Source organism: Peromyscus eremicus, chromosome 8a, assembly GCF_949786415.1.
Source record: "Peromyscus eremicus chromosome 8a, PerEre_H2_v1, whole genome shotgun sequence".
Taxonomy (NCBI): Eukaryota; Metazoa; Chordata; class Mammalia; order Rodentia; family Cricetidae; genus Peromyscus; species Peromyscus eremicus.
The window spans coordinates 52003951-52074663 of NC_081423.1; the positions used below are offsets into that span (position 1 = coordinate 52003951).

General features: G+C 46.4%; 3 protein-coding genes, 1 long non-coding RNA gene, 1 other non-coding gene and 1 pseudogene across 7 annotated transcripts in view; 3 read left to right on the top strand and 3 right to left on the bottom strand.

Moving 5' to 3' along the window:
* Window positions 1-32983: 32983 nt before the first annotated feature.
* On the bottom strand, window positions 32984-42835 carry LOC131917241 (uncharacterized). The gene is made up of 2 exons (XR_009380641.1): window positions 42482-42835; window positions 32984-33222 (listed from the first exon to the last, which is right to left on the bottom strand). It is a non-coding gene; the product is annotated as an uncharacterized LOC131917241 (long non-coding RNA).
* Window positions 35154-35789, top strand: Rnf222 (ring finger protein 222). Its single transcript, XM_059270940.1, has one exon. The coding sequence runs from the start codon at window positions 35154-35156 to the stop codon at window positions 35787-35789; it is 636 nt and encodes a 211-aa protein (XP_059126923.1).
* On the top strand, window positions 42572-45756 carry Rpl26 (ribosomal protein L26). Of its 2 annotated transcripts, none has more exons than XM_059270941.1 (4): window positions 42572-42684; window positions 43388-43560; window positions 44493-44633; window positions 45584-45756. In XM_059270941.1, exons 2-4 carry the CDS (start codon window positions 43393-43395, stop codon window positions 45710-45712), a joined length of 438 nt encoding a protein of 145 aa, XP_059126924.1. In that variant the 5' UTR covers window positions 42572-42684; window positions 43388-43392; the 3' UTR covers window positions 45713-45756. The 2 variants fall into 2 exon arrangements, with proteins under 2 accessions (XP_059126924.1, XP_059126925.1); XM_059270942.1 differs by lacking the exon at window positions 42572-42684 and adding an exon at window positions 42923-43052.
* Window positions 45757-49834: 4078 nt separating this feature from the next.
* LOC131918103 (U6 spliceosomal RNA) lies at window positions 49835-49937 on the top strand. The gene has a single exon (XR_009380850.1). It is a non-coding gene; the product is annotated as a U6 spliceosomal RNA (small nuclear RNA).
* A 12347-nt stretch (window positions 49938-62284) lies between these two features.
* On the bottom strand, window positions 62285-62928 carry LOC131916996 (large ribosomal subunit protein uL6-like; annotated as a pseudogene).
* A 5848-nt stretch (window positions 62929-68776) lies between these two features.
* Window positions 68777-70713, bottom strand: part of Odf4 (outer dense fiber of sperm tails 4) — a 4950-nt gene continuing 3013 nt past the window's right edge. For both annotated transcript variants that reach the window (XM_059270944.1, XM_059270943.1), the window contains exons 3-5: window positions 69747-69920; window positions 69325-69459; window positions 68777-69130 (exon numbers count right to left, since the gene is read on the bottom strand). In XM_059270944.1, the coding sequence (XP_059126927.1) occupies window positions 68961-69130; window positions 69325-69459; window positions 69747-69920 (479 nt within the window). In that variant the 3' untranslated portion in view covers window positions 68777-68960. The remainder of the gene's footprint in view (window positions 69131-69324; window positions 69460-69746; window positions 69921-70713) is intronic.

Consider the following 70713-nt stretch of genomic DNA (forward strand, 5'->3'; position numbering starts at 1 on the left):
ACACACACACACAACATACATACGCACACACATATAAAAGTTATTTTAAATATTGCCAGGCCTGGTGTTGCAATCCCAACGTTTAGGAGGTAGAAACCAGCCTGGTCTATATAGTGAGTTCCAGGCCAGTCAAGGCTACCTAGTGAGACCCTATCTCAAAAATAAATAAAAATAATAAAAATAAATACTAAACAATTTTTAAATACTGCTTTTTAGTCATAGAGATATCCACCCCCTGCCACCACCACCCAAAAAATACCCCCTAAGTTCTAGCAAGGTAAGGGCATGTTAGTTATTGTAATATCCCCATAGCACCAGGCACTTGGCAAACACTCATTTAACATACTTAGGGAAAAATAAAAGAATGAATTGATGATTAGGTAGTTATAACTCTAATGCAAGACTAACAGAACTTTCTGGAAAATGTTCCAAATCCTGAAAACTAACACAGAGATTTTCAACTGTATAAAAGGCTTCATGAGCTGATGCCAGGTTGTAGAGGAACTAGGATTCAGGTCATAACTTAGGTCTTTTCCTTCATTCACATTGTAAACCTAATCTTTAGCATCTGTACTCTTGCCATTTAAGACAACAGTAGTATAGGACTGAAGTACCTCATGGCTTCAATCCCAGCACTTGGGGCAAAGGCAGGTAGGTCTCTGTCATTTCAAAGCCAGCCTGGTCTACATAGCAAGTTCCAGGACAGTCAGGATTACATAGTGACCCTGTCTCAAAAAGAAGAAGAAGAAGAAGAAGAAGAAGAAGAAGAAGAAGAAGAAGAAGAAGAAGAAGAAGAAGAAGAAGAAAAGAAGAAGACGACAAAGTAATATTAGTTTTTTACTGTTAAAAAATAAATTGTTGGAGTTGCATGTGTATCTCAGTTGGTTGGGTGCTTGCCTGGCATGCTTGAAGTCTGGACTCTTGTCACCAGCACTGCACAAACAAGGTATGGTGGTGTATGCCTGTAATCCCAGCACTCAAGAAGTAGAAACAGGGCTGGAGAGATGGCTTAGAGGTTAAGAGCACTGACTGCTCTTCCAGAGGACCCAGGTTCAATCCCCCGCACCCACATGGCAGCTCACAACTGTCTGTAACTCCAGTTCCAGGAGACCTTCACACAGACATACACACAGGCAAAACACCAATGCACATAAAATAAAAATAATTACTTTTAAAAAAAAGAAGTAAAAACAGGAAGATTAGAAGTACAAGGCCATTTCAGCTACACAGCTACTTAGTGAGATCAAAGACAGCCTAGACTACATGAGACTGTCTCAGGAAAAAGAGAATCCAACAAACATAGGCTCTCGGACAAGAAATGGTTTTATATAGAGAAGAAAACCTGACAACCATATACCATGAGTTTAGTGATTGCTGGTCCAAGACACTCTTCTAGGCCTTGGAGATCCTACCTCAACTTGAAAATATACCCCTCCTCCTACCCCTCCCATAGAGTTTATATTCTAACAGAGAAGACAGTCATTAAGCCAGTGGACAGAGAGGTTCAGAAAGCTCCCTAGCCAAGCATGGTGATTATGCCTGCATACCTAAGAGACTACAGCAAGAAGATTGCTGTGAGTTCAAGGCCAGCCTGGGATACACAATAAAACACTGGCTCAGAAAAACCTGCTTTCTGAGTGAAAACAGGACATAATACCCATGGGATTTTTTTTACTTCCATTAAGTTGTCAAAACCTTTTCAGCAAAAGGATACAGAAGATACGTAAAACTAAATAAGTTAAAAATATATTCAGATGTCTTAGCTAAAGAAATATATCATGGGGTTGGGGATTTAGCTCAGTGGTAGAGCGCTTGCCTAGCAAGTGCAAAGCCCTGGGTTCGGTCCTCAGCTCTGGGAGTGGGGAAAAGAAAAAGAAAAAAAGAAATATACTTTTTCATCATATTTCCTGGCATGGATTAGACAATAAACATGGCAGGATGAGTGACTACCTACAGAATACCAGAGCCTTTGACCAGACAATGTATTTCCTCTTCCAAGATTGTGAATGACGGTTGAATTTAATACCAATATGCCCACTTCTAGGCCTGGTATGGTGGCACATGCCTGGTCTCAGCTACTTGGGAAGCTGAGGTAACAGGACTGTTGGAGGATAGCTTGGACAACATAGTGAGGCACCCCCCCAAAAGTAAAAAGAGAGAGAAGGAAGAAGAGAAGGAAAGCCACAGACAGTGTGCATGGGGTATTTCCTGGAGGAAAGTCCCATTACTTGTCTTTATTGCAGCCTCAGTACCTTCTCGAACTGACAATATCTACACACTACTCAAAGAAGCTCACACCCTCCAACCTCAGCTCTTCCATCAGAACTTCTGCCTGCAAACTCCAGCTGTCCATAAGCCAGCAGGAAGGCAGCAGCTGGAGGTGATGAATTTACTATGTGGTGTGTTTGTTCGATTTTGTTGTTGTTTTTAAGAGACAGAGTCTTACTGGGATGCCCAAGGTGGCCTCAAACTCCTGAGTGCCAGAGTGGAGAGTTGGCTCCATGTTTAAGAACCAACACTTGTTGCTCTTGCAGAGGACCTGGGTTCCGTCCTCAGCACCCATATCATAGTTCACAATCATCCGCAGCTCCAGTTACAGAAGGTCCGATGCCCTCTTCTGACTTCTGAGGACACCAGACACACACGGTACACAAATATACATGCAGGGCAAAACACCAGTATATACAAAATCAAGTGAATAAATCTAAAGAGAAAAAAATGTTTAAAAAACCTGAGCTCAGCTGCGTGGCTGTGGTGCACGCCTTTAATCCCAGCACTCGGGAAGCAGAGCCAGGCAAATCTCTGTGAGTTCGAGGCCAGACTGGTCTACAAAGTGAGATCCAGGACAGGTACCAAAACTACACAAAGAAACCCTGTCTCAAAAAACCAAAAAACAAACAAAAAAAAAAACCTTAAGCTCAAGTGATCCTCCTGCCTCAGCTTCCCAAGTGGCTGAGGCTACAGGCATATGTCACTGCACTCAGTATATGTTGTTCTAGGTTCCAAGGCTCCTTCCTGTTTCCCTTTCCACTGTGTCTGACGGAGAATGCCCTCTGCAAGTCTGCAAGTGTCCCTTGCTGAAAGGGGGCTCTTGAAGGCTAGAATATGGAGGAACATTGAGGTTGGGGCTACAACAGACCTTCCTCTCACAGACCAGCCCTGATGGCTGGTCCCTGGGAGGGAAGAGCCAGCCCTCTTTCTTTTTTTTTTTTTTTTTTTTTTGGTTTTTCGAGACAGGGTTTCTCTGTGTAGCTTTGCGCCTTTCCTGGGACTCACTTGGTAGCCCAGGCTGGCCTTGAACTCACAGAGATCCGCCTGGCTCTGCCTTCCGAGTGCTGGGATTAAAGGCGTGCGCCACCACCGCCCGGCTTCAGCCCTCTTTCTTATCGGAGAAGATAAACCAGGTCCTCAGAAGAATCTCTGCCCAGACATTTATCTTCTCCTAGTGGAACCCGATGTACTACCATCCACCCATCACTCCTGGAGTCTGTCCTGATTTCTTCCCCAGGCGCCTACCTGGCTTTGAACTTCTTCCCAACCTGGGACTGTGTGGCTTTCCCGGCTGCAGAGCCTCCAGACTCCCAAGCTTCAGTCTTCAGCCCTGGTTCCAACCACAGCCTAGACCCTGGAGTGGCAACTGCCTGCCCAAGAAAGAATCGCCAACACTGTTCATGGCTAATTTGGTTAACACCTGGCAACGCCAAGAGTTGTTGACATCACATTTACATAAACACTGTGACTGTCCCTGGAGGAAAAAAAAAAGGTGCCTGTTCACATACCTTACACAGACAAGCCGGGCACCTGCTTTGCCTGCTCTCAACCCAGACTGTGCAATGACAGGGAAGAAAAGAAATGGAATGTTTCTAACCAGCCTGCGCTGATTGTATCACACAGTCTCAGCCTAATTCCCACTACTGGGTAAGCCGGTGAGTCAGTTACTGGCACCCAGAGATTACATATTCAGCCATTCAACAAATATTTATTGAGTGCCTAGCACTGTTCTTAGCCCCAGGGGAAGCAACTAACAAAAGAAGCAAGTCCCTTTCCTCCTGGAGGTTTTCTGGGGTTTATTTTTATTGGTTTGGATTTTTTGAAACAAATCATCACTAGTAATCCAGGCTGACCTTGCACTTTCAACCCTCCTGCCTCAGTTTTCTAGGTGCTGGGATTCCAAGTATGCATTATGCCCAGCTTCCTCTGTGTGTGTGAGTGTGAGTGTGAGTGTGAGTGTGTGTGTGTGTGTGTTATGTGCATTGTTGGTTGGTCTCTGGGAGGCTGCTGGATCCCCTGGAACTAGGGTTACAGACAGTTGTAAGCTGCCATGTGAGTGCTGGGAATTGAACCCAGGTCCTCTGGAAGAGCAGCCAGTGCTCTTAACCTCTGAGCCATCTCTCCAGCCAAGCCCCTGCAGGTTTTCTAACAATGAAAGGTAAGAAGGGAACTAGAAAGTGCCGCAGTCACATTCGGATGTCAGGCAGTGATATTTACTTTGGAGAACAATTAGCTTTTTGATATTTTGCATTTAAGAAAAGCAGCATTTAGGGCAACAGCCATGAGTTTCTCCTCTAGGCCCAGTGCCTGGCATCGGGAGGCACTGAGTGTTTGTGGAAGGAAGGGAAGGTCTTCAGATATTTTCAAGACTCGACTAGGTTTCTAGGACTTCTCTTCTCCTACTCTAGCCTTTTCTTTTTTCTTTCTTTTACAAAATGATTCTTATAATTTAATAAAACAGTAAAAAGGGAGAACAAGGACCAGTTGACAGGGGCTGAAGAAATGGCCCAGCAGTTAGGAGCCCTAGCCGCTCTTGTAAGAGGGACCCAGGTTCAGTTCCCTCACACCCACATGCTGGCTCACAAACATCTGTAACTCCAGTGCCGGGGGGCCCAACACCCCCTTCTGAGCTCCATGAGTACTGCATGTATGTGGTACATGGAAAACACTCATACACACAACATATTTAGTGAAAGGAAAGAAACAAGCTAGATTGCAAGGTTGGTGACGTAGAATCCTGTGAGAGGCAAGCTGAATAATGTTAATAAGACAGTATTGTTACAGAAGAATATTAACAATGAAAATGTCCCCCATGTTTAGCTAAATGAATAAAGCAGTATAGGATTCCATTTTAACATAGAAAAACGTACATTGTACATTAGAAAAAATGGTCTAGAAATGTAGACATCAAAGGATGTCAATCAAACATCAAGAGTGGTTATCGGGGCTGGAGAGATGGCTCAGAGGTTAAGAGCACTGACTGCTCTTCCAGAGGTCCTGAGTTCAATTCCCAGCAACCACATGGTGGCTCACAACCATCCGTAATGAGATCTGCTGCCCTCTTCTGGCCTACAGACATAACACTGTATACATAATAAATAAATAAATCTTTTTTTTTTTTTTTTTTTTTTTTTTTTTTTTTTGAGACAGGGTTTCTCTGTGTAGCTTTGCGCCTTTCCTGGAACTCACTTGGTAGACCAGGCTGGCCTCGAACTCACAGAGATCCGCCTGGCTCTGCCTCCCGAGTGCTGGGATTAAAGGCGTGCGCCACCACCGCCCGGCTTAAATAAATAAATCTTTAAAAAAAAAAAAAAAAAAAAAGAGTGGTTATCTTCAGAACATGAGTACAGCTCCCTCCCTCTCCCTCTCCCTCTCCCTCTCCCTCTCTCTCTCTCTCTCTCTCTCTCTCTCTCTCTCTATCTATCTATTTATCTATCTATCTATCTACCTCTGTCTCTTTCCCTCTCCTTTCTTTCTGCATTTTGATCAAAAATATACGAAGTGGGTCATTTTTTCATTCTCATGCAGCAATACTGCATCTAAACTTAAAGCATGCTCATTTCCTCTACATTCTTTGCAGTTCTCAAATGGTGGGCTTAGACCTTGATTTTAACAACAGCCTTTTGAGCCAGGTATGCTGGCTCACACTTGTAACCGAAGCAGCCATGGGTTAAGGCCTGAAGACTGAGGCCAGCCTGGGCCGCAAGACAAGTCCCTATCTCAAAAATAAAGCAAAACAAGCAAACCAAACTGCAGCCTTTGAGCCGGTGACTGCAGGGGCGTGTGTGTGTGTGAGAGAGAGTGGCCTGGGCCTTCATGGTCCTGAAGTTTCCTTGGGAAGTTTCCCAGTTCTATTGCTTGACTCATAAGAATTCACCCCCTTCTGCCATGGCTCCCTAATTTAGTCCAACCTGATGCATGTGCAGCTCATTACCTTATATGTATGTAATTACATGTGCTTGGTCTAAAGACATAAAATTTCCACCCTGCAATCTTTCAGTTCTTTTTTTTTTTTTTTTTTTTTTTTATAAGGACTCACTATGTAGACCAGGCTCACCTGGAACTCAAAGATATTTGCTTGCCTCTACCTCCTAAGTACTGGGATTAAAAGCATTATATGGAGAATATTTTCTGCTCAAAACTAGGAATCTGGTTTATTAAGGAGTGTTCATACCACAGAAGCCAATTTCGATTCCCTGTGCTTAGCTACAGAAATGAAACATCCCAGGTTTCATGTTCACTGCAGAAGAATGTCCCTTCTATAAAAGGGAAATGAGCGTCCCTGCAGAGGGGACAGGCCAAGCACAGGGAAACTCCTGAAAGCACTTCAGACTCGGGGCGGGATGAGCAGAGGAGCCCTTGTCCCCAGCATGTCACTGTCTCAACCATCTTCTAAAGGTCACGTGTTAACAGAATGGCTATTGAAACCCTGATTAAAAGATCGAAGAGGGAGGGACATGAGCCTCCAAGGCCCACACAGAGATGACCAAAGAGTGGAATGACCCACCCTCAGCCAGATGTGCAGGCCCCACCCTCAGCCAGATGTGCAGGCCCCACCCCTCACCAGCTCCACACCCTAGTTTGGGAACCCAGGCATTGTCTCTGCAAGGTGCCACTCCTCACCCCTGCCTTAGGAACTGAGCCATTTTTTTTTCATCCAGGCCTAACCAGCTCCATTGCTAGTGACTTTGCTCGGGTTACCTCCCATTCCTAGGCCTCAGTTTCTCCATCTATGAATTGAGCAGGTTGAGCTAAATGGCAGTTGTTGACAGTGTCCATGAGTCAGGGCCCATTATGTCACCGACCCAAGCATTCTCCTTGTAGGAATGAGGGCTCTCCCTACATTTGTCCAGACTGCCAGACATGATGACTGGGCCAGTCTCCTCATAGATGGATGGATTAGGTGACCAATGTCCCTTCCTCTGCCCTAGGGAAACGCTGAACTTGCAGAATGTATCACTTTAAGTTCCTCTAATACCCAGTATATTCATTTCCTGTGACTGTGGTAACAGATGACCTCAAACTGGGTGGCTTCAAACAACACATACTGATTCTCTTGTACTTCTGGAAGTCACAGATTCCAAATGAGGCACACAGAGCTATAAAATCAAGGTATTGGCTCCTTCTGAGGTTACAGGGGGACAATCAGTTCCTTGGCTCTCCTGGCTTCTAGAAGACACAGGATAGGCTTAGGGCACGTCACCCCATGTGCTGCATCCATCATTGCCCGTTTGGACCCCCTACATCCCTCTTCTAAGGACCTTTAGACTACACTGGGTCCACACATCTCATCTACTACAATCTTCCCATCTCAAGATCCTTCATAATATATGCTGTCTCTTTTGATGTACACAATAACATACAGGTCTGGGGAGTAGGGCGTTGACATCTTTAAGGAGTTATTATTCTGCCTCCCACATTGGACATTCCCATTTTACCACCTGTACAGTCTTTGCCATTTCTATACTATCTTTAAATTGACTCAACTGTCTAAAAAATGAACTTAAACCCACCCTTGCCTCATCCTAAACCACCACATCAACGAAGCCAAGGAACTGACAGCAATCAGAGCCCTTTGATTGGAGAAAAGAAACACGTAACTATCAAGATTTCAAATGTTCATCTCTATACCATATAAATCCCTTCACATGCCACCGGTAGTGCAGAGACTGTCCTTCAGGGAATGTAAAAAGAATCCGGCTTCCTGGTTTTGCAGAAAAAAATTAGCGTGTCCGAGAATGCACACCAGCAAATCCTCAGCCGTTCCCACAGCTTCTGCCTCGTGTCTCTGTACTTACTAATCACAACTTGAAGGTACATCAGCTTTTCTGATGAGCATCCCAGGCACCCTCTTCAGATAAGCCCTGGCTTACTTCCCTTTTGTTACGCTCCCAGGTACCCAGAGCTTTGTTCTCTATTCCAGGAGTGGGTTTCCTTACGTTCCCCCCCAACCCCCCGCCACCGACCTACATCTGGGGATCTGACTTATCTGTGTTCAACAGTAGCCTGTTTACTTGACCCACATCTGGACGGCAGCCAGATCCTAGGGAGGACTAAGCAAAAAGGGGAGTCAGTGGCCAGCGGTGACTTTGTACTACGGCCCTTGGCATCTTTCCCAGCTGCAGATTGAACTCTGAAACTACTGTTGAGAAGACAGAGTTCTTTCTATAAACAGTGTGGGATGACATAATTATCCTCATCTTACATAACACTCAGCATGTAATAAAAATAGCTATCGCATATTGGATACTTACTATGGATCGGACCCTGTGGTAGGCGCTTCGCAGACATCAGTTCCCACCAGCCCTGTGAAGTACCAATGAGTGTTCCACTTTGACAGATGAGGAAACTCAGTGTCAGGGAGGTTAAGGCACCTTCTCCAGGATTACAGTTACTATGACAAAGCTGATTTTCAAAGAACTTCAGAAATCCAAGAGGACAAGTGACAACACTATGACATTGAGCAACCTGCCCAAGGACATAAAGTTAGCAGACTCGGACAGAGTCAGCCCATCAACCTCAGACCAAACTCAACCCAGTCCCTTCCTTCAGACTGCCTCTCTTTGAAGCCATGGAAACTTTCATTTTCTTTTTGTTGGTTGGTTGGTTGGCTAAGGGAAGCTGTGGAGGTAGCAAAGGGGTTCCCAGACTGGCCCTTCTCTGGGCTTCCCTCTGGCACAGGAAAGAACATGGAAAGGGCTAGAAAATCTCCACACATCTACATTCATTAGTTTGGAATACATAATAATTGTTTTAAAATATCTTTTTGGATTTATTCACTTTATTTTATGTGTGAGGATTTTGCCTGCATTGTAAGTTCATGCACCGCATATGTGCTTGCTGCCCGAGGAGGTCAGAAAATGGCATCAGATCCCCTGAAACTGGAATTACCGGTGTTTGTGAACCACCATGTAGGTGCTGGGAATCAAACCCAGGTCCTCTGCCAGAGCAACAAGTGCTCTTAACAGCTGAGCCATCTTTCCAGCTCCTGGAATTAGTAGTAATTTAACCAAAAAAAAAAAAAAAAAAAAAAAGGATTGAACTTTACCTCCAAAAAACAGATTAAGCAGCTACTTCACGGAAACATGATTAGGTGAGGTCATGAGAAAAGACGCCTGTTAATGAAAATCTGAGCCTAGACTGCAGTTCGGGGGCACGAAAAGACAGCTCAGCAGTTAGGAGATCACACCGCTCTTGCAGAGGACCCGAACTCGGCTCTCAGCACCCAAGTCAAGCAGCTCACAACTGCCTGTAACTCTAGCTCCGGGTGACCTGACGCCCTCTTCTGGACTCCAAGGGCACCTGCACTCAGACTTGCACAAATCCACATACAGACACATACACATATAAAAATTAAAAAAAAAGAGTTGAAGAGGGGGCTCAGCGGTTATGAGCACATACTGCCCTTGCAGAGGACCCTCCCAGCACCCACGCTAGGTGCCTCACAACTGCCTGTAACTCCAGCTCCAGGGAATCCAGCACCTTCTTCTGGCCTCTGGGGACACTGGCACACTCATGCTCAGACCCACACATATACATATTTAATAAGAAAATAAACTTCAAGCTGGTCATGGTGGCAAGTGTGTCTTTAATCCCAGCACTCAGGAGGCAGAGGCAGGTAGATCTCTGTAAATTCAAGGCCAGCCTGACCTACAAAGCGAGTTCTAGGACAACCAGGACTGTTATATAGAGAAACCCTATCTCAAAAAATAAAAATAAATAAATAAATGAAAATAAACCTTAAAAATAAATATTTTAAAAAAGAAGGTGAGTATCAGCTGGGTGGTGGTGGCACATGCCTTTAATTCCAGCACTCAGGAGGCAGAGGCAGGCAGATCTCTGTGAGTTCAAGGCCAGCCTAGTCTACAGAGTGAGTTCCAGGACAGCCAGGGCTACACATGGAGAAACCCTGTCTTGAAAAACAAAAACAAACAAACAAACGAAGGTGAATATCACCAATATGGAATCAGCTAGAGTAACCATATTTACATAAATAGGATACTGTACAATCACTGGAAATGATGTCTCAGACTGTGGATGATAATGTTATTTAGCAAGTGAATGGCTCCACCTCTATTTTTATAAATACAGACCTACACAGAGAAAAGACTAGAAGGATACACACACGTGGTGAGAAGCTCTGGGTCAACTATACTTTCTAGTTTGTGTTTCTATTTTCTGTTTTTGGCAATGAACCCATATTACTTTCACAATCTAAGGGATGAAAAATCATCAAAGACTTCAGACATGTCACTAGGAGCTGATTTTTTTTGAAGCCTGGTCCCTGAGTCTGAACATACAAAAAAAGGAATCTAGCAGAGTGCTGGAGACCTTGCCTAGCATCTGGAAGGTTCTAGGTGCAATCCCAAGGGGAGAAGGAGGAGGAGGAAGGGAAGGCAAGTAAGAGACAAGAAATCAGGAAGGAAAGAAAGAAAAGGCTGACAGAAAATAGATCAACCGTAGTCTCTTTACAGAGCTGGCTATGCAATTTAACAATTACCCTAACTTAGTGGGTATAAGTAGGTGATCGTAAAGGAAATATAAATGGTCAATAATCACCTAACAAGGCCCTTCACTACACTCTACTTGTAGTAATGAGTATAACGGCTGTTTACATCATTACGTTTATGGCTTAAATTACAAAAAGTGAATAAATAGAGGCTAGGACTCCGGCTCAGGGGTAGAATGTATGCACACATGAAACCCTAAACTCAGTCCTTAGCAACAAAATAAACACTGCCTGGCTCAGAACTCGTGTCCACAATCTCAGCACTCGAGAGGCTGAGGCAAGAGGACTGCTGTAAACTCACGTCAGCCTGCACGACAGAGCAAGCCTTAAGACATACATATATCTATCTCATAAACAGATAAGTAAATACGTCTGGCTCGAGCTTATTGGTATACTGATTGCCTAGCATGAGCAAGACTCTGGGTTTTGCTGGACCTGGTAGCGAACGACTTTAACCCCCGCACTCAAGAGACAGAAGAAGAACCTCTATGAGTTCAAGGCCAGCCTGGTCTACATCGGGAGTTCCAGGACAGCCAGGGCTACATAGAAAGCCTGTCTCAAAAACAAAACAAAACACCCCCCAAAACCAAAGAGATGTCCACACATGATCTTGCAAGCCTACAAGTATGTGAAGGAGTGGAAGCCAGCAACAGTCAGAGCTGAAAGCCAGATGGAGCAATGCCTCTGGACTCCAGGAAGGCTCCTGAGGCAGGGCTTCTAGCTGCTTCAGAAAGCGTGTGGAATGGGAAAATTAGGAAGCTGTATTGGAGGTAGTGTGTTTACAGAGCATTTAGACCAGTGGTTCTCAACCTTCCTAATTCCTGAACCCTTTAGTACAGATCCTCCTGTTACAGTGACCCCCAACTATAAAATTATTTTCATTACTACTTCATGACTGTAATTTTGGTACTGTGATGAATCATAATGTAATTTATCTGTGTTTTCTGATGGCCTTAGGTGACCCCTGCGAAAGGGTCGTTTGACCCTCAAGTGGGTTGTGACCCACAGGATGAGAACCACGGATGTAGACAGTCCAGGTAACAGGCAAACCAAAGTCTTTGCCTCATTCCCACCCAACAGGAGAAGGTGAGAAGACCCAGCAGGAGAGTCAAATCCCTTCACCACAAAGAGAAAGGGGGGTGTGGGGAGAAAAGACTCCTCCAAGTCTATGTTGCCTCTGCCCCTGCCCTGGGTAACCCCTCAAAACGCTGGTAGAAGGATTTACTTGGGTCACAGTTTGAGGAGACAGTCCATGCTGGCAGGGAAGGGATTGCAGCAGGGGCGTGAGGCGGCTGGTCCATGCTCAGGAAGCTGTGTCCACAGTCAGGAAGCTGTGTCCACAGTCAGGAAGCTGTGTCCACAGTCAGGAAGCTGTGTCCACAGTCAGGAAGCTGTGTCCACAGTCAGGAAGCAGAGAAAGATGAAGGCTGGCACTCAGCCTGCTTTTTATTTGCTTCCTTTATTCAGTCTGGAATCTCAGCCTATGGGATGGTGCTACCCACATTCAAAGTGGGTTTCCCTCTTCGGCTAAACCTCAGGGAATTCTTCAACGAGTCTCCCAGCCACACAGCCTCATCCAGATTGGAGCACCCTACACACAGGCCTAATAGCCAGAAAGCCCCCCCACACACACACACAAAATAAAATAATTACTAAAACTAAATAAAAGGAAAGAAACCTGAGGCAACTATCAATTCCAGGAGCAAAATATAAAACAAAGAAAAGGAACATTATCACCATTATCATCATTATCACCATCCGCATAGTTCAGAAAACAGAAACGACAGTCATAGCATGATGTATACAGCATCAACCTAAACATTAACTAAATCATCGTATTGGGAGGATGGGAACAATAATACGGGTAGCTGATAGATGAGTACTGTATCTTTGCCTTTTATTAACAACAAAACAAAACAAACAAACAAAAATAGCCACATAGGCCAGATGTGGTGACACATGCCTTTAATCCCAGCACAGAGACAGGGGGATCTCTGTGAGTTTGAGGCCAGCCTGGTCTACATAGCAAGTTCCAGACCAGCCAGGACTACACAGTGAAGCTATGTCTAAGAAAGAACAGAAGGAAGGAAGGAAGAAGAGGGGAGGAAGGGAGGGAGGGACGGAGGGAGGGAGGGAAGGAGGAAGGACAGAAAGAGCAATCGAACCATACAGGTCACATAGGCACTTTATTTGGAAATACAAGGAAAACAATTCCAACTATTTGTCTCTGGTAAAGAAAAGTTGGGAATGGAGAGGGAGAACAGGGAGGTCTTATCTCTCATTGTAAGATTTGCGCTGCTTTAATAAAGACAGGGGTCAAATTTAAATTCAATAGTATGAGCCGGGCGGTGGTGGCGCACGCCTTTAATCCCAGCATTCGGGAGGCAGAGCCAGGCCGATCTCTGTGAGTTCGAGGCCAGCCTGGGCTACCAAGTGAGTTCCAGGAAAGGCGCAAAGCTACACAGAGAAAACCTGTCTCGAAATACCAAAAAAAAAAAAAAAAAAATTCAATAGTATGACTTTTTATTTTTTTAAGCTTTAATTTTTTTTTTGTTGTTTTTTTTTGAGACAGGGTTTCTCTGTGTAGCTTTGGAGCCTGTCCTAGAACTCACTCTATAGACCAGGCTGGCCTTGAACTCACAGAGATCCGCCTGCCCCTGCCTCCCAAATGCTGGGATTAAAAGCATGCACCCTCACTCCCAACAAGTCTAGTTTTTTTATGTGTATGGATGTTTTACCCTGTATGTGTGTTCACTACCTGTATGCATGGTGCCCACAGAAGCCATAAAAGGACATCATATTCCCTAGAAACAGAGCTACAGATAGATGGTTGTGAACCTCCATATGGGTGCTGGGAACCAAAGCCAGTCCTCTGCAAGAGCAGCAAGTGCTCTTAACCATTGAGCATCTCTCCAGCTCCAACATGACCTTTCTTAATGAAATCTGAACAAATCAATAAAACTATAAATATATATGTTATATAAAAATATATACATATGCAGATGTATATACATATATATATATATATATATATATATATATATATATATATATGTGTGTTTCTTTTACCCAAAAATCTGTCTCCTAAGAACTCATTCTAAGGAAATACTGGAACTGGTATTGGGAGATTGTGTGCTTACAGGTGTTTTCTGTAGTACTATTCACTATCATAGACACAAACTGAAAGCCTATCATACCCACTGATAGGAATCTACTTTAACAAACCATGGTACATCCACATAAGGGATACTACGCAGCTCTTCGGAAGGACAGCATAGGTATTTGTGAATCAACATAAGATGACTCAGAAGCCATTAAATGCCGAGAAGTTCCAGGACAGTAAATAGAATTCGAACATTAAAAGTTTTACTGAAAGCCTGTATGTCAATTGGGTGTGATGGCTCATGCCTGTAATCCCAGTTCTGGGTGGGTGTAGACAGGAAGAGCAGGAGTTCAAGGTCATTCTCAGCTACATAGTGGGGTCTGGTTGGCCTGAGCGCTACATAACAATCTGTCTGGGAAACAAAATGTTGAAGCGAGGTGCGGTTGTTGAAAGTGGGTGAGGTGGTGCACACCTTGGGTCCTAGCACTCAGACGGCAGGGGTAGGAAAATCGAGACAGGTTCGAGGCCAACCTGGTCTGCATAGCGAATGCTAGACCAGCCAAGACTTTATAGACCTGAGACTGTGTATCAAAGGTGGGGGAGGCGGATGGAGATATGGCCGAATGCTTAAAAGCACTTGCTGCTAGACTGGGTTTGGTTCCCAGCATGCACATGGAGGCCTACAACCACCTTTTAACTCCAGTTCCAGGGGATCCAAGTGTCTGGCCTCTAAGGACACCCACAGTTGTGTTCATGTACACATAAACATAGATAAATGTTTAAGTTTATATGTCAAAGCATTCATATTTAGGGACACATTTATACAAAGATTTGTAGAGTCTGTACTGTACTGTTTAGATTTTTATCAAATACGATATTATCATAAAAAAGTATGTCTAGTTCCATTTAGAAAATAAAATAGCTGGTCAGTGGTGGCGCATGCCTTTAATCTCAGCACTCGGGAGGCAGAGGAGCCAGGTGGATCTCTGTGAGTTCGAGGCCAGCCTGGTCTACAGAGCAAAATCCAGGATGGGCACCAAAATTACACTGAGAAGCCCTGTCTCGAAAAGCCAAAAAAAAAAAAAAAAAAAAAAAGAAAAGAAAAGAAAAGAAAAGAAAGAAAGAATAAAGAAAAGAAAAGAAAGATAGCCCTAAGCATTAAAAAATACAACCTTACAGTCTAGGAAACATTTTCACAACCATTTTCCTACAAGCTCTACCCAAGTTCAAATAAAGTAAAGATCCTTTGCCATCTGTGGACAAGAAAACATATTGAAGGAAGCAGGTGGCCCACAAGCAGTTAAGCAAGTTAGAAGTAGGCGAGATCGCAACACAAGCCCCTCACTTGTCCAGTCCAGCGTGACACCAGTGCCTCGTCCTGATTGTGTCTTGTCAGCTCCAGGTAAACTGGTCTGAACCCAAAGAGCTCCCCAGCCCCTGAAGAAATACTAGCAGGCAACCCAGGAAATAAAAAGGTGATCAGAATCCAAATGAGGGAAAATACTGTGGTTTCAGAAAAATTCACCCGAGCAAACTCCTCGCATCCCCTGCCACTAGGGACACAGTGACCTTTACAGACTAACTTCAGCCTTTGACCACATATGGGCAGAAAGGGTCCTCAGGCACCAGAAGCCTCCACTGCGTTTTCTCTCGGGCTAGGCCCAGGCTACCACCCATTCCGTTTCTGTCACCCCACCTCCCCGAAGTCACAAGGCACCTGGTCCCAGGTCCTCAGCTGATCGGGTTCACAGCAGCACGTGGGGGCCACCCGGGGCCAGCTGGAACAAAGCAGAAGTCAACAGGAAGACTGAGAATCAATCATGTCTGACGAGAGACTCTGGGACAGGAAGTGGGTTTGAGCCAGGAAGGCTGGGGCCTGCTGTCAAGAAGTGAGGTAACCTTGCCAGCCTTGTTACTCAGCTGGAGTTGAGCAAGACCTCAGAGCTTGGGAAAGGGAGTAAGAAGTGCCCGTCATAGTTCGCAGCCGAGCCTCGAGGCTCCCCACCTCTACGGCATGCGCCTGAGCTGCTGGGTGCCGGCCCTCTCACCCACCTTCTTGCCTCTGCCCCTGAATTTGGGAGGGTAGAGTCAAGTGGAAGAGCCGTCTAGCTAAATTAGTGGAGGAGATGAAGGACTGCGGATGCTTTTATCTCTATGCCAGGGAACCCGGCGCTGCACGTAGCATAACTTGTGAGAGCTCCAATTAGGGCTGGGTGTGGCTCAGTGGCAGCCTACTTGCCTAGTCTGTGTAAGGTCCTGGGTTCTGTGCCCAGGACTGGAAATCAAAGCAAACCACAGAGAGAAGGAGAGGGCAGTCTTTAAAGTCAGCCAGCTGAGACCGAGCATTGCTCAGCCTCAAGTTCCCGCTTACAAATCGGAGATAACACCAGTACTGACTCCTGGCGTTGTCTGTGGCTCAAATGGGATAATGTGTATGACTGGCTCCACATAAGTCCCCAGATCCATTGAGTCCCTTGAGCTGTCCCCATTGTCCCCTTCCTGCCTTTCCAAGGCTGGATCATTCCCTAAGTCTTTATCAGATCACATGAGCCATCCACATCTCTTGCCTCCACAGTGACTGCATTCTCCCATGCCCATTAGTCTTACCAACTAGAACAGGAACCACTGATAAGAGTGGGCACTGATAACATGTTAAAGTTACTGGCTGGTTATGTTTAGCCTGCCAATGTCCGTCTAATGAAAAACAAACAATGCCCTATCTGCAGTTAACGACACCACACAGGGTGCGTCACTGAAAATTCCTTCCCTGCCTGGGCGTCTTTCTTCCCAAGGTTACCCAGAGGAAGCAGGAGCTGTGCATATTTGCCTCTCTATGCCTAGGAGGAGCCAGCAAATACTGGAAGTTAGTCTATACATATCCATGGATCCTGTCGATCTGATAGAAACATGGCCCCCATTTAAAGCTGTTCTTGGTCAACCCAGTCCTACTGTATGAGAACTGACCCCAAGGCGACATGATACCACAGACAGGTAGACAGACATCTTGGTAACACAGAGAGCAATTTATTGTAGGACTTGCTAAGGGAAGTATAATCTTGAGTGTCAGTAAAACAAATGATAGCCCACAACCTGGGTCAGAAAGAGGAGTGTACTTATGGGTTGGGACAAAAGTGACTTCATCCTGGCTGGAATGTACCCCGTTTATCTTAATATCAAAGAGTCGGATGCATTCCTGGGGCCAGGGTCTGGCTGTGTCAAGCCCCATACTTGACTCTAGTGGTTTTATCTATTTGTGGTTTGTTGGGAGACTATACAGGAAAAACCAGCTGGGGTTACTCAGGGGCAATCACGGTGGCTATGACTCAAGATGGCTGTGGTCACGTCAAACTGAATCCACACAAAAGTACACAGACGAGCTTTGGTACCTGAGCCGAGAAGTCCATAGCAGTAGGGCCAGGGTTTTGTAGGTTAGGGCAAAGCTGTGCATGAAGGCAAGGCCAAGGCCACTCTGGTATGCCTTGAAAGTCATTCTCACGGTCCTCCAAAGCTCTGAGAGATGTGAAAAAGGTGTGTGCTAGCCAGGTGGTGGAGGTGGCACACACCTTTCATTACAGAACTTGGGAGGTTAGAGGCAGGTGGATCTGATTTTGAGGCTAGCCTGGTCTACAAAGCAAGTTCCAAGACATCCAGGGCTATACAGAGAAACTATATCTAAAAAAAAAGACCAAGAAGGAAGAGGAGAAGGAGGAGGAGGAGGAGGAGAGAAAAGGGTGTATACCAAAAGCTGCCCAGCTGCCTGAAGGCCTCCTGCCGCTCACCCCATCCACCTCCAGATGAACCCTGCTTAGCCTGCTAAACCCAACTCCCCCTCAAACCAGGCGGGCTACCTGCTGACCAAGAGACCTGGGCCCTGGCTCTCTGCCCTCATCTCCCTGACCCCCTTCTTCTCAGAGGATAGCCGTCCTGACAGCTGAGATGGGCTCTGCTTGGTGATGTCCCACCCTTTGCTTTCTGCAATGGACCTCGCCACCAGAATTGCTCACCTGGATCCAATTCTCCAAGCTTTGTTGAAGTTTACTATGTGCTAGGCATTGCACTAAGGGCTTTTTATTGCTTTTGTTTGTTTGTTTGTTTTTAACCATCCTGATTTAACGTCAAGGAGCTCTGTAACGCAGAGGCTGTTCCTATTTACAGACCTAGAAACTGAGAGCCACCGTGTTCACAAAAGTTGCCCAAGCTCACACAGTGAGTGGATCCAAAGTAATCATTTGCATGCATCTGTGAAACTGTGTGGGGGCTGGAGAGATGGCTCAGCAGTTAAGAGCACTTGCTGTTCTTCCAGAGGACTGAGGTTCAGTTTCCAGCACCCAAATTGATATTGTACCTGTATCTTCTCAACCCCCTGTATCTTCAGTTCAACCCTCTGTGCCTCTGAAGGTGAGCACACACACAATAAATAAATAAATAAATAAATAAATAAATAAATAAATATAACAATAAAAGGAATTTAGATTTGCTCTGAGATGCTGTGACGTCTTCAAGGGAAGAGCCCGGGTGTGCTTCCCTCTCGATTCTGTTTCTCAGAGACAGGACATTGCACGGTAAGCCCACACTAAACTCAGAACTTCTGAGCATGAGTCATCACCAAAAAGGGAATTTGTTAGAAAAGCAGAATCAGGCCGGGTGGTGGTGGCTCACGCCTTTAGTCCCAGCACTCGAGAGGCAGAGCCAGGTGGATCTCTGTGAGTTTGAGGCCAGCCTGGTCTACAGAGCAAGATCCAGGACAGGCACCAAAACTACACGGAGAAACCCTGTCTCGAAAAAAAAAAAAGAAAGAAAGAAAGAAAGAAAGAAAGAAAGAAAGAAAGAAAGAAAGAAAGAAAGAAAGAAAAAAGCAGAATCAGGCCCCACCCGACAGCTACAGTATCAGAATTTACATCGTCACAGGGAAAACCAGGTACTCAGCGTGTTCTTCAAAAAGAGGCCACATAGGCTACACTGAATTGATGGGTGGTACTATACAGGTATCCAAAAGCAAAGCAAACATAAGAAAACAAAACCCTAAACCTCACAGGGCTCTGGATTTTGAGAATTTCACCCCTGGATGAAGCACAGAGTCAAAAGCTAGAACTTGGAAGCTCTCCACGCCAGGTTCAATTTCAACATTCTGAATATGCCAGGGAGGCCTTGGACAAGGGTGGAAATCTGGACAGCGATAGGATGTCTTTAGAGCGCCACCTGCTGGTTCTAGTCACTCATTCCGGCTGGGGTGTCGCCTCCCAGCAGCTCTGCCTGAGCCTTCTGTATATTTCTCGCCGGGTTTATTTACGCTCCTTCAACATTCACCATTCCTTTATCAGGAATTGACTGGTTCAGACAATCCCTTACTCTCTAAATAACAAGAGTGCATCACTCCACGTTTGCTTCCTCGGCCTCCTCAATTCAGTCCAGTTCATCAGGCCTTTGTACTAGCATGGAAAACATTAAGACTTCCCGGGGACACCCTTCCGACTAGGGTCATCACCCTACGTGTTCCATCTAAGATTAAAAGCATAAAGATTTGATTGGTCCAGCAATGAAACATCTTTAGCATTCACATGGACATGTCCCTAGTTACCTACATTTACAGCCATCTAAGAGACTGGCAAGGCAGCACACACCTTTAATCCCAGCACTTGGGAGGCAGAGGCAGGAGGATATCAGGGAGTTCCAGGCCAGCCTGGTCTACATGGAGGGTTTCAAGCCAGCCAGGGTTACATAGTGAGAACCTACCTCAAAAAAAAAAAAAGTTAAAATCAGTAAGAAAGGCATCCCAAAAGAAAATTGGATGAAAGACACAGACTCATAGCAGAAAGAACGTAAAAGGAAAAGACACTTAATTTTTTTTATTTAGTTTTGGGTTTAGAGGACGTGTTTCTCTTGCAAAGGAGCCGGGCTTGATTCTCAGCACCCATCATGTAGCTCACAGCCATTATGACTCCCATTCTGGCAGATCCAACACCATCTTGTGACTTCCCAGGGCACCAGGCATTCAAGGCAGAACATTCAGACAAATAAGATAAAATAAGTCTTTCTAAATAATTTTAAGCCAGGCGTGGTGGTACACTCCTTTAATCCCAGCATTCAGGCAAACAGAGATAGGCAGATCTCCATGAAGTCAGCCTGGTCTGCATATCGTGTTCCAGGACCACCAGAGCTACATAGAGATATTGACCCTGTCTCAAAGAATGTTTGTAATTTTTATTTAGTTTACACCGGTCTTTGATAATAATTAGAACTTTAAATATTTTTTCATTTCTCCATCAACTTAGTTGCACATTCTTCTGTTAGTCTTTTTTAATAGTTGCCTTGGAAATTACATTTATCCTTAAATTATCAGTCTATTATAACTAGTATTTTACCATTCCTCAGACAATACAAAGCTTTGTCATTTAAATCAAATTGTCTACCTCTGCCTGTTAGCTGTTGTCAATTCTTCATACAGAAATAGATATTTGAGACAGGATCTCACTAGTATACCCTAGCTGGCCTCGAACTCACAGAGATCCATCTGCCTCTGCCTCCCGAGTGCTGGGATTAAAGGCGAGCACCACCGCTGCCCAACTTGAATAAAACATTTTAAAAATCCAAATATATATGAAGAATTAGGGCCAATAGTGATGGTATGTGCCTTTAATTCCAGCACTGGGGAGGCAGAGGCAGGTGGATCTCTGTGAGTTTGAGGCTAGCCTGGTCTACAGAGTTCCAGGATAGCCACGGCTACACAGAGAAACTCTGTATCACAAAACAAACAAACAGGGCTGGAGAGATGGTTCAGAGGTTAAGAGCAGTGGCTGCTCTTCCAGAGGTCCCGAGTTCAATTCCCAGCAACCACATGGTGGCTCCCAATCATCTGTACTTAGATCTGGTGTAGTTAGACCTGGTGCCCTCTTCTGGCCTGCCTGCATACATGCAGGTAGAGAGTACTTGTATACATAATAAATAAATCTTTATAAAACAAAAACAAAAAGAAGAAAAGAAAGAAAAGAGGGACATATATATACATAATATTAAATCTTCTGCTTGCTTAAGAAGAAAAGGATAAGGAAAATTATCCTAATTTCAGGTAGATTCTCGAAGAAAATAAAATACATGGTAATGAATAATATCTCCAATAATGGCTATTATTATTCATCTGATGCTACTTTTAGAGAGCCCAAAAATATTGGAAGCACTAAACTGTAAACTTTCCTCAGCCTAGGGAAATATATGATGTAGAAAGCAAGAAGAAAGAAACCATCTTGATGGATGAGTAAGACGGAACTCTTCATATGTTTTTAGACTGAAGACATTGTTTTAAGTTGGAGACAGCAGTATTACCAGTATTACAGTATTACAGCAGTATTACAGCAGTAACAGTCCAGTATTACCTCTGTAGTTACTCCTTTGGAGTGATTTGCTCCTGTATTTCTGTGCTTTCCTGGGAGTCATTTTTCTGCCTGAAGATCTTCCTTTAGGGCTGAGAAGTGGCAGGTTAAGAGTGCTTTCCCTGAGTTGGATCCTGGTGACACAGACCTGTCATCCCAGCACTTGGGAGGTGGAGGCAGGAGGACCAAGAGTTCAAGGTTATCCTTGACTAAACAGCAAGTCTGAGGCCAGCCTGGGATACTCAAAAGGGGAAAAAAATCTAAATGGACACCTACTTTCTTTCAGCCTTTTGAAGATGACCGTGTGTGTCCTTAACATCCATTGTAAAATCTGCCTTGAGTTGTCAGCGTTCTTACTGTATCTACTTCTATATCTTTTTAATTTTTTATTTTTATTTTATGTGCACTGATATTTTGCCTGGAAGTATGTTTGTGTGAAGGAATCAGATCTTGGAGTTCAGACAGTTGTGAGCTGTCATGTGGGTGCTGGGAATTGAAGTCAGGACCTCTAGGAAGAGCAGCCACTGCTCTTAATCACTGAGCCATCTCTCCAGCCCTTCTTAAGAGATTCTAATTACTGTATTTAAACCTTACACTATGCTCCAGAGGCAGCTATGTGCTTGTCTGTATTTTTCACTCTGTGCTTTACACTGAGTTTTTCCTACTGACATGTCTTCACCTTTACTAATCCTTTCTTCTACCCCATCTACTACTTTTACTTATATATATATATATATATATATATATATATATATATATATATATGTTTCTCGTTATCTTCCTTTTTAATGCATCAGCACCTGTGTGATAACGTGAATCCTGTCCTCACGGAACAGCCTCGCCCACTCCTGCTACGAGCATTCCTCCGGGCTTTCCATAGGCAGCGCAGGCTGGCACCTCAACTCGGGTCCTCCTGTCTGTAGATCCTGAGTGCTGGCATTACAGGGGCATGCCACCATGTCAGCTTCCAGACCCTGCCTTCTCATGAGGTGCTGGACTCCAGGGTTGAGCCTGCCGCTCTCTGAGGCCGAAAGCTACACTTCACTCTACAGTAGCCCTCTGCTTTGTTTCTTACCGTCCCCACTCCCCAACACGGATCGAGTGTGATTTAGCAAATTATCTGAATGAAAGGGCTCCTTGGGATGTGGGGCTCATTTCTCTTGTGCCCTTTACCTAATCTTTGTTCCTCAAATTCTTGTTGCTTTGGATTCCATTGTTTCTGTTTGTTGGTTGGTTGGTTGTTTTGGTTGGTTTTTGTTTGTTTTGAAACAGGGTCTTCCTATGTAGCTCTGGCTGTCCTGGAACTCACTGTGTAGTATGTGCACCAATACGGCCAGCTTAGATTCCAATTTTTTTTATGATTTTATTTATTTGTTTGTTTGTTTATTATGTATACAGTGTTCTCCCTGAATGTATGCCTGCATGCCAGAAGAGGGCATCATTATAGATGTTTGTGAGCCAACACGCGGTTGCTGGGAGTTAAACCCAGGTCCTCTGGAAGAGCAGCCAGTGCTCTTAACCTCTGAGCCATCTCTCCAGCCCCAGATTCCAATTTTTAAATTACATTTTAAAAAAGTATTTGGATGGCCTGCATGTGGCGGTCAGAGGATAACTTGCAGGGGTCAGCTGTCTGCTCCGGGCTTGGAACTCAGGATAGGAAAGGCGGCAAACACCCTCACTCACAGGCCACTTCGCCAGCCAGTGGACTGCAGTTTTCCAGCCCTGCAGCATTGCCAAATAGTCTTTTCAAGTTGGTGAATTAATGTGGCTCTTAACTTTGTTCAGCAACTTGACACAAATGCCTAATACCGAGAGTTGTTTAGTAAGACCACACAAGAAAAGACGGCTTGATGCTTTAGAGGCCTTCTTGAAAATCAGAACAGGAGCCTTTGACTGTCCCTTCACATTTTACAAGCAAAGCATTCTTAAGCAATGCCATCATGTACGATCTACAATCATAAACAAGATTTCACAAGCATTTTCTGCATGCCTCATATAAATACATATCACCATAAGACCAAGATTTTTTTATTTTTTTTATTTTTATTTCATGTGCATTGGTGTTTTGCCTACATGTATGTCTGTGTCAGGGTGCCGGGTCCCCTGGAACTGGATTTATAGACAGTTGTGAGCTGCCATGTGGATGCTGGGGTTTGAACCCAGGTCCTCTAGAAGAGCAGCCGGTGCTCTTAACCTCTGAGCCATCTCTCCAGCCCCAAGACCAAGATTTTTAATAGAAACATTTATTGCAGAGAAATTTTAAATAGGGACTAATCAGAAACAACCTGACCATCAGTCAACCTCAGATTAACTAATTACTGCAGTCTATTAAAAACCATGGCTGGGGGGCCAGAGAGATGGCTCAGCAGCACCAAAGAATCCAATCCCCTCTTCTGGCCTCAGTGGGTGCACACACACACACACACACACACACACACACACACACACACCAAGTCACACAGAAATAGGTACACTTAAATAAGAAAGTCAAATCATAAAACAATAAATAAAATAAACAGAAATAGGTACACTTAAATAACAAAATCAAATCATAAAACAATAAATAAAATAAAAATCATGGTTGAGGGTGTAGCCCAGAAACAGAGCCCTTGTGTGAATTTCAGCAGATTCCAAAGTCTATCCCCAGCTCTATGTTTTAAAAAAATTATTATTATATTATTATTATTATTATTATTATTATTATTATTTATTACATGTTCTCATATAGAACAGACTGGCCTTGAACTCACAGAGATCCCCCTGCCTCTACCTCCAGAGTGCTTGGGATTAAAAGTGTGCACCACCACTCCTGGCTACCATAAAACTTTTTAAATACAAAAGAAGGTCCAGGGAGACGGCCCAGCAGGCAAAGGCACTTGCTGACAAGCCTGAGGACCTGAGTTTGATCCCTAGGGTCCAACGTCAGATTCTCCACTTGCGCACTGTGGCATGTGCATCACACACACACACACACACACACACACACACACACACACACACACACAGAATGGGGCTAGAGAGATGGCTCAGTGGTTAGGAGGACTGGCTGCTCTTTCGGAGGAACCAGATGTGAACAGCAGTGCCCACAGCCATCTGCTACTCCAGTCCTGGGGATCAGATGCCCTCTTCTGGTCTCCATGGGCACTGCACACACACGGTGTACAGACATACTTGGGACACATAATTTTTTTTTATTTAGAAAAGAAAATTGGAGAAAGGGCTTGGCTTGCACAATGGCAGAGCTCTTGCAAAACACCCAAAAGGCTCTCAGCTCCCCGGTACCATAAAAATAAATAAACAATAAAACCTAAAATGAGGGTACAAAGGAATGTTTATTGGGATCACGTGACAACTGTTGAAAAAAAATGAGGTCTTAAAAGGATGTATACAATATGACCCCACTTCTCTTAAAAATAATTACATATTATCTGTGAGCATGTAATAGATAGTTATTTTAGCATAACAATATGTTATGTGCGGTTGTATTTTATCTTGGAAGAATAAACACCAAAATAGTAAGACCGGTTATCTGCAGAAGTGGCGTGCATCCTGTGTTTTTATTTTGTGTCTGTGTTTTTATGAATTTCCCACATTCATTTTCAATGTTGTACTATTTTTATCATTTTTTTTTTTTCGGTTTTTTGAGACAGGGTTTCTCTGTGTAGCTTTGCGCCTTTCCTGATATTTTTATCATTTTAAAAAAAGTTTTTTTTTAAAATACTGATCCTGTCCTTGACTCGGCCTGACCGGCTTCAGAAGCTGAGGCCTCTCAGCTGTCAAAGAACACTTAGGTTCTGGGGTGAGGAGTGATGACTATCTAAATCCTGCCCCAAAGGCAGCTTACCTCCCACTCTGTTTCCACTGCTCTGCTGCCACTCCAGCGTTCCTGAGGACAAACCTCACTGCGCTTGCTCCTACATCTGTCACTCACCCATCCCTGCACCTGCACTTGGGCATTTTGCTGGCAAGTGAGAGGCAGTCGGAGGGCAGAAAGCACAGGTAGCCCAGTTGAGCATCAGGAAGGCGGAAGGCGGCCCCACGCAGGTTAGCCATTAGCCTGCTCCCCCGTGCCCCACCCCTTGGGTCAGCCTCCTTCCCGGACACAGGCCTTCCTTGAGTTTCTCCTGGCATCCAAGCTGTTTTTGTCTTCTAGAGCTTCCCCGTCCCAAGGGTTCTCAGGTCAAGTATGTAAACCTGACCTTGGGCTCAGCCACGAGGAGTCCGGAAGTCGTCTTTGTTTGTGTTTGCTGTTCAAGACAGGGTCTCACCTTGTAGCCCAGACTGACCTTGAACTCCTGGTCCTTCCTGTGTCTGTCTCCCAAATGCTGGGGTTACAGACATGACTCGCCATGACCAAACTGAGTCTTACGCTCAGGGCTCTCAAGTAGTCCACATTCAGTCACGTGTCCAAGGCAGAGCATGCCAAGGTTTGTAGACCACGATTTTAGGTGGTAGCCACATGAACTTGTTTTTAACCTAAAAGTATGTGTTAATTTTACCATTTATTGAAAACAGAATTAGAATTGCAAACCTGAACTCCCAGGCTTGGTTGTAATGGCACTGATAGTTGGACTCCTCCAATGGAAGGCATTTCTAAGGCGCAGCTGCTTGTGTTGGGGATATTGAAAAGTATGTGTATTCTTAAGGTATGGATGCTAAGGATGAGGCATTGAAGTATAAAACAGAGCTCAACTTTTCTTTCTTTTCTTTTCTTTTCTTTTTTCTTTTTTTTTTTTTTTTTCAAGACAGGGTTTCTCTGTGTAGCCCTGGCTGTTCTGGAACTTGCTCTGTAGCCCAGGCTGGCCTTGAACTCACAGAACTCAGCTTGCCTCTGCCTCCCAAGCGCTGGGACTAAAGGTGTGCACCTCTAAAGCCAGTGAGGCTCGGTTTTGTGATTCGAAGATGGTGGTGGCAGTGGCCCGCTGGAGGCCTGGAAGTCAGGGAGAAAAGCAGCCGGAAGGGGGGCCCACGACAAAAGAGTGAGCTTCAGCTGCCGTAACTCAGGGTTAGGTGGCAGGCTCAACTCTTAAAAACTCAAGAACTGTGAAACTTCAGACACATGAGCTTTGCTCCCTGGTTACTGCATTTTGTTGTCAGGCCAGGCTGAGTGGGCTCAGGACGCAGCAGCTCCCTGGTTACTGCATTTTGTTGTCAGGCCAGGCTGAGTGGGCTCAGGACGCAGCAGCTCCCTGGTTACTGCACTTTGTTGTCAGGCCAGGCTGAGGAGTGGGCTCAGGACGCAGCAGAGGAGAGTCAGGGAGGAAAGCCTGTTCTGCCAGCTGTGCCGTTGTGCCTGGAGGAGCTGAGGCTGACCTCGAACCTTCGGCTTCCACCACGGAGTGCTGGGGTTGCAGATGTGTGCCAAGGTGTCTGGTTTTGTGCCCTGTTGAGGACTGAACCCAGGGCCTCTTGCACAGTAAGCAAGCACTCCTAACCAGCTACTCTACATCTCCGGCACCGTAAGACTTTTGATTATATTCCCGGGACTGAAATTGCTAGGTCATATGGTAATTCTACGTTTAAGCTTTGAGGAATCGCCACAGTGCCTTCCTTTTTTTTTTTTTTTTTTTTTTTTTTTTGGAGCTGAGGATCGAACCCAGGGCCTTGCGCTTGCTAGCTAAATCCCCAACTCTGTCACCACAGTGCTTTCCAGACACCATGCCATTTTACACTCCCTCCAGGAGGGCACAAGGGCCTCCAACTCCTAACACTTATTTTCTGAGGTTTATATCCGAACCTATAATGTGTGGTATGGCAATAGCCACGTTGGAGGACTGGGAAGGAACCCTAGCTGAATCCTCTGAATGTATTCTTTTGTCAACACTTATTTTGAAAAGCTTGGGATAGCAAAGTTGAAAGGTTCAGACAACGAGAATCCAGGTAGCCAAGGCCTGGACTCAACCATTAGTACACACTATTTTGCATGATCACAAATCTGCCCATCAATCCTTCTAATATTTAAAAACAAATGGCGCCGGGCGGTGGTGGTGCACGCCTTTAATCCCAGCACTCGGGAGGCAGAGCCAGGCGGATCTCTGTGAGTTCGAGGCCAGCCTGGGCTACCAAGTAAGTTCCAGGAAAAGGCGCAAAGCTACACAGAGAAACCCTGTCTCGAAAAACAAAAAAAATAAAATAAAATAAAATAATAAAAAATAAAAACAAATGAAGACTATAGCTTCCTGGGCCTCTCCTAACTTCTGCTGAGTCTTTCACAAGGGCCTGAAGCATTGTATTCTTAATCAGTTTTCCAGGGGATTTTGGCACTGGGGAACATCTGTCCAGATGTTCACCCCATGCAGACATTGTACCTGTAGTTAGCCAGTGGCCAGCCTGCTTATCTGGGATTCTTCCTCAGCCTGGAAGCCTGCTACCTTTACAAAAGTGTCTCTCCAAGAAGGGTGATTGTTGTTTGGGTCGGGTTCTCATGTAGCCCAGGCTGCCCCCAAACCTGTGATCCTCCTGCAGCCTCCTGAGCTCTAAGACTACAGGCACCACCACACCCTGCTTCTGAGGAAGGCCTTATCTCCTAGGAGCCAATAAAGTCTCCAGACTCCCCCACTCACGTCAGCACCTCAGAAACCCTGGAACAGGACATCCAATGCCGCTCCAGAATAGAATACAACTTTCCAGTGTGGCCGGTCCAGAGAAGAAATGCCTGCTTCCATCCCTCCAGAGCTGGAAATTCTGCTCCCACAGTTCAGGGTGCAGAGAAAACCAGGATATCTCAATACAGTGTTAGTTTGAACGGGCATTTTATCTACTACTCCAAGACCAGAGCATCCAGGCCACTGGAATCTGGAGATAGCCATGCCCCTTCGATTCCCTTCTTGCTATGTGATGATGATGGTGATGATGATGATGATGATGATGATGCTGTCAGCACTGACAGGACCCTACCACAGACCCATGTTGTTCCAGACACATGTGCATCATTCATTTTATTGCCCCAGTTCTATTAGAGTAGATGCCATTATCCCCATTTTTTATGAATGAAGCCACCAAGGTACAGACAGATCATGTTTCCCGGAGGAACATGGCATTTTCTCTTTAGTCACTACTAGGTATGGACACATGTAGTGCACCATGATAGAGTATGATAATAAGTATTTATCTATTAAGGGTCATCTTCAAAGTCAAGCTTCATAGCAGGCCAGGGGGAAATAGACTTAGGAGCTTCCTATCACTCTAAAAATCAGATAAGTAAGTTCAAGTCCAAGTCAGATCACACGGTCTGACTCAGTCCCCCCACCCCCACCCTGGAGCTGAGGACTGAACCCAGGGCCTTGTGCTTGCTAGGCAAGTGCTCTACCACTGAGCTAAATCCCCAACCCCGGGACTGGTACTTCTTAGGAACCCCCAGAAATCCCTAGACAGAGTTATAAGCCATACTGCTGAAGGATCTGAAAACTCTGCAGTTTTATCTGATGATTTTTTGGTGGTAGCACAAGGCTTTGAACCGAGGACCTCGGGAATGCTAAATAAACCCTCTACTGCTGAGCTCTATCCCCGGATGTTTTGATCTTTTTACTTGAAACAAGTTCTCACTAGATTGCCCAGGTTGGCCTGGAACTTACGATCTGTCTGTTTTAGAGTCTCAAGAATGCTGTACCACCAGACCCAACTAAATTCGGGTTCCAGATACTTATTTAGTTTCTAGTATAGGTGTGACTCTGGCAGACAGATAGATGACAAAAAGCATTTGGTGTCTATCTGAAAGCCAGATTTATCTAGGCATATTGTGATTTTATTTTCTAAATCTGGGACTCCCCGGGGCTCCCGGAAAAAGAGCATGAGAGACTACCACCACAGCTCTCCTGCCCAGATGTGTGTCCCTGGTGAAGTGACTAGATGCTCTGGAATGTCCTCGTCTGGGAGCAAGATGCCCCTGGAGACAGGACTGTGGCTGATGGGCAGAATGGTCACCCCATGAGCCACACATGCCTGGCTATGCTTTCTATCTAGTAACCTTTTTTTTTCCCCCCTTTCAGGAAGAAAAATAAATGGCTTTGGGAGACCTCCCGAGGGAACTGAGAGGGAATGTCCCCAAAATATTTTCCAGTTCCCTCACCCTTGATGTTTCTTTATTCTTGATTGTTTATGATCACAAAAGAAACGCACATTACTGGCTGGCAGGATGGGTTGGGAGTAAAGATGTTTGCCACACAAGCCCACACCTGCGTTCCATCCCCATGCCTGGGTAAAGATGAAAGGAACTCTATAAAGTCCCCTGAATGCCATATGCAAGTCATGGCACATGTGCCCTAACTCCCCCCTGAACCCCCCACCCCCACCCCGTCCAACACAACACACACATACACACAATAGTGCTAATGATTTTTAAAAGAGAGAGAGAGAGAACCAGTGAGATACTCAGCAGATAAGAGCACTCACCACCCACCAAGCTTGATGACCTCAGTGTGTCCTCTGGTCCCACACGGTGGAAGGAGAGAAGCCACGTCGTCCTGTCCTCTGTCCTCCACAAGTGCTCAGTGGCACCTACACCTCCCCCTCCAAAATTAAAAAGAAAGAAACAAAGACATATTCAGGGTAAAAAAAAAAAATCCCTTGAAAGATAACTCCTATTAGTAGTTTGATATGTCTCCTTTCAGATTTCTCCTTATAAACTTTGTCACGTATTAATCATTCCTACAGACAGTTCTGACACTTGAATCTTTGTCCCACAGTCTATGACTTCTGTGTATGTGCACATCACTGCTTTTTTTTTTTTTTTTTCCTGCCTCAATTTTTTTTTGGTTTTTCAAAACAGATGATCCTCCTGCCTCTGCCTCTCAAGTGCTGGGATTAAAGGTGAGCATCACCACGCCCAGCTTAACTTTTTTTTTTAGATTTATTCATTTTATTTTACATATGTGTGTTTTGCCTACACATACATATGTGCACTATGTGTGTGCTTAATGTCAACTGAGGTCAGAACAGGGCATCAAATGTCCTGGAACTGGAATTATAGATAGTTGAGAAACACCATGTGGGTCTGAGAACCAAAACTGGGTCCTCTTCGAGAGCAAGCTCTTAACCACGAGTCCCTACCTCAACTTTTAAAAAAGTGATGGGGGACAGAGTCTCATGTATCCCAGGCTGGATGACCTTGAACATGTGATCCTTCTGTCTCTACCCTCTGAGTGCTGGGATTACATGCAGGTTTATCCAGAGCTGGGAATCAAACCCAGGGCTTTGTGCACACTGAGCAAGCACTTTACCTACTGATCTTCATCCCCAGGCCCCTCGATACATTTTAATAACTTTTAATCTTCAATTGATATGTAAGTGTACACATGTAGGGGGTAGAGTGTGGGGCGTGGCATTTCAATCTTTAATGATTAGATCAGCGTGACTGGCATATCCATAAATTCAGATATAAATGATAAACCATTTCTCTGTGTTGAGAACATTCAAAACCCTCGACTAGTTATTATGAAATACATAATGTCATCAATGATAGTCATCCAAATTTACTTTTGAACATTCACAGTCATTCCCTCAAACCAGCTTGTGCCTGTTTATGATGGTAGTGGTTGATCTATCGGCACTCCAAGCCCCTCTGTTTAACGAATAACAGTCACACGTGGGCATACCAAACTTCGTGTAGGACTTTGGGTGTCACAGCCTACATAGGCTCTGACCTGTTGGCCCCTTTACTCTGTATAGGGTTAGAGATGGGGATCCCTATGTGTGATTTTCCCACCCTTAGATGGGGAGACCCCTGACCAGGGAAGCCCCGGTCAAAGGGACCCTGAGTAACTGCTTCCATGATGAGACCCTCTGACTCAGTCCAGGGCTCCTCAGCATCCTCGTTGGAATCACCTGACACCAGCAGCTGCCCAACCCCTGGCCTCAAACGGGTTGGGCAGCATTCACTTCCCTGCGCTGTCCTCCCGACCTGCTCAGTCATTAGGAAATGCCTCCACAGCCGGGACAGTGACAGCAGCTGTCAGCCCAGTGCCTCTGGGTGGCTCCATCTGCTCTGTGAAGACGGAAAGACGGACACCACTCAGGTACCAGTCAAAGGGTGTGCGGGTGGGGGTGGGGGGATTCTGGCTGGGGTGGAGGAAGGAGCGGGGCGATGCTGTGAACTGGAAAGATGTGCGAGAGAAGGGAGACAGAAAGCAAATTTGTGTGCTGCTTATGGGTGGGGAAGCAATCCGCTGAAACTGCCCGACTTGCACCAGGGCTCTGGGAGGGAACCTCAGGTGTCTAGAAGTAGCACTCTGTCTCGTGGGGGAGGGGGGTCCTTAGGTGGGTGACACCTGGTCCTCATCTCTATCCTGGAAATATGATGTCCCTGTAAAGAAGCATGGGTACAGGAGCTTCACGAGGTTGGCTCCCTTCAGCTAACCACTGTCTTCTCCTCCCTTCATGAATGGCTAGAGGGACAGCCTTGTATAGGGTCACTCAAGAAACGGGGGTAGTCACTTTTCTTCTGGGGCTGCATCATCTACTCAAGTCTGAAAGGTCCTCCATGGAGGCCTATCTGAACCCCAGTAGAGACAGCGATACATCCTATGGGCTGTCAAGCTAAGTCGTCCTGAGTTCGAGTCTTAGGTCTTCCCTATACTAGTATTAGGACTTTGACAAAGTTACTGCAGCCCTAAGCCTCAGGTTCCTCCTCTGTAAAATGGAGATAATTCCTACCTCCCAAACTTGTTGTCAGGATTCGGTGAGGAAGGGATTCGAAATGCCAAACATGTAATTAGTGGTCAATAAACGGCCGCTGTTATAATTATTTATTACTAACTCAACACTGGTCTCACTTTAGCCAGGAAGACTTCTCAGTCCTCCCCTTGCGCCGGGTTCCTAAGGCACCGGGGTGGATGTCTTTGGTATAGAATGCTTTCCAATGGTACTTAGCTAGCCTGTGCCCCCACTACAGCATGCTCCTAGTGTTGGTCTGTTGTGCTGTCTGTCCCACACCCCAGCTCTGAAGACAGAGTCAGGCCCCCTAGAGCATTCAGCATGGACAGCATGGGACGGAATGGAGAGAAAGGAGGAACTAAGGAGGGAGGGGCCAGGAAAACGCCGAGAACTGGAGTTGAGAGGATGGGGGACATGCACGGCCCAAGCATGAATGGTGTGGCTCTCCAGAGGCATGTGAATCTGAGATGTTCTGGTGTGTAACCCAGATGTCTTTGACACTCCCTGGACTGCCTCTTGACTTTTCCTAGAACTCAGAGAAGAAGCAAACTCCTCCTCCCCCAGCATGACTCCTGACTTGGCTAACATCTGTCTACTCACCCAGTCTATCTATCAACAGGGCCTAATAACGTTCTCTGCATCATCCACGAATCTTTCTTCTCTTCTCTCTTTCCGTCACTGCCAGGTGACCTTGAGTCACACACACGCCCCTCCCCATCTCTAAAGCTGAATATCCTAATTTAGAAAGCTAGAAGTTTTTACTAAACAATACTAAACCCTGTCTTCCTCCTCATATTCTTTAACTCACACTAGTTCTCTCGCCTACCTTGAACTCCATTTCTCAGTTATCCAAACAACTTATGTTACTGATCATCGATCCTTCTCTAAAAAAAATCTATTAAAAAAACACAACTCATACCCAAGCATGGTGGTCCATGCCTGAAACCAGTGAGTAGAGGCAGGAGGGACCAAGAGTCCAAGTCAGGCTTAGCTATAGAGTCTAGTTCCATGCCAACCCGGGCTACATGAGACCCTGTCTCCAAGAAACAAGAAAGAAAGAAAAAAAAAACTCATACATGTCCGTTAGGCTTCATGAAGGATTTTGTAATCTCTCTTTATCCCCAGTGTACAATCTCAGTATTTGGCAAATAGCTGTTGAAATCTGGTGGGTGGACAGATGGACGAATGAGCAGATGGAAGGAGTCGCCACTGTATCTCCTGGGGAGTTGGTTATACAGTGCAGAGGAACAGTTTGTGGTGGTGGTGTTGTTGTTGTTGTTGATCATCCTGATAGCAGCCTGTTCCGTTAAGACTTTGCCCATCTATAAGGAAACAAAGCGGAGAATTTGCTATCGCTGGCTGTCCTAACTCACCCCCTGCCCGTGGTGTCCCATCTGTTGTCATCTTGTCTGCTTATTCTACTTTGGGAAGAGCTGACCTTTGTCAAGGGGTGTGACTCTGCAAACAAGATCCGTGACAGGGGTCTCCAGGCCCCTCCAGGAGGAAAGAGAGGATGTGAGCTGTCTTGGCGCTGACATTATCCCTCGTCACTGAGCACTTACTGTGTGCCATGCTCTTCACTCACCAATGCCACCTCCAGTTGTGGGAGGAAGGGGGCACGCCTGTCCATCTCATCTTTCACTCGGTAGCCCTGACTGTCCTGGAACTCAGTATGTAAAAGGCATGGACCACCATGTCCAGCTCTCAGTCTCACTCTACAGAGAAACTGGGGCTCAGATGTTAACAGGGAGCAGTGGCTGTTGATAGATAATAATACAACAGAAAAGACATTCAACCCATTCTACCATCTGAGTGCTGGACTCCCATCTCCCAGCCTGGAGGCCACATTAGCCACCTTAGAGACCAAAGACACCTCCACGAAGATTTGGGACTGTTTCTATGGCTCCAGGTCCCATCACCACCACCACTACCCTTTAAAAAAATGTTTTAAATATTAATGCATTTTCAAGTCAACAAAGGGGATTTTTAACTCAACAAAGGGAGGGAAGTATGAGTGGTTCCAAAAAGATTTGTGATCTTTATCGATTCTTCCTCCCGGTAGCTAATCCTGTTCCTACCATGTCGTCTGTCAGACCTCAGGGCAGCCATGCAGTCCTCAGTGAACCTTGGTCCTTGTCACTGATGGTACCATGTATCAGTTAGAAGCATTTTGGTTCTTTCCCAAAAGGCTGTTCTGGATATGTTTAGGCTACACAGTTGTGATATCAGAGACACGTATACACATTGACATGGATTCACCACACATCCAAGCAGATGTTCCCCTTCAAAGTCACCCACAGTCCTGCTGAGACAGTTGCTCGGTCTCCCGTTTCCTCTCAGAGCGGTTTGAAACCCTCTGGGAACTTCAGAGTGACCCCATAGCTTTGATTTCAAACACTGTGTAGACTCTGACTGCTCATTTTTCACCAGATCAGACCTCAGTGATTCTGCCCATTTCCAAAACATCAGACACATCCTCCAAGAGTGAAAATCTCCTTTTACTGAGGCTGATCCGAATCTTCTGCCCACCTCTGGTCACCACGCAAGGAGAATCTGAAGAATGATTGGACGTGGCTGGTGTGTGACCACTCAGGGCCCAGCAGGCATCTGCATGTGTAAGTTCTGAGCTTTATTATTTTTTTAATTGCTTTATGGTTACTACTGCCACCGGAAACAGAATTGCGGAAGTGGAGATAGGAGGGATCCTAGCTCAGCCACAGATCAGCCAAGCCCCGCTGAGGGAGAAGCTTGAAGAATAGTACATGTAGTATGTAGTGTGGACCCAAACTAAACCCTGACTAGGGCTGCCTATGCATCTGGCCATGTATCTCCTCAGCCCCTATTTGCCCCGGGGGGGCCAGGTCAGTCCTTGAATCAGGAAGAGGTGAGGTGGTGACGTCAACAGTGCTTGTCATAGCTGTGGAGGCATCGGGTACTTCAGGTATTCATCCCACTCCACACACTTCCTACCCAAGCCTAGCACTGTTGGGATCTTTCCTGTTTCCTGCTGCCAGCCCCAGGAGAACCTGCACAACCCCTCTATGGATCCTGGGCCCTACGTCTTAGTTTGACCCAGGTAGGCCTCCAAGGAGAGCCAGAAAAGAGTGGGAGAAAGCAACAGGAGAAAGAACGGGTGGAGAGGGGATGTGAGCGGGAGTCAGGAAGGGAGGGAAAGAAGGAGAAACTCCCAGATGTTCACAGCCTTTCCTTCTCCCTCCCGTCCCCAGCTGAAGCCTGCTGCCTTTGAGGGGCCATGTCAGAAGGGGAGAGCAAGGACAGTTCGGGCAGCGAGTGCCCTGTGTGCTACGAGAAGTTCCGGGATCTGGAGGGCGCCAGCCGGACCCTGAGCTGCGGCCATGTGTTCTGCCACGACTGCTTGGTCAAGTACCTGCTCTCCACCCGGGTGGATGGACAGGTGCAGAGGACTATTGTCTGCCCCATCTGCCGCTACGTCACCTTCCTCAGCAAGAAGAGCTCCCGCTGGCCCTCCATGCTGGACAAGAGCTCACAGACCCTGACCGTGCCCGTGGGCCTGCCCTCCATGCCCTCACCGGACCGTGGGGGCCACACAAACCCCCTGGCTGTCTCCCAGCAGGTCTGGAGACAATCGCCAAGCCAGGGGACTCAGCTCCCCCTGGACCTGCTGCCCACCCTGCCCCGAGAGTCACAGATCTTCATCATCAGCCGCCATGGGATGCCACTGGGGGAACAGGACAGTGTGCTGCCCCGACGCAGCCTGGCGGAGATCTCCGAGGCGTCCCCAGCTCCCAGCGCCACCCGCTCCTTCTGCTGCAGGTCTCGGGCCCTTCTGCTCATCACCCTCATCGCCGTGGTGGCCGTGGTAGCTGCCATCCTGCCCTGGGTGCTGCTGGTGAGGAAGCAGGCTTGAGCGGCGGCATGCAGAGAACAGAGGAGCGAGGCCCGGCCTCGAAGCTGTGCTGCGTGCTGCGCAGGCCATGGCTTGGGAGAGGGTGGAGGGTCCCAGTGCAGCCCTGGTACAGGCAAGCTCCCAAGGGAGGTGCTAGGCTCAGAGTGGGTGGGGCTAACTTGGAAGTTTAAGGGCTTTGTCTCCGGCCTTTCCATCCCTTGTCAGCGAGGGCTTTGGGATGCAGAGCGGCAGAGATCCTCCTAGGCTAGCACTGAACCGAGCAGCTGACTCCCCGGGTGTGGCCTCATGAGACTCCCCAGTAAGCACCCCTTCTCTAGGCTGGAACTAAGCAAGCTAGAAGGTGGGTGGCCACTGCCCTCCTCTAGGGTTACAGACTTTACCTGCCAAGCAACCAAGCTAAAGCCAGGTAGACCTTCTAGGTATAAGGAAGTTCTGCTGACCGGCCCTGCCAGGTGGGGCCCCATGGAAGGCCTCTTCCAGGCCAGGACTCCCTCCCCCAGAGCATTCTCTACTGTGCTCTCAGGCACAAACAGAAGTTGATACAGGGTCCCAACTCCAGTTTCCCGGCCCCTTAGCCCCAAATATGACCCTCAAGCATCGCGCTGCTAAGTCTTCTTGTCTCCAATCCACCATCTTGAAAGGTCTTCTTTGAGGGAGAAGATGATCTCAGGACGGGGGAGGGAGGTGAGGGGCAACAGAAAAAGGGGTTTCTGGGTAGTCAAGATCACAACAGGGGACGTCGTGAAAGAGGCCACGGCTGGCAGAACGGCCACAGAGGCGGGGTTTCTGCAAACCTGCTCCTGCCCACAGAGCAGACCTGGTTTTGAGTCTTGGGGTTCTCAAGGGTAAAATAAAAGGCAAGGGGTGGAGGGGACGCCCTACAGGTGAGACTTGAGTCAGCTGAGAGCTATGTGAGCAAATTAACCCCTGGGGGCTCCCGCCTCCCTCCTGCCAAGTCCACCTCCTCATGACCCAACCTCTCATTAGAGGCCACACCAGCTGGGCCAGTTTCCCAGGTGGATTCTCCAGGGCTGAGCTGGGTGAGGAAGGGTGGGGAAGAAAACAGCTGTGCTCCTCAGCGACACTGCTGTCTCAACAAATGCTGAGGGCCAGGCGCCGCAGGACGGAGTGGCTGGGTACCTCACTGATGAAGCCTATAAGGAAAGCCTCAGAGTGGGTCCTCTCTTGAGGAAGCTAGTCCCTTCTGACCGAAAACAACAGGGACCTCCAGCTACTGTCACAAATAGGAGAGGGTTGGCATTCAGGGTGTGCCAGTAGCTAAGCCCATCTGCCACTTATACCCTTCTCCTCAGAAGTTTACTGTCTGTGTGGAAAGAAAGAACTCTTATCTAGTTCTCCGATGTCTGCATGGTTGACATTTGGGGACCATTAGGGAAGCGGCGGCTCATCCTACAGGGGATGTCTGTGACAAAGCAGGGCTGCTTTAGGGTACTCACCAGCTGCTTCGTATGCCTTTTAAGACTAGAGAACACAGGTGCTGTGTGCATGTGGAGGGAACACGTAGATTGTGGGAGGTGGACAATATTTATTCCAGAAACAAAAGGAACATGACCTTGCAGTCTTGGGAGTTGGCGTCCACCTCGGCAGGCTATGCTAACCAGTGTCATGAGCTTCTAGGGAACTGATTCAAGGCCTGTCAGATTCTGTCGTGTTTGCCGAGTCTTTTCCAAATTACCTGTGATGTTTTCATATTGTTCGGCTGCCACTTGTAGAAGCTACTTCTTTCGTTTTCAACAAATGGTCTAAAGCTATTTTTAAAATAAAAGTATATATTTTCTCAGAGTCCAGAGGCTTTGCAATGTGTATAGACTCGTGAATGATTCTCTAGACTGAATATTCAGATCCAAAAACCCCTGGGACACTGACACTCACTTGTAAAAGAAATGGAAATCAAAACCAATGGCCTCTGTTTACCAGTTATCTTATTAAATCCTGCTCTGCCAGTGAGTGAGGCTGGGGGTGGCGGCAGCAGATGAATTGGTGGTGGGAATGAATATTTGTAAAGCCTTATCAAATGAAATCTGACACATATCACTCAATTTCCACTTTGGCCCAGCAATGTGTGTTCTAGAAATGTGTCTTCTTGGTCCAGCTGTCTAGATGGGTGGTGGCTTACACACAATGCTATATAATTGTGGTTGTATTTGTAGTAACAAAGGGTAAGAAATACCCGAAGTGATCATCAACAGCCACGTGTTATTAACCTTGAGGTCCAGGGCCTGCAGTCCTAAAGAGGCAAGCCAGGCACAGGACACTGGGTCCTGGACACTATGATTTATGTGGAAAGGGAAATAAATAAATATATTCCAGCCGTACGGTGGCACACACCTTTAATCCCAGCACTTGGGAGGCAGAGGCAGGTGGATCTCTGTGAGTTCCAGGACAGCCTGGTCTACAGAGTGAGTTCCAGGACAGCCAGGACTGTTATACCAAGGTTTCTATTACACCAAGAAACCTTGTCTCGAAAAAACAAAACATAAAACAAAACAAAATCCTGCTTGTTTATATGTGCATTACCTGGGGAAAATAGAAAAAGAAAAAAGAAAAGAAAACAACTGATACAATGATTAATCATGGAAAGGGATGAGAAATTGACGGGATGGAAGACCTCACTTTGTCTTTTATGATTTTGGACTTCTAAGTCAAGCAAATGTTTATTCAGAACCTGAATAGAGGGCTGAGAGGATAGCTCAGTGGTAGAGAAAGTGCTTAGCAGGAGATTGACCCTGGGTTCAATACCTATCACCAAAAAGAAAGAAAAATAAATAAAATACAATTGAAAAATAATCAATGCTAAAGATAGTCTTTAGTGAACACTCCTCTTTCCCAGATGGGAGACCATCTCAAGAATATTTGAGGGCCGGAGAAATGGCTCTTACTGTTCTTCCAGAATACATGATCCCCAGCACCCACACAGTGGTTCACAGTCGTCGGTAACTCCAACTCCAGGGGATTTGATGCCCTCTTCTGGTCTCCATGGGCACTAGACATACCATGTGATGTACACTGCATACATGCAGGCCAAACACTCATACACTACATTAATAAGATTGTAAAGTGGAGCCAGAGAGACGGCACAGCAGTTAAGAGCAATGGCTCCTCTTCTGGAAGACCCAGATTCAACTTCCAGCACCCACAAGGCTGCTCACAACCATCTAGAACTCCAGTCCCAGGGCATCCAACACCCTCTTCAGGTCTCCACAGGCACCAGGCATGCACATGTTGCATAAACATATATGTGCAGGCAAAACATATAGTGGGTAGCCATTCCAGCTTTGATCTGGAATTTCCAACCCCCATTGAGGCTTCGGTAACTGTCACGCCTACAAGGCGGGGCCAAGAGAGGGTCCTGAAGACTCGAGATCCGGATGCGTGGGCTCTCTTGGTTCCTGGACCCTGGACACTGGTGGTAGACCGAGCAGAGTTCTCCAGAGAACACCGCCGGACTGCGCCACGCCTTTCCCTGACTCTGTAACCTATCCATTCACTTGTAAGTTACCCCACAAAATAAACCTCCCTTTTAACTGCGTGGAATGGCCTTAATAATTTCACCAATAATATACACATAAAATAAATATTTAAAATTACAAATAACTTTAAAAAGAACACTTGAGACCTGCCAAAGCACTGGTCCTATGGTTTAAGAGTGTCGGGTACTCGCTCTGTAGGGCTGCTTCGTCTGATTTGGACACATGACGTCTTCTCATAACAGGTACCAAGAAGTACAGAAAATGTTTCATCTTGCCGGTGTTCCTAAATTCTTGTGGATTTCTTTGGGTCCCATCATTCAATATGTTTGGTTTGTTTATTTGTTTGTTTGTTTTGGTTTTTCGAGACAGGGCTTCTTTGTGTTGCCTTAGCTGTCCTGGAACTCGCTCTGTAGACCAGGTTAGCCTCCAACTCACAAGAGATCCACCTGCCTCTGCCTCCTGAGTGCTGGGATTAAAGGCGTCCGCAGCCGCCGCCGCCACCACCACACCACACCACCCCCCACCCCGGTTTCAATGTGTTTGCCTTGATCCCTCTTTCTCTTCTTTTCCTTATTTTCCTAAATTTGTATCACTTTAGCAACTATCTTGGGAAAAGTAGCTGCTTAAAGAACAGGAAGATAAAATTTGGCGGATAAATAGACAGACCATAGAACTTGCTTCCCCAGCTTGACTGTCCAGAAACAATGAAAAGGTGACCTCCAGACACTTTCCTGCACCCTACCTCAGGTGAACTGACCGTTGCTGTATTTCCTACAGACACCGCATCCCGTCTTCTTCCTGGGACCATTGTGTCATGTCTCTTTGCTGCCTTGTGTCTCCTCCTTCTGGGCAAAGTGCTCCTTCGGGGGAGGCTAGAGCTTACAGAACTGGGCACAGAATTTAGTAAATAGTGAGCGCTACATAAAAGATAAGAGCTACATAAAAAGTAAGATTTGTGTAATGCATATCCGCACAATGAATATGGTGCCTTGGTGTCCAGAAAAACACGCATAGTTCAATTTCGGTGTGAAATCTGGATAAAAATCCCTGCTTCGATGCATCTCAGCTTTACAAAGACCTGCTTCAAAATGATCCTAGAGCATCAATTTAAAGGATCTTTTTGGTCCAGGAAGGAGGAGAAGACAGAAGGTGGAGCCAGGACACCAACAGGCACTGGCTGTGATAAGCAGACGGACTCTAAGACTGTACCTGGGCTCCTGGCAATTTGCATCTCTGTGCAGATCACAGAGATCCGCCTGGCTCTGCCTCCTGAGTGCTGGGATTAAAGGCGTGCGCCACCACCGCCCAGCTCTTCCTGAAAGCAAGCTAGTGAGTCTGAAAAGGAGGAAGGGCAGGAGCTGTGGGCATTCCCTAAGGCCCCAGAACCGGGGGGCTTCTCTCTAAATGCCTCTTTCTTTAGCCACAGAACCTAGTTCCTGGAAAAAAAAAAAAAGCCATCTCACCTCCTTGCCTCATCCTTTCCCTCAAGCTATCTCACTGCGTCGTGCAGCTAATTTTAGCATTCTTCAAAACTCAGTCAGGAATCTCTGTGAGTTCGAGGCCAGCCTGGGCTACCAAGTGAGTTCCAGGAAAGGCGCAAAGCTACACAGAGAAACCCTGTCTCGAAAAAACAAAAACAAAAACAAAAACAAAAAAAAAAAAAAACTCAGTCAGGAATCTCTGTGAGTTCGAGGCCAGCCTGGGCTACCAAGTGAGTTACAGGAAAAGCGCAAAGCTACACAGAGAAACCCTGTCTCGAAAAACAAAACAAAACAAAACAAAAAACAAACAAACAAAAACCTCAGTCAGGGCTGGCCTCACCCAGGAAGTCTGCCTGACCCCAGAGCTAAGGGCAGCTGGCTCCAGTTACCTGTGACCCTGAACTTGTTGCTTCCCATATCTATCTAACTCTTGGATCATGACTTCCTGCAAGAACAAATCTGGAATTATCTTGTCACTCCGTGGCTCAAGGCTGGCCCATGAAGGGCATGCACTCAGCATTTGTTGACTGGAATTGCTGGTTTTGTTCAGTTTTTTTCCTTTTCTTTCTTTTGTTTTGTTCCGTTTTGTTTTTTTTTTTTTTGTTTTCGAGACCAGGTTTCTCTGTGTAGCCCTGACCATCCTGGAATTCACTTTGTAGACCAGGCTGGACTCAGACTCAGAGATCCACCTGCCTCTGCCTCCCGGGTGCTGGGATTAAAGGTGTGCACCACCACTGCCCAGTTTCCAAATTTTCAATTACATATAAAATTGGGGCTCCTTCCTTTACAGAATATTTGATAGCACAACTATTTTTAAATCATGAAAATACATGACTCTACTTTGAACCCTCAAAGGTGTGGTTTCTCTCTCTTCAACTTGACAGGAGGATCCTACAAAAGAAGCCATATAGTTTCCAGAGTTGCCTGGGGAGCCAGCCTACCGGTTCTGCTGTAAATCATAGGTCCTTCCTCTCATGGCTCTGTGGCTCAGTTACCTAATCTGTACGCTGAGGACAATACACCCGCATCAGCATAAAGACGTTAGTAATGTAAAGGGCGTAGAAGCGTGTGCCTAGCATTCAGTAAGTTCCCTGTGTCTTATGAAATGTGTACCTCCTGTCAGTATGACACCTATATTATTCATTCAACAGAAACCGATGCCTCAGAATCCATCTGCAAGGAAGCGGACCCCCTTGCCCTGCCTCCACCCGATCTGGAACTGAGAGCAGGAGGAAGTGTTTTGTAGTTGTAGTTTTAAAGAGTACACTAGTCTGCACTGACAGCGCTCCCGTGTCTGTTTCCTTAAGTGTGATCTGAACCAGCACCTTGGCATCCTTAGCGAGCCAAGCTCTAGTTCCGACCATCCAGGTGGGGGACGATCGCAGTCTCGGAGAAAGACCCAGAGCCGTCAGAACCTACCCAGATATGGGGACGGAGGGCTGGAGCTAATTATAAGGACTAACTCCTTGGCCAAGCCCACGCCTTTGGGATGGTGAGTGCCAAGTCACCTAGGTAACCGTCTGGCCAAGGTCCCAGAGCCACTTGGCGGCTAACTAGGACTTGCGCTTTCCCGGTTGGGGGGACGCCCGGCACCCAGAAGTGTAAGGTTGGGATCGTCCAGGTCCACTATCTTCTCCATCTTCCCGGCCTACGAACCCCAAGCAGCCCTCTCCAACCCCCGGGCACTTCCTTCTCCAGGGACTCAGCCGAGCACCCACACCTCGAACGGATGACACCGGGACCGCTCGCAGTTCCCCTCCGAGCCGCTAGGCGACGCTGACCTTCCATTCCTAGTTTCCTCTTCTCGCTCAACCTCCTCTCCCTGCTCGTCCTGAGACTCTCGCGAGATCTCTCGTCAACTTACAGAACCGGAAGTCGGGTAGAGACCTCTTTCCTTTTGCGGCCATCGCTGGATCGTAGCCGGTGAGTGTTTGGCGGGTCGTCGCGGGTCATCCGCTGCCATCCGCGCTTAGGCAGCGAGGCTTTCTGTCCCGGGGCCCCGAGACGGCCTTGCTGGCCCGACGTCAGCCAGGGAGCCGTGCGGGATGAGCTCAGCCTGTGTCCTCGCCGGGGACCGCGGGGCTGGAGAGGGGCGGGGGACAGACCCGTGGGCCCGAAGGCCGCCGGGGGCCGGTGGAGACGGAGTCAGTTAGTTAGTTAGTCCTCTCGCCGCCTGGAAGGGTTTGCGGATGCGCGATCTGCCCCCGTTCCCAGGCTCAGGTGGGGAGCCCCGGTGTCGGTTCGCTTTGGACGGGCAAAGTGCACTCACACTCGGGCCCGTAAATGGGAAGGTAAGAGGCCGACTCCTCCCAAAACTTCAGCTGTGTGCAAAGTTAAGTTGTCGGCGTGCTTTGTCCCAATGAAGAGGTTTTTTTAAAGTGCGACCCCCACGAGACACTTGAGGTTTGAGATAACTGTGCTCCTGATGGCAGTTTCCACTCTGAAAGGAAAAAAAAAAATCCTTGTAAAGCTAAGACTTGGAGGTGGCGGGGTCTGATGGAGTAACCGAACGTGGCATCTTCCAGTGGACGCTTTCTACTTTCGAAATGGAATTGATGCTGCTTGGGGAACCGGTTGAGGTGTGAGGCATTCATGGGTCTCTGGGGTTTTGTTGTTGTTGTTTTAGCCAAAATGAAGTTCAATCCCTTTGTGACTTCGGACCGAAGCAAGAACCGCAAACGGCATTTCAATGCACCTTCTCACATTCGGAGGAAGATCATGTCTTCCCCCCTTTCCAAAGAGCTGAGGCAGAAGTACAATGTTCGGTCTATGCCCATTCGAAAGGATGATGAAGTTCAGGTATGAATCCTTGCTTAGTGAGTTTTAGTAGAATTTTCCAATTATTGGTCGGAGAAAAAAAGGAATCAGACAATTCGTCCACTGTCTCTTCAGTGAGCAAACATAAGGCCACAGGAACGATTCCCTATCTTTCGTTTAATCGTGTCTGCATTTAGGTTTGGAAGAGTTGCTTTTTGGTTCCCACCTCAACTCTTACTGTAACTGTTCTGGCAGCTAATGTCCTAATCAATGTGAGGGGTTTCTATTCTCTGGTAAATTGGAAAGTTGTGTGAAAATTTTCTGTAGGTATCATTTGCAACTAGTGACTGGTAAATTCTGGCAGTCCCTAAAACTTTTCAACAGTACTATTCATGAGGTTAATGCCCATTCAAATAAAATGACACAATTTCCCAGGCATGATCAGTATGGGCTGAAAACAGCCATGGGTCTCTGCCTTGTTAATTCCAGACTTGCCAGTAGACCTTGGAAACAGTCTGGACTACCTGTGCAAAAAAGCCAGAGTGGGCTCTTACCTTTGCTAAAGCCAGGTGGCCTGGTGTGTTTTCATTCTTTCCAGACCAAAGGGTTTAGGGTTGGAGATTTAGTTAGTAGTGTTTACCTAGTATGTGCAATTCCTGGATTTGAGCCCTAATAACATCCCCCACCCCCAAAAAGGAAAATATGTGGACCTGTTAAAGGTGAGCGGTTTAGCCAGGTGTGGTGGTGCACTGCTTTAATCCCAGCACTTGGGATGCAGAGGCAGGCGATTCTTTGTGAGTTTGAGGCCAGCCTGGTCTACAGAGCGAGTTCCAAGACAGGCAGGGCTGTTACATAGAGGAACCCTGTCTCAAAAAGGCAAAAGGGTGGGGGAAGGTGAGCAGATGGGTTCAGATGTTCTGGTTTACACCATGAAACTCTTGATCTTTATCACGTATTTTTTAACTTGCATTCAGGTTGTCCGAGGACACTACAAAGGCCAGCAGATTGGCAAAGTGGTTCAAGTGTACAGGAAGAAATACGTCATCTACATTGAACGAGTGCAGCGAGAAAAGGCTAACGGCACAACCGTCCATGTGGGCATCCACCCCAGCAAAGTAGGTGTTTTGGAGAGGAAAGGAAACCGTAGCACTTGGGGTGCTTTTTTATGGGGCTCCCTGGTGTGGCCCTTTGCTGGGTGTGCTGGAATGTGTCTTAAAGCAATGCTGTAGTTCTGAAATTTGGGGTTACTGAGACCTTCAGAAATCAGTGTCCTTGAAGTCTGAGAAATGAGATGAGTAGAGCTTCAGCCCTGATTGATGGTGCGTGTCCATCAATAGAACTGAGTGAGCAGTAGCCGGTTTCTAACACCCTTACGACGTGGGTTAAGCCACCAGTGTTGGAAAGCAACCTAAAGCTGAGGTTGTAATCCCGTAAACTGGTTGTGTCTAAGCCAAAATAGAGCATCTCATAATAGATACTTTTCCTAGACTTCATGCCAGTTATCCCAAATTTGTGATTGGAATCTTTAATGTATAGGTAATGAACACAGTGACCACCTAATACCGAGTATTAGGGCTTAGGCTTTAGTGCTAAGATGTAATTAAGACCTCCATGTCAGTATTGAAGTTGTGCCACGTTTTCTTTTCCCTTCCCCACCACATAGTGCACTGCACTGTCAATATACACACGTGGGTCTGTTGGTCGGCTCTGCAGCCCAGCACATCACCTCTTGGGGGGGTGTCTCTTATCAGCAAGAACATTGTAGCAGACTCCAACCCTATTTTTTGCCTCCCACTGACTTGGTTTTCAGGCTTACAAACACAGTGGCCAGTTCTTGGTCTTTTGTCCTTAGTGCAGTGTTGATACAGTGGGTCTTTGGCTTCTCTCACTCCAGTCTGGACTGGAGATAGAGGCTAGTGGTGCCAGCCCTGAGCCTCTGTTCCAAAACTGATCACTTGCAGAATTTTCAAAAGGCATCCACCGCCTAATCGGAATGGAAATGGGATGGGACCTCTAGTTGGGCCTAGGTAATTGCTTAAAGCTTCAGGTGGTTTCTTTTCTGCAGGTGGTTATCACCAGGCTAAAGCTGGACAAAGACCGCAAAAAGATCCTGGAAAGGAAAGCCAAGTCTCGACAAGTCGGAAAGGAGAAGGGCAAATACAAGGAGGAAACGATTGAGAAGATGCAGGAGTAGGGATGTGTCCTACACAGCTTTCATTAAAGACTGCTTAAATAGTCCTGGTTTGTGTGGTGTTTTGAAAGGTACCTTGTTGCTCGTGGCTTATTCTGCTGTCAGTCTTTGGATCTGGAAAGGACAGCCACCCTCACATGGCTTGACCCCAAACATTACTATGTGAGGGTGTTTTGCTTTTGTATTTGTCAAATGTATTAGGCCTCAGCATCTTGGGGTGGATTGTATCCTGAGGGGCTTATTGAGCAGGTTTACAGGAATGGCCAGTTGAGAACACTACCAATGGGCTAGTGTCTGATTAAAGTACATTTTACTTTGGGGTAGGGACATACTTCATGGTGCATGTATGGAGGTCAGAGTAGTTCTCCCATCTTGAGAGTCCAGAGATGGTCAGGCTTGGGGGGTGGATACCATCTCTCGCGGGCCTAAACTACTTAAAATTCACTGAGGGAAGGAAAAATACAAGATTTACCCTTGTGGCTCTTGTCTGTGCATGTATGTGCACCACATGCCTTGGTGGCCAGAAGAGGGCATCAGATCCCCTTTAGCCAAATGTGAGTGCCCAGAAGAGAACTTCCTCTGGAGGAGCAGCTGGCTCTCTAACCATTAAGCCTTCTCTCCTGGCTTGGAAAAACACTTGCAATTGTCTCACTGTATAGAAAGTCTAGCTTTAAACAGTGGCTGCTGTGATCCCACTACAGTGAGAATTGGATCATTTTCCTGGAGTAGTGTTGCATCAGTGCCGTTAGGTGATAGCTAACCTGTGGGTTGCAATATGTCTAGCAAACGGGGGTACATCAGAAATGTCAGCTGAGCTGGAGGCAAAAGGATTTTGAGGCTAGCCTGGGTCATATTAGCAAGATAAGTCCTCTGGCCCCCAAATCACAGTTCTTGAACCAAGTCTGGAGAGTTGGTGCCAGGTATCTTGAGGAATAGTGACTGGAACATCGAGTACACTGATTGAGTCCATAGCTGCAGCAGAGGTGGGCAGGGTCCGGCAGTGAGATGGCTGCTTGTCCAATTCCCAAGTCCTACTTCACCTGCGTTTGAAAGCTGGCAGCCTTGAGCAGGCATGGTTCCCCAAACTTTCTATCCCAGTACTGGGGAGGCAGAGGCAGGCAGGTCTTGTGAGTTTGACGACAGCCTGGTCTACAGAGCAAGTTCCTGGACAGCTAAGGCTGTTAGAGAAACCCTGTCTTGAAAAAACAAAAGTAAAGCTGGTAGCCTGGAACCCTGGGACATGTGAGTTAGCACAAGGAAATAGCCCAAACCCACTCTGGAATAAACAGGCTCCAATGTGCAGTTAAGACCATACCTAAACCTCAGGGATAAGTTGGGTTTCCTTGCAGGATGCTGGGTTAAATGCTTTATCAAAACCTGGTTGTGAGGAATGCTAGCATTTCCCCACTTTGAAACAGGGTCTCACTATGTGGCTCTGGTTGTATTTACATTTTTGTAAGAAAACAAGCCCCAGTAGCTTCACCCTAGTGAGCTGGGAAGTCAGGAAGGGAATTCTCAAAAGTAGTAGTTCGCTGCATCATTACCAAATTCATGTAAGCTATGCCTTTGACCATGACTTGAACACCTTTTGTACTCGGCGCTGCAGCCATGAGGGGTGCAGGTGGAGAGAATCCTGTAGGCTGTTGACATCTCAGCCAGTTGAGAGAATGTAAAACAGGGCTTCTGCAGTGGTGCAGGCCCTTCAGTGAAGAGAGGTGGTGGTGAGCTGGAGTTTTAGTGCTTCAGGAAGGTGGCTGATTTGGAAGCTCTGGAATGACGTTCCGAGACAGGAAGAGTCAAAGCCAAAAATGGGGAGGAGGGAGGGAGGGAGGGACTTGAGAACCAGTTCTTTGATCGCCTACCCCACCAGCCCAGATCACTCAGGAAAGCTGACTTACCAGGGCATAAGAAAACATACTGAGGACCGGGCAGTGGTGGTGCACACCTTTAATCCCAGCACTCGGGAGGTAGAGATAGTTGGATCTCTGATTTCAAAGCCAGCCTGGTCTACAGAGTGAGTCCCAGGACAGCTGGAGGTGTTGCATAGAGAAATCCTGTCTCAAGAAGAGAAAACCTCCTTAAGAAAACATACTTAAACCCTGTGGCTGGGGCTCAGTTGTAAGTGCTTGCAACATAAGCATTTGGACCCGACTTCAGGTCCCCAACACACTTGTAAAACGTTGGACATGGGGGCTAGAGAGATGGCTCAGCACTTAGGAACATTTCTTTGCAGAGGACCCAGCTTCAGTTCCCAACATCACTTGACAGCTCACAACTGTCTGAGCTCCAGTTTCTAAGGGATCCTGATGCCATCCTCTGGCCTCTGTGGGCACATAAAAACTTAAAAACACAAAAAACCACATTGGAGGCTGGGGAGTTGGCTCAGCAGTTAAGAGCATATATGTATATACTGCTCTTGCAGAGGACCTGAGTTCAGTTACCAGCACCCACATTCAGTAGCTCCCAACCTCTAACTCAAACTGTATTCTCATAGTGATATTCAGGAAGAATTGTGTGATCTGCTTGAAATACTTAAATGTAGGTCAGAATTGACTGGATCTTGGCTTGAATCTGCCTCTCATGTACACCTCAAGAATATAAAGTCATGTTGTATTTTTGGCACAGGTCAGTGCATTCCAGGAAGTGATTGATCATCATGGAAACAACAAGTCTCTGGAGCAAAACAAAAGTTGGCTTGAGGTCACTGCTCCACCAGAGAAGAGCAGAGTAAAGCCTAGTGTCGGTCACAATTCAGAATCAGATTGACTGTGATCCAGGCAAAGTAGCTCTACTGCTACGTTCTCAAGGCCTAGAAGAAAGTAGTCATGGAAGGTTTTTGGAGAGCTAGATGAATAAATGATTCTGCAAGTCAAGTATGCTGGCACAGGCCTTTAATCCCAGCACTCGGGAGGCAGAGGTAGGCAGATCTCTGAGTTCAAGGCCAGCCTGGTCTACAGAGTGAATTTCAGGACAGCCAGGGCCATACACAGAAACCCTGTATCAAAATAATGACTGATTGATTCTGCAGAGATGTGCACAGGGGAGAAAGAAGGATTTACAGCCTTTTATTCTCCGCATCTGTCTTCCAGATGTTCCAGAGCCCACTAGAAACTATTCTGATTGTCCTTCATGCTGGGTCCCTCCTCTTGGGGGACAATAACAGCCTACCTCAAAGAGAAGTAAGTTCACACATATGAGGGGACTTTACCCACCAACAGTGGCAGACCTTACCTTCTATGAAGAGTTGGAGACCTCTGCCTCCCAAGTGCTGGGATTAAAGGTGTGCACCCACCACCACCACCACTGGGCCTTTACCATCACTTTTTAAAAGATTTATTTTCTGTGTAGGGATGTTTGGTCTGTATGTGTGTGCGTGCACCATACATGCCTGGTGCCCGTGGAGGCCAAAGGAGGTTATCAGATCCTCTAGAACTGGAGTTAAAGATGGTCGTGAGGCACCATGTACTCTTAACTGCTGAGCAATCTCTCCAGCCCCTGCTGTTACCTTTTGGATGAGCCAATGCTATTGCGTATGAAGGGAAGCTGCATTATTTTTAGATAGGAAAGGACATCATTTCCCTGCTTGTTTTAGGGTCCAAAGTCTAGTTCTGTCCTGGGCCAGTAGGTCACATTCCATTCTCCTTCCAAGACATTGTCCTTTGTAATAATCTAGCAGGGTGTAGGAGGCCCGACTTACTGGGACTGTTACATCCCCTCCCTCGGGCTGACCTTCCACCTCCTGGTTGCTTCGCCGCCCCGGTGACACAGCCACCCACTGTGCTGGTGGGCGAGGGGCGCTGTGAACCACAGCACGGCTTTCTTTCCCAGGAGGTTTGCAGATGCAGACATCTCTTTCCTTGGCTTCATGCTGGCAGTGCAGAGGGGAAGTGGATCCCCCGACCCAAACAGCCTTCGACATATTATCGTATCTCAGTGTCAGGATTGAGATCACCCCACTGGTGCACCATAGGCTGTTCTCAGCTAGGAATATATTTTGTCCTCATGTTTTGTTTTTCAAAAAATATGCTGTTGTGCTAGGCATGGTGGTGAACACCTGGCATTCAGAAGGCGTGAGGATCACATGGATTCCAATTACTTGAAAGTTTCAAAAGATTGTGAGAGAGCTTGCTTCAGCAGCACACATACTACAGTTGGAATGATCCAGAAAAGAGCAGTGTGGTCCCTGTGCAAGGATGACACATACATTCATGAAGCATTCTATAGTTTTTCATTCTACTCTTTTAAGACTTATGGATAGGAGTGTTTGGTCTATATGTACATATGTGCACAGTGAGTGCCTGGTGCCCAAGGAGAAGAGGGCACTGGATCCCCTGGAACGGGAGTTTACAGATGGTTGTGAGCTGCCATGTGGGTGCTGGGACCGAACCCTGGTCCTCTCCAAGAGCATCTAATGCTCTTAACTACTATGTCACCTCTCCAGCTCCCATTCGTCCCTACAAATGTCCCTTTTTTATATCAGTAGGATTAGGACCATCCTAAATGACTTCATCTTGTAACCATCTTTAAAGATTTCTCTAATGATTTTTTTACACTCTTTGTGTGGAAGGGCACGCACACCTGCTGTGATGTGTGTGCATGTAGGGAGGTCAGAAGACAATTGTGGGAGTTGGTTCTCTCATTCTATCTTACTTTTCTACTGCTGTGAGGAGACACCATGACCAAGACAACTTATAAAAAATAAAGCTTTTAGTTGGGGGCTTGCTTACAGTTTCAGAGGGTAAGTCCATGACCATCATAGCAGGGAGCATGGCGGCATGCTGCAGTAGTAGCTGAGAGCTACATCTTTTTTTTTTTTGGTTTTCCGAGACAGGGTTTCTCTGTGTAGCTTTGCGCCTTTCCTGGAACTCACTTAGTAGCCCAGGCTGGCCTCGAACTCACAGAGATCCGCCTGCCTCTGCCTCCCGAGTGCTGGATTTAAAGGCATGCGCCACCACCGCCTGGCTGAGAACTTACATCTTATCCACAGGCACAAGGCAGAGATAAAGCTGACTGGGATGGTGTGGGTTTTTAGAACTTCAAAAGGTTAGATTCATGGGTACTAGGAGGTTAGGATTTCAGCATCATCATTTGAGGGATAGTTCAACTCTTAGCAGAACCACTGAGAATGCTGGGTGGTGGTGGGATTTAAGAGCAGTTAGAAGGCAACAGTTGTTTAAAAGTGGTGGGGGACTCAGAACAATCCCTCAGCCCAAATAACACTCTAAAAGGCAGACCTTTTGTCCTAACAGAAAACAGGTCGGATCCACCCCAGGTACACACATTCACGAGAGTCTCGATTCTGTACACGGGAAACAAGCGGCTTCAGAGGCACAGCTCCCAAATACCTGGGCAAGCAGACTCTTTGGGCTAGTTTCACTGTGGAAGGCGTTGTCTCTCCACGTGTGCACAAGGGGAGGGTTGCCATACCTTTCTGGGACTCTGTTCATTATGAGGATTTGCATGCTTAGTCTTTATAGAACTCAATTTGACTATAAAAAATGCAAAGTGAGCTGAGGAAGGAAGGTTTGGGGGTTTGGTTTTTCAAGACAGGGTTTCTCTGTGTAGCTTTGGAGCCTGTCCTGGAACTCACTTTGTAGATCAGGCTGGCCTCGAACTCACAGAGATCCACCTGGCTCTGCCTCCTGAGTGCTGGAATTAAAGGTGTGCGACATCACCACCTGGCTGATTTTTGTTTTTTAATGATGGAGTAAAGAACCTGTGACATTTTTCCTAAGCTTATGCTCTGGCTCAATTAAAGCAGGTAGATAACCTTGAATAAGTCCTGTCTTCTCTGTAAAAGGCATGATAATTGCTCCAAGTCTCGGGGCTATGATGGGAGGGTGATAAGTTTGGAAAGGGGCTGGGAGATGTCACTTCCTCCTCGTGACCAGCAAAACCATGGTAACGTCTTACTTCTCAACAGGAAAAGTAGCAAAGAAAGGAGGCAGGACAGTATGAGCCAGTCTGGGTCAGTCCTGTCTGGGCCCATGCCACTAGAGTGGCATTCAGTGCCCTTATGCCACAGTCCTGCCTGTTCACATGCCCAGCCGCTTACTAGGTCATAGGCTGACCCTTCAGGGTTGACTACACTGCCTTATTGCTCCTAAGAGAAGCACATAGGGCTCTCCTGCCCCCAGAGTTAAGGAATGCTTCGGAAAGAACTGGGCTTGCCTTTCAATGAACTGCTAGGCACAGGATGTGTGTTATTTTCCAGCAGGGTATCCCAGGCCTTGGGTAAATGTTTTATGGCAGGCAAGATGGCTCAGCAGGTAAAGGTGCTTGCTGTAAGCCTGACAATTTGAGCCCATGCCAAAGACTCACTTAAGTGTAAGCGGGAGCAGACGCCACAACATTGTCCTCTGACCTCCACACATATGCTGTGGCATGCATGTTCTTCCCTGCCCCACAATAACAATTTTCATTAAATTTTTAAAAGAACTATAGAAAGCCACACCACCACTAGCTGGTATGTTGTACTTAGTGCTCTCAAAGGTCAGCAGAGCATTTCCAACTGTTAAATGCAAAGACTCTTTCTCATTCTTTTTTTAAAGTTTTAAAACATTTTTAAAATTTCATTATTTTGCTGGGAGGTGATGGTGCTCGGCGTGCCTTTGATCCCAGCACTTGGGAGGCAGAGGCAGGCAGATCTCTGATTTTGAGGCCAGTCTGGTCTACAGAGAGAGTTCCAGGACAGCTGGGGCTATATATTAAAACCCTGTCTCAAAAAACAAAGAAACAACAACAAAAAAGAATCATTATTTTATGTATATGGGTATTTTACCTGCATGCATGTATGTCTGCATATTGTGTGTGAATGTAGAAGCCAGGAGATCCTTTGAAACTGGTTGTAAACTGCTATTTGGGTGATAGGAATCGAACCTGGGTCATCCGTGTTCCATAAAGCAGTCAGTGCTCTTAACCAATGAGCCATTTCTCCAGCCCCCCTCCCTGATTCCTCATCTGTTCCAATCCCTTTGCAAACGTCAACACCTGCTCCAGGATCTTGTTGCCTCCCATTATTAGTGAGTCTTCTGGACTGGAGCTCCCTCTGCTCAGACTAATAAAAATTAATATTATTGACCAGACCATGACTCATCTACAATACTAAGCACTTCAAACTAATTTCTAAAATTAAATCTTCAAAACCCTACCAAGTGTGATTAATCTGTAGAAATGAATGTAAATAGACGAGGTAATTTAAGAATTTAATTTCTCACTAGGTGGGGGTGGTGCACACCCTTAATCCCAGCACTTGGGAATCATAGGCAGGCAGATCTCTGTGAGTTTGAGGCCAGCCTGGTCTACAAAGTAAGTTCGGGACAGCCAGGGCTACACAGAGAAACCCTGTCTCGAAAAACCAGAACTCAATTCCCCTAAGGAAAATTAATAAGTAGCCCAAGATTCAAATGCTTTTAAATTCTAAACTCGGGCTGGAGAGATGACTCAGAGGTTAAGAGCACTGGCTGCTCTTCCTGGGGTCCTGAGTTCAATTCCCAGCAACCACATGGTGGCTCACAACCATCTGGTAATGAGATCTAGCGCCCTCTTCTGGCCTGCAGGGACATGTACAGACAGAACACTATAAATAATAAATCTTTTTAAAAAAGAAACAAGTACAATGTAAAGTAGGTATATATAAAAAATATATAAATTCCAAGGTCAGTACTTATAAACACTTAACCTTCTCAGGAACCTTCAGTTCATTTCTGTTGCTCACAGAATGAGTTCAACCTACATCCAAGTTGGGATGGTTTCTGTCCCAGTCACTTACAGCGTTAGTACTGTCACATCTAATCGAGGCTGTGTATTTTTCAGTCTCGATTCTTTTGTGCCATGTGATAGAAACACTATCAGCTACTTTAGACACTTTTCCAAACTTGACTTCTTCATGTTAAACAAAAATACCTGGAAGAGTGTTTAGCATGCATGAGACCCTGGGTTCAATCCCCAGTGCCATGCCCAGCTACTCACTATGTAGTTCTGGCTGGTCTTGAACTCAGAGATCCTCCTGCCTCTGCCCTGTAAACGCTTGGATTAGAGGTGTGTACCAACATACCTGGCTATTTTTATTTCTAATTATGTGTGTTTGTGTTTGTGTGTCTGCATGTGGGTGTGAGCATGTGGATTCAGGTACCCGGGGAGGGCAGAGGGAGCTGCCGGGATCTGGAGTTACAGCTGTGAGATGCCTGATACGGATGCTTGGAAGCTACCTGGGCTCCTCAGCAAGAGCAGCAAGTGCTCTTAACACTGAAGAGCTGGCTCAGTGGTCGAGCACACTGGCTACTCTTCCAGACAGAGGAGGTGAGTTCAATTCCCAGCACCCACAGGGTGGCTCACAGCACCCGTGGACTCCAGTTCTAGGGGCTCTGATGCTCTCTTCTGGTCTCTGAGGGTACCAGGCACACACGTGGTGCACATGCCTACCTCAGGCAAAACACCCACACACAGAAAATAAAGATCTTTTAATATATATTATATATAAAAGGCTAGAGCCTTCTCAGGACTCTCGCTCAAAAAGCTAACTGACAGCAGAACAAATTTTGCCTGAAATCTTTAGGTTTTTCTTCCAAATTTCATCCCGTTGAACTTAGCTTCCTTTCCCTGTGCGTTCTTTTTTTGTTTCTTGTTCCTTTTTATTTGTGTTATCCTGGTGCTAATCTTTGTTTACCCAGGTTCTGGCAGGGTTTCTTTTTTTTTCTTTTTCTTTTTTTTAACCCTACAATTAATTACTCCAGATGGCAGACTCCTTGGAGTTTTCCAAGCAAACAAAGGCGGCAGGAAATGGGAGCTTCCTGAGAGCCGCGGCTCTCGGTGAGTCCGAAAGACGCTGTGCCTTCGCAATATGCTCGCCCGAGGTTGCTCTTCTTCGCAACCGGTTTATGATTCCAGGGAAGAGCAGGGAGGATTTTTAACCTTTCCATTTAAAACTGGTGCTGATGGTTTGTCCTCTGGGTCTCCTTTGGGAATCTTTACTGTTCTGTTTCTTTAGAATGCCTCCATTCCTTCCGCTGACCCGCTCGCTGTTCCTCAGAACGACTCTCCACACTGGGAACCTTTGGCCTAAGACTGCTTTTTCACTGGTAGGCGCTTCCTGCCAGGCTGAGGGCTCTGCCTTGGCGGATGCTCAGCCTTTCCTCTAGGCTTGCACGAATGGCTTGCTTGTGACTTTGGTTGGTCACTCCTGACTGGTGAGACACCTGGTAGCCCTCCCCCAGCACACACCCCGAGTCCACACCTGCACTGTCTTCTCAGAAATGACCTCTGTAAATGTAGGGACCACAAGGATCTTGGTCAGCACATAACCCAGATCACCTGAAATGACACAACCATCCTTTAGTCCCGTGTTTCGAAACCCCCAGAGACCACCAAAGAGCTGGATTCCAAGCAAGCACACAAGGGTCTTTTTATTGTCAGGTTTGAACCTGGGGGGAGGAGTTTTTAAAGGGAAAAACCACAAGCCACATGCCTTGGCATCTTGGGATTGGGTAGAAGGGATATGGGGCAAGGTGATTTTTTGAAATTACTAGTCTAGACTTTCGATGTGAAACCACATTTGAAACTATTGGGTTAGACTTTTGGCGAGGAACCACCACTTGCTGACAGGATTATCTGGATATCTGCAAGGGCCATAAACCGCCGACAGAGTGTCTGCAGGAGCATCTGGATCTTGTTAAATGTTACTGCCCTATTTCTTAATTGGTTGCTTCTAGGGTATCTGTTCGAGTTGTCATGGCACATTCCTGAGGTTCTTCCTGGAACTGAGTACAGCCCCCGGTCACCAGGTGGTCTAAGATGGTGGCCTTTCCCTAAGATGGAGTCTGTAAAGTCAAGTCTAGGCCTTCATATTGTCTTCACAGTCCCAACTCTGCTGCTGAAGGGATGAGGAGGGACCAGTCTGTATGACTAGAGGTTGCTACTCCTCTTCTTCTCCGGGTACAAAGGAGTTGTGTTTCCTGAAGGGACCCTGACATCTATCCTCAAGGGTGGGAGATGGGAATCAGCTGGAAGAGTGCTTGCCTAGCATTCACAAGACCCTAAATTCAACCCCCAGCTAGCACTCAGGAGGTAGAGGCAGGAGTATCAGAAGTTCAAGGTCATCTTTAGCTACCAGGCTACATGATACCCTGTCAAGGAAGGGAAGGAAGAAAGGAAAAGAAAGAATTCACGGCGGATGGACTTTCTTCTGCCCCCTCTCCTTGCACCCATCCCTCTCTAGCCTGTCAGTGTCGTTAATTCAACATTGATAAACATTGATAAACACCAGCTATGTACCACGCATCATGTTGTACTAACGAAAACACTGAAGAAACAAGGCATAAAGCAAACTCCTTTCTGTGAAGAGGTGCTCAGCGAGGGCTCCCCCACAAACATCAATTAAGCTGAATTTTGAAAGATTGTAATTCACCAATGAACATTGCTCATTCTGCCTACTTAGAATTATTTTATTCATTTTGTGTGGGTGAGTGCACACATTGGCGTGCATGTATGCCTGTGTGTATGTGTGCACTGTGTGTGCAGTACCCACAGAGGCCAGAAGAGGGCATCAGATCCTCTGGAACCAGAGTTACAGGTGTCTGTGAGCTACCTGATGTGGGTGCTGGAAACAGAATCTGGGTTCTCTGCAAAAACAACAGGTGGAAATATACTTGACAAGATTCTCATTGGAGAAACCTGACAGATATCATTCAGGAGTCAAAGTTAAAATACCACATTTGGGAAAATCACCTCTACATTCAGTTTGAGGCACTGAGGAAGACACAACAATATTTCTGTGGTATTTCTACCAAAAAAAAAAAAAATCACGAGTCTAATTATAAAGAAATAGGAGAGGGGCTGGAGAGGGCTCAGTGGTTAAGAGCACTGACTGCTCTTCCAAAGGACCTGGGTTCCATTCCCAGCATGCACTCCAGTTTCAGGGGACCCGACACCCATGGCAAAACACCAATGTACATAAAATAGAAATAAATTAATTAAAAAAAGAAAAGAAACAAGAGATAAACTCAGACATCCTACAAAATATCTGCTCTGTATGTATTCCTTGCAAAACAGCAACACTTCAATATCCTGAAAGACAAAGACTGAAGAACTACTCCAATCAAAGTAGGATAAAGAGATCTGGCAGCTGAGTGCAGAGCCTGCAGCAAGATCTTCTGCTGTTATATTCAGCATAGCTTGTGCAAGGAAATATGGATCCCAGCATCCATGTCAACAGCCTGTAACCACAATGCTGTAAGGGGTGGGGACAGAAAGATCACTGGGGTTTGCTGGCTGCCAATCAACGAAAAAAAATGTGAGCTCCTGCCTCAGAGGAATAAGGGGGAGAATGATGAATAGCTATCCAATGCCCTCCTCTGGCCCCTGTGTGACTAGACACACATATATAACACACACAAATAGAACTTAAAAAGCAGTTTCTAAGGAATAAAAATAAAAGAATCAATAGCGTCTCATCGCTTGCTTTATGGAAAGGCAAGCCTCTGTGTGAGCTGGTAAGTCTGTGTTCATCCTGTCCCCCAAGAAATGACTCCTAAGCTGAGTTTAAGACTTCAGTTCATTTGACTTACCGGCCTGTGAGTGAGACCGTTGGATCATATGGTAAGAGTATGCTCAGTTTGAAGAAGTTGTCCAGTTGTTTTCTACGTGGCTATACTGCTTTGCATTCTTACTACAGTGAGTGAGAATTCCTGCCATATTTTTACCAGCATTTGGTGGTGTCAGTGTTTGGATGTTTATAATTCTAATAGGAGTGCTAATATCTCATTGTTGTGGGTTTTTGAAGTTTTATTTAGTGTGGGAGGGGCATGCATGTGGAGGTTTGAGGAGTACACGCCAGGTGTGGTGGTGGACGCCTTTGATCCCAGCACCACAGAGGTAGAGGCCAGAGGATCTCTTTGAGTTCAAGGTCAGCCTGGTCTATATAGGGAATTCCAGGCCAGCTGTCTCAAAACACAGAAAGAAAGAAAGAAAGAAAGAAAGAAAGAAAGAAAGAAAGAAAGAAAGAAAGAAAGAGAAGAAAGAGAGAGAGAAAGAAAGAAAAGAAGGAAAGACAGAGAGACAGAGACAGAAGAAGGGAAAAGAGAAAAGGAGGGAGCGAGCGAGCAAGTGGGCAAGCAAGCTCCGAGGAAAGAAGTGGACCAGAGCCTTGAGAAGTCAGAAGCTCAGTGGCTGCTGCCTAAACTTATATGTCTTTTAAATAGTTCATATACATGTTGAATATGTATTTATATATGTAACACACACAAATGGCCAATTTTTTTTGTTTGTTTAGGTTTTTTGAGACAGGGTTTCTCTGTGTAACAGTTCTGTCTATCCCTGGAACTTGCTTTGTAGAACAGGCTGGCCTTGAACTCACAGAGATCTGCCTGACTCTGCCTCCCAAGACGTGTGCCACCACTGCCCACCTTCTTTATGCTCATTAATGCTTCTTAAAGACCATTCTAGTTGAAATTTGTGAAAACACGAAACATCAAATACCATAGGAGTCTACTTACACGAGTTGACTAAGAGAGTCAAATGATGGTCATAGATGGGGCAGTGGAGGTTGCTAGGAGCTAGATAAAGGAGAAAATAGGAAGCTTAAAAAACGGTGTGTGTTGGGGTGGCCAAGTTGTCTATAAGAAATACATTTTAGTTTTTAAAAAAATAAGTTCTCAGCTGGGCGGTGGTGGCGCACGCCTTTAATCCCAGCACTTGGGAGGCAGAGGCAGGCAGAGCTATGTGAGTTCGAGGCCAGCCTGGTCTACAAAGCAAGTTCCAGGAAAGGCGCAAAGCTACACAGAGAAACCCTGTCTGGAAACCCCCCCCAAAAAAACAAAAAAAAAAAAAAAAAAAAAAAGAATAAGTTCTCAGCACCGGAAGGCAGAAGCAAGCAGAGCTCTGTGAGCTCCAGGCCAGCCAGAATTACATGGTGAGACTCTGTATCAAAAAAACTAGGCCAGGTGGTGGTGGCACACTCCTTTAATCCCAGCACTCGGAGGCAGAGCCAGGCAGATCTCTGTGAGTTCGAGGCCAGCCTGGGCTACCAAGTGAGTTCCAGGAAAGGCGCAAAGCTACACGGAGAAACCCTGTCTCGAAAAACAAACAAACAAAAAAAAAAAACTAAAAAAAAAAAGTAAATATGATCGACTTCAAATCAGACAATGTAGATGTTACTGGACTAAAGAAAGGTGTTGAGACAGGTGTGGTTGTGTGTACAGTGATTCCAACACCCTGGGAGGCCCAGACAGGAGAGTAGAGAACTTAAGTCCTGCATGGGCTACTTTGAGAGACCCTGTCTCAACAAAAACAAAACAACAACAAAAATGTGTTTTATCACAATAAAGGACCAATTCATCCAAAAACCACACTCCTTTAATCCCAGCAGGGGCAGAGCCAAGGATCTCAGTAACTTCCAGGCCAAGTCTGGTCTGCACAGTGAGTTCCAGGCCAGCCAGGAGGATTACATAAGTGAGACTCGGTCGCAGATAAAGATACACAACCTTAAATGTTTAAATAAGCAATGGAGCTTCAAGACATTTGAATCAAAAACAGACAGAACCAGGGCTGTTAGCTCAGTTACTATCACCGAAACCAAACAAACCTTGCCATTACAAACGGAGGAAGTAAACAAGCGGAGAATCAGACTTTAATGCCTGTGCTGGCCAGTTTTATGTCTACTTGACACAGGCTAGACCATTTGAGAGGAGGAAACCTCAAAGGAGAAAATGACTCTGTAAGAGCAGGCTGTAGGCAGGCAGGCCTGTAAAGGCACTTTCTTAATTAGTGATTGATGCCCGGCCCATTGTGAGTGTCCCATCCCTGGGCTGTTGGTCCTGGGTTCTATAAGAAAGTAGGCTGAGCTGGGCGGTGGTGGTACATGCCTTTGATCCCAGCACTCGGAGGCAGATCCAGGTGGATCTCTGTGAGTTCCAAGCCAGCCTGGTCTACAGAGCAAGATCCAGGACAGGCACCAAAGCTACACAGAGAAACCCTGTCTCAAAAAAACCAAAAAAAAAAAAAAAAAAAAAAATCATATATTCCATGTCTACAAAACCCGTGGGTCAAAACAAAAACAGCCAAAGGAAAATTAGAAAATATTATGAACCAAATGATAATGTAAGCACCACACGTGGTGGTTTGAAAGAAAATGGCCCCCAAAGGGAGTGGCACTATTGGGAAGTGTAGCCTGGTTGAAGTGGGTATGGTCTTGTTGGAGGAAGTGTGTCACTGTGGAGGAAGGCTTTGAAGTCTCATATATGCTCAAGCCACACCCAGTGTTTGGGTTCACTTCCTGTTGCCTTTGGAACAAGATGTAAGGACTCAGCTCCAGTACCATATCTGCCTACACACTACCATATCACACCATGATGATAATGGACTAAACCTCTGAAAATGTAAGCCACCCCAATTAAATGTTTTCCTTTATGAGAGTTGCCGTGGTCATGATGTCTCTTCACAGCAACAGAAACCCTAACTAAGACACTACATATTTTGGGGAGTGCAGAGAAAATTATGCTTAGGAGGAATTTATAAATTAATACATTAATGAAAAATGTAAACTAGACCAAGCAGTGGTGGCACATGCCTTTAATCCCAGCACTCGGGAGGCAGAGGCAGGTGGATCTTTGTAAGTTCAAGGCCAGCCTGGTCTACAGAGCCAGTTCCAGGACAACCAGAGAGATTCTGTCTCAAAAACACCAAGAAAGGGAAGAGAGAGAGAGAGACAGAGACAGAGAGACAGAACAGAAGTAGGGCTGATGAGAAGATTTAGTGAGTAGCAAGGGGGCTTGCTGATAAGCCTGGCAACCTGAGTTCTATCCCCAGAACCAAGAACAGAAGTAATCTAGCACACTCAAAAAGATGAGGGAGGAGGTTTGTGTGTTCAAGGTCAGCTTGGGCTACATAGAGAGTCTGTGCTATACTATGAAACCTTGTCTCAAAAATATAATAAAAATAAAAGAGAAAATCAGCAGAATTTCTCACCCAGACCAAGAACAAGATGGAACAGCAGACTTAGCCCCGATATCCCTGCTAAGTACGGTCCACACATCACTTAATGACTGAGTGACGGCCTGAGAAACGCTCTCTTAGGCTGTGTGAACAGCCTACAAAACAACAAGGCTCTATGGGGTATGTATATGTGAGGACATGTGTGACGTGTATATGTGTGAATGTGTGTACACGTGGAGGAGAAATTGGTTCCTTCTGTCTGCCATCTACCATATGGGTCCTGGAGATTAAACTGAGGTCATCAGGCTTGATGGCAAGTGCCTTTACCCATGAAGCCCTAACAAGATTCTTGAGAGACAGAAACAGGATAGCCTGGGCTACACAGTAAGACCATGTCTCAACAACAACTGTGGGGCCTGGAGAGAGGGCTCAGTAGTAACAAGCACATGTTCTTTTTCGATTTTTCGAGACAGAGTTTCTCTGTGTAGCCCTGGCTGTCCTGGAACTCTCTCTGTAGACCAGGCTGGCCTCTAACTGGAAGATCCACTTGCTCTGCCTCCTGAGTGCTGAGATAAAAGGTGTGTGCCACCAAGCCCGGCTGAAGCTTCTGTCCTTCATCAGAGACTTGAACATAAGCATGGCCCTAGAACTGAAGAAAGTGGGGGGGATCTGGAGCTGAAAGATGTGCCTGGGAGCTGCCCCAACCCGACCAGGTGGAGCAGCAACTGAGCTGAGCTGCTGACCTGACGCTTAGTATAGCCTTTCTTGTAAAAAGGGAAAAATGGCTGAAAATGGAACCATGCTCACTTTCAAATGTTGTTAAAAATGTCCCTGTGGTTCAAAATAGGAAGAAAGAGACTTTGGGGAAATAGTTCCAGTTTCACTAAACTGACACATACAAATCTACTGTGGATGACCTTTCTCAATACTACCACACACATACAGGAAAAGTAACGTTAATGCTATATAAAGTCACTTGGAAAACAAAGAAAGATGGGGGGGGAGAGGTGTTTGGGGAATGTTAACTTAGTTGGTAGAGTGCTTGCCTAGCTTGTGTTTGGTTCCCAGCACTGAGTAAAATCAGGCATGGGGATTGCACGCCTGTAATCCCAGCGACCGGGAAGCGAAGGCAGGGGAATTAGAAGTTCAAGGTCACCTTTAGTTCACATCCTTGGCTACATGGTAAGCCTGAGCCTCAGCAACCCTATCTCAAAAACGCCCAAAGAGGGGGCAGCAGATGGCTCAGCCAGTTACGGCACTTGTGACGCCTCACAGTCCATGTGGTAGGAGGGAAACAACTTCACAAGCTGTCCTGACTTCCACACAGAGACTATGGTACAAGATTGCACACACACACACTATAAAGTTTTTTTGTTTTGCTTTCTTGTTGTTTTTGGTTTTTTTTTGTTTGTTTGTTTTGTTTTGTTTTGTTTTTGAGGCAGGGTTTCTCTGTGTAGCCCTGGCTGTCCCGGAACTCACTCTCTAGGCCAGGCTGAGACCCACCAGCCTCTGCCTTCTGAATACTAGGATAAAAGATGTGTGCCACCACTCCCAACTAATATAGTTTTTTTCTTAAACGTAGTTTTTTTTTTTTTAATTTTTCAGTACAAGTCTTTTACTGTCCCCAGAGACACCCCATCTCATAATTCAGGATCTTGTTTCTGGAGCTGAGTGACTCAGGTCTTGCTCATCAGCCTGCTGCACTATTTCCTCCTCAGACACTTAGATGCCATCCAAAACCTTTCCGACATCCTTGTTTTTACCTATCATGGCTTGCGGAATCAAAGGCCCTTAATTTGAAACAATTTCAATTGTTACTTATTTCTATCAAGGATTAATTCATCCTCCTGGGCTTGAGAGACAGAACAAGAAACATGCATCCTCATCTGGACCCTGAGGATTCACTTTTCACCCAAGAAATTTGGGATTTCAACCAAGGACCCTGTCTCCTGAATTATGGGGACATGAGCACACACAGACCTCACCTTGTTACGGAAGACCAGGGTAACACTCTTGATTGTGTTCAGAACATGGCTGCACATGGTGCGGCCAGCGGCCAGTCCCTTTGTTCCCCCAACATTTGTCACCCAGAGCCTCTCCCCGCCCCCCCAAGGAGCCTTGGCTCTAATTGATGTGACTGAAATCCCTCTAGAGGGTTCTTTGGGGCCCTTCAGAGTGATGTTGACATTTTCCGGAACATCTACAGCCTGGTTGCTGAGAATGGTCTTCGTTCTTGCAGTAGATGTGGCAAAGATTAATGTAGCTTTTTTTTTTTTCAAAATGCTCATCATTTTCTAACTTATGACACCAGTATAATACTGATACCACAAAGACTGAAATATTGACAAAGAATATTTTAAGCATAGACTAATATTTCTTGTGAAAATACATGGAAGTCCCCTAACATATCAGTGCATCAAATCTAATTTATAATTTATAATAAAGTTAACTCACCATGACCAAGTGAAGTGTATCCCAGGAATGCAGTCTAGTTTAACATTTAAAAAAAAAAAAAAGAGCCAGTGATGATACATGCCTTTAATCCCAGCACTTGGGAGGCAGAGGCAGGCAGATGTGCAAGTTTGAGGCCAGGCTGGACATTCGAAAAACCAATAAATAAATAAGTAAATAAAAAAAAAATATAAGGAGTGGAGTAGGAAGCCATGTCAAAGACTCTAGCCTCAGATCCATAGGAAAATGGCAAACACTCCCCTAGGGGAGGGATGAGTCTCAGAGACAAGCAAAGCCTTCCTCTCATCCTAGTGCAGATATTGATAGTGTGTGCAAAAATATTCACCATAGCTTTCTCCCGTGGGTGTTTAGGGCCTGAAGACTGCTCCTCTGCAGAGACTTCTTACCGAGATTAGCTAAACCAATCTCTTTGATCCAGTTCTATATGATAACCACGCCTCCCTGTTTATCTGTATAACGACCACGCCTCTCTGTCCAGCTGTGTGTAATGACTACGCCTCTCTGTCCAGCTGTGTATAATGACCACGCCTCTCCGTTCAGCTGTGTGTAATAGCCATGCCTCTCTGTTCAGCTATGTGTAATAACCACGCCTCCCCGTTCAGCTGTGTGTAATGACCACGCCTCTCCGTTCAGCTGTGTGCAATGACCACGCCTCCCCAGTCAGCTGTGTATAATGACCATGCCTCTCCCTTCAGCTGTGTGTAATAACCACGCCTCCCTGTTCAGCCCTGTGCAATGACCACGCCTCCCCAGTCAGCTGCGTGTAATGACCACGCCTCCCCGTTCAACTGTGTGTAATGACCACGCCTCCCTGTTCATCTGTGTGTAATGTCCACACCTCTCCGTTCAGCTGTGTGCAATGACCACGCCTCCCTGTTCAGCTGTGTAATAACCACGCCTCCCCGTTCAGCTGTGTGTAATAATCACGCCTCTCTGTTCAGCCATGTGTAATTACCACGCCTCCCTGTTCAGCTGTGTGTAATAACCACGCCTCTCTGTTCAGCTGTGTGTAATGACCACGCCTCCCCGTTCAGCTGTGTGTAATAATCACGCCTCTCTGTTCAGCTGTGTGTAATAACCACGCCTCTCTGTTCAGTTGTGTGTAATAACCACGCCTCCCCGTTCAGCTGTGTGTAATAATCACGCCTCTCTGTTCAGCTGTGTGTAATAACCACGCCTCCCCGTTCAGCTGTGTGTAATAATCACGCCTCTCTGTTCAGCTGTGTGTAATAACCACGCCTCTCTGTTCAGCTGTGTATAATAACCACGCCTCCCCGTTCAGCTGTGTAATTACCACGCCTCCCTGTTCAGCTGTGTGTAATAACCACGCCTCCCTGTTCAGCTGTGTGTGTAATGACCACGCCTCTCTGTCCAGCTGTGTGTAATGACCACGCCTCTCTGTCCAGCTGTGTATAATGACCACGCCTCTCCGTTCAGCCATGTGTAATTACCACGCCTCCCTGTTCAGCTGTGTGTAATAACCACGCCTCTCTGTTCAGCTGTGTGTAATGACCACGCCTCCCCGTTCAGCTGTGTGTAATAATCACGCCTCTCTGTTCAGCTGTGTGTAATAACCACGCCTCTCTGTTCAGTTGTGTGTAATAACCACGCCTCCCCGTTCAGCTGTGTGTAATAATCACGCCTCTCTGTTCAGCTGTGTGTAATAACCACGCCTCCCCGTTCAGCTGTGTGTAATAATCACGCCTCTCTGTTCAGCTGTGTGTAATAACCACGCCTCTCTGTTCAGCTGTGTATAATAACCACGCCTCCCCGTTCAGCTGTGTAATTACCACGCCTCCCTGTTCAGCTGTGTGTAATAACCACGCCTCCCTGTTCAGCTGTGTGTGTAATGACCACGCCTCTCTGTCCAGCTGTGTGTAATGACCACGCCTCTCTGTCCAGCTGTGTATAATGACCACGCCTCTCCGTTCAGCTGTGTGTAATAACCACGCCTCTCTGTTCAGCCATGTGTAATAACCACGCCTCCCTGTTCAGCTGTGTGTAATGACCACGCCTCTCCGTTCAGCTGTGTGCAATGACCACGCCTCCCCAGTCAGCTGTGTGTAATAACCACACCTCTCTGTCCAGCTGTGTGTAATGACCACGCCTCTCTGTCCAGCTGTGTATAATGACCACGCCTCCCGGTTTAGCTGTGCGTAATGACCACGCCTCCCGGTTCAGCTGTGCGTAATGACCACGCCTCCCAGTTCAGCTGTGCTATGGCTTCTCCAACTGGAACCCCAAACCACCCGACCCCAGCTTTTCTGTGTTTCTGTATGTGTGTCTGTCTTTTCTTCATTCCCTTGTTGCCCCAGTCAGATGAAGGAAGTCCCTGGAGTCCGTGCAAGGACTTGGCAACATAACAAGGGCCTGAAGGGACAGCTCAGCGGTTGAGAGCATGCGCTGCTTTTCCAGAGGACCAGAGTTCGATTCCCAGGACCCTCAGCAGGCAGCTCATAACTATCTGTTGTAATTCCAGCTCCTCGAGGATCTGACGATGCCTTCAGCCTCCCCAGGCACCAGCATACACATGCACATACCCGCACTCAGACAAAAGATGTATAGGAATGTTAATAGCAACTAAAGAATTAAATTTCATAACTAAAGAATTAAAAGCCTAAATGTCTACCTATAGGGGAACAGATAAACAAATTGCAATGTATTCACATTAATTAAAAAATACAAAATTATAAGAGAGCAATTACTTACACATACAAAAGCCCAGTGGTTCTGGGTGCCTGGTTTTCCTCTGCTCTTGTTTTTCAGAGCTGGGGATGGAAGCCAGGGCCTTCTGAATGGCAGGCAAGGACTCTACCACTGAGTTATAGCCTCAGCCCTGGATGATCTCGTGGTGTTTTTTCCAAACTCTCTTAGTTTTCCTCCTTGTTCTCTTAGACTGCTCACTCTGGACACAGTTAACCATGGGCAAAGAGACTCCTGCAGCAAAGAACTCGGGCTTTCTGCCAACAGACAGGAAAGGACCCTATCGGAAGGGATCCTCCAGCTCCAACCAAGAATGCAGACACTCTTCTTTTCCTTTTCTTTTTCTTTCTTTTTCTTTTCTTTTTTTTTTTTTTTTTTGAGATAAGGTCTCCCTATGTAGTCTCCCTGGACTGCCTTGAGCTTGCTTTGTAGACCAGGCTGGCCTCAAACTCAAGAGTCACCTCTGCTTCCTGGGTGTTGGGATTAAAGGCATGAGCCACCATACCTGGCTTCCCAGCCATCATCTTGACTTGTAACCTCATTACAGACCCTGGGTAAGGGCCATACAGACATGGCAACTCCATTCCTTGACAGTGTGTTCCAAGAAAATGGAATCAATGTGCCACGGAGGTGTCTACATTTCCTGTCGACTGCAGTGTTACTCACGGGAACCAAGATACAAAATCACATTAAGTGCCTGCTAAGAGGGACGAGTGGAACAGATGGAATATGTACACAATGGAATACTGGCCGCTACAGTTTTTTTGTTTTGTTTTAATTTTCTGGAGCTGAGGACCGAACCCAGGACCTTGTGTTTGCTAGGCAAGTGCTCTATCACTGAGCTAAATCCCCAACCCCTCCCAACCCCACTCCCACACTCCCCACACCCCGCTACAGTTTTTTATTGTTGTTTTTTGTTTTGGTTTTTGGAGACAGGGTTTCTCTGTGTAGCCCTGGCTGTCCTGGAACTTGCTTTGTGTAGGTCAAACTGGCCTCAAACTCACAGTGGCCTCGAAATCACAGAGATCCACCTGCCTCTGCTTCCCAAGTGCTGAGATTAAAGACATGTGCCACCGGTGCCCAGCCTATTTTAAATTTTTTATGTTCATTTTACATGTAAGGGTGTTTTGCCTGTATGTACGTCTACGGGCCTTGTGTGCCTGGTGGCTTCCAAGGCTAGGAGATGGCATTGGATCCCCTGGAACAGTTACATGACTATGAGCCACCATGTGGGTACCTGAAGTCCAACTCAGATCCTCTGGAAGAGCAACTAGTACTCTTAACTGCTGAGCCATCTCTCCAGCCCCTTATTCAGCCTTTAACAAGAAGGAACGCCTTTAATCCCAGCACTTGGGAGCAAAGGCAGGTGTATCTCTGTGAGTTCAAGCCCAGCCTGGTTTACATAGAGAACTCAAGGACAGCCAGATACATAGATAGAGAGACCCTATCTTAAGAGAGAGAGAGAGAGAGAGAGAGAGAGAGAGAGAGAGAGAGAGAGAGAGAGAGGGAGAGAGAGAGAGGAGGTTCTGCCATTTGCGACAACACCAAACCCAGGAACCGAACTCAGGTCATCAGGCTTGTTGGCAAGCACTTTTACCCACTAAGCCATCTCAATGGGCCCAAAAGGTGTAGCTTTTTATCAAAAGGAAGACATAAATGCAGAAGATCAGCACAGTTATAGCACATGACTACTATTGGCTCTGTGGTGTGTGTGTGTGTGTGTGTGTGTGTGTGTGTGTGCTGGCCTTGAACTTAGGCAATCCTTCTGCCTCAGCCTATGGAATTGCTAAGACTGCACACTCAATGTATCATATTCTATTTTGTTTATTTATGTATTTATTATTTATTTATTTAGAGACAGGGTTTCTCTGTGTAGCTTTGGAGCCTTTCCTGGAACTGACTCAGTAGCCCAGGCTGGCCTCGAACTCACAGAGATTCTCCTGTGTCTGCCTCCCGAGTGCTGGGATTAAAGGCATGTGCCACCACTGCCCGGCTGTATCATATTTTGAAAGAAATCTGAAGTGTAGATTTTAGGTGATCTTCCCACATAAGCCATTCCACATTATGTACAGGCTTCAAACATCATGATACATGATACATGTATACACAAGTTTGATTTGTCAATGGAAAAATAACAACCAATTTTTAAAAAGAACTATTTAACTAAAGTGCTTCTAGAGTCCTGTCCCTCAGACTCTATGTAAAATAATGTTTATTACTTCAAGGCAGTAAGTTGGGAATACATTTTGTTTTTTGTTTTGTTTTTGAGACAGGGTTTCTCTATGTAGCTTTGTGCCTGTCCTGGATCTCACTCTGTAGACCAGGCTGGCCTCGAACCCACAGAGATTCTCCTGTGTCTGCCTCCCGAGTGCTGGGATTAAAGGCGTGTGCCACCACTGCCCGGCCAAGGGAACAAATTTTTATCCAGCTCCAATCATAAACTAGGTCTTATTAAAGGGGATAGATTATATATAGACTTGGAGAATGGTGCCGTTTGTACTATGCAGTCTGGCTAGCCCTGTAGATATTTGTCTGTGGTCCCTGCAAAAGCTGCAGTTGCTTTTTCCAGCCAGACACATATGTGTGGTTTGGCTTGTTATGTTTTATTTTTGTTTTTGAGGCATCAGACTGGCCATCCTCCTGCCTCAGCCTCCTGGGATTATAAGGCATGAGTATACTTATGCCTATACCAAGCCTGGCTAAGTTTACTTTGGTTTTTCTGCTTTCAGTGCTATTCCATCAAACCCAAATTCATAGGAACGCCAGGTCAAGTGTTCTAGCACGGAGTCCCTCCTGCCTACCCACAGGTCTGCTATGGTAGAGGCTGGGCAGGTAGGTTTAGGGACCAAAGGGCGTCAAAAAGTTCACAGGCAGGAAGGACTGGAAGCCAACCCAGCAATGAATTTTGTTTTTCTCCCTTCCGCTCCCTCCTCCAGGTCTCCTCAATGACCACCAGACATGACGAAGAAGAGATGGACAATTTATTCCACATCACCTGAGCCACAGACGAGGCCGAGTTGAGGGAGGGGAACGCAGGCTGGTCCCCAAATCCTCCTGTGCTCATTCTTTGTCGCGATGAGGACAGACCTAGCCAATGGTGGCTGGGCAGGGGGCTAAGATGCATTTAGATAAACTTAGTGCCTTTTGGTTAATCCTCCTCCTTATCAGGATCCAGGACGTCGTTCTGGCTGCTGGAGGGCTTTTCGGTACTCATCAGAGGCCCCGTGGCCCTGCTGTTGCAAGGACTGTCGATGGAGGAGGAACTACTGTCCATCATCACGCTCCAGAAGCTTTTATGGTTGAGGTAGCAAAGGATCCCTAGGGGTGGGGCCCAAGAAAAAGGGAGAAGCAGAGGCATGGAAGGTGACAGGTGAGGTGAGCCACGGGGAAGGTTAGGTCCCTATGGACTCTCCGGGTGGGCATGGGAGTGCTGCCCGCCCCTTCCCTCCAAACATCCTCTGCCCTGACCCACCCGAGTCCCTTCCTTCCCGAGGGCGCTCCTAACCACTCACCACAGGTAAGATACAGGATGAACACTAGCCAGCCAATGAAATAGCTCCACCCGATGGGGACCGATATGTTTCTCTTCAGCTCGTAGATCCAGAGGTTAATGGGGAACAACAGGAGGGTGAGGAAAATGAAGGTGACTGGGAGGCAAGGGTGGAGAGATCTTATTCTCACCTAAGAATCGTACAGGAGTTCTGCCTCATCTGCTGAGCTACAGCCGCCAACCACTCACACCGAGTCCTCGGCCTCCCGGAGGAGGCTCGAGGAAAGCAACCCTCCTGTCTACGGGATTCCAGAAGTAGTGCGCCCCAAACGCTCGCTCCACCCCAGCGCCCCAAACGCTCGCTCCACCCCCAGAGGAGAGGGAGACATGCCCAGGATGACGTGGGACAGGGAATCAAGGACCTTTTTCAGAGCTGGGGGGCACCTTCACAGAAGCTCAGGATGATTCCAATCAAGCCAAAGAAAGGCATTCTCTGCAGGCGGGGCAGGTACGGCAGGTGCAGCCAAGCGGTGAGGGCAAAGCCCAGCCCCAAGGCCAGGATGAAACTTATCTTAGCCACCCCCAAAAGTGGATGGACTGTCCACAGCTTAAAACTGTCTGGGGAAAATGATAAAACAGGGAGGGACTCAGGATTCACAAACGTGAAATACGATCAAATGAACAAATACGAGGAAAACACTCAGGTCGTGCAGAACCAAAGAAATGCACAATTAAGATCATAAATACTTTTGCTCAAGTAACATTCTTGATCCAGAGACTGCTTGGTAATTCCAACCACTTGAATATATAAATATGAGCCAACGTGGTGGCTCACCCCAATGAGCTCAACACCAGCAAGGCTGAGTAGGAGGAGAGACCTGGGTTTGAGGCTAGCTTGAGCTACATAGTGAGTTACAGACCAGGCTGGACTACAACGTAGTATTTCAAAAAAATAAAAAATAAAAATAGCCGAGTGTGGTGGCTCACACCTTTCATACCAGCACTAGAGAAGCAGAGGTAGTCTGATCTCTGTTAGCTACATAGTGAGACCCTCTTTCAAAGCAAAACAAAACAATAAAAAATTTTAAAGCCAGGCATAGTGGCCCACTTCTTTAATGCAGCATTCCAGAGGCAGAGGCAGGCAGATCACTGCAAGTTTGAGGTCAGTCTGACTTACAGTCATATATATATCAAGTACCAGGACAGCCAGGGCTACAGAGAAACCTGATCTCAACAAAACAAAACAAAAAAATGCCGACTGGGCAGTGGTGGCGGCGGTGCACGCCTTTAATCCCAGCACTGGGGAGGCAGAGGCAGGCGGATCTCTGTGAGTTTGAGGCTAGGCTAGGCTAGGTCTACAAAGCGAGTTCCAGGAAAGGCGCAAAGCTACACAGAGAAACTCTGTCTCGAA

Bases quoted from the DNA above. Each gene is read 5' to 3' on its own strand.
- Rnf222 (XM_059270940.1), top strand. From the start codon at position 35,154: ATGTCAGAAGGGGAGAGCAAGGACAGTTCGGGCAGCGAGTGCCCTGTG.
- Rpl26 (XM_059270941.1), top strand. From the start codon at position 43,393: ATGAAGTTCAATCCCTTTGTGACTTCGGACCGAAGCAAGAACCGCAAA. The intron at 43,561-44,492 runs GTATGAATCCTT...ACTTGCATTCAG, and splicing joins GAAAGGATGATGAAGTTCAG to GTTGTCCGAGGACACTACAA. The intron at 44,634-45,583 runs GTAGGTGTTTTG...TCTTTTCTGCAG, and splicing joins TGGGCATCCACCCCAGCAAA to GTGGTTATCACCAGGCTAAA.